Source organism: Poecilia mexicana, unplaced genomic scaffold (genome assembly GCF_051168715.1).
Source record: "Poecilia mexicana isolate PSO_F unplaced genomic scaffold, ASM5116871v1 scaffold_20, whole genome shotgun sequence".
In the NCBI taxonomy this organism is placed as follows: domain Eukaryota; kingdom Metazoa; phylum Chordata; class Actinopteri; order Cyprinodontiformes; family Poeciliidae; genus Poecilia; species Poecilia mexicana.
The window spans coordinates 17,899,451-17,971,539 of record NW_028263389.1 but is presented as its reverse complement, the minus strand read 5'-3'; the positions used below and the strand labels follow the sequence as shown (position 1 = coordinate 17,971,539).

General features: G+C 38.1%; 1 protein-coding gene across 4 annotated transcripts; it reads right to left on the bottom strand.

Annotated features, from left to right (window-relative positions):
• Positions 1-18,721: 18,721 nt before the first annotated feature.
• Positions 18,722-57,530, bottom strand: LOC106923810 (RALY RNA binding protein like). Of its 4 annotated transcripts, none has more exons than XM_088001171.1 (8): positions 57,330-57,529; positions 38,086-38,161; positions 36,057-36,104; positions 34,190-34,371; positions 29,938-30,051; positions 25,907-26,076; positions 23,889-23,927; positions 18,722-21,072 (listed from the first exon to the last, which is right to left on the bottom strand). In XM_088001171.1, exons 1-7 carry the CDS (start codon positions 57,364-57,366, stop codon positions 23,895-23,897), a joined length of 660 nt encoding a protein of 219 aa, XP_087857297.1. In that variant the 5' UTR covers positions 57,367-57,529; the 3' UTR covers positions 18,722-21,072; positions 23,889-23,894. The 4 variants fall into 4 exon arrangements, with proteins under 4 accessions (XP_087857297.1, XP_087857298.1, XP_087857299.1 ...); XM_088001172.1 differs by lacking the exon at positions 57,330-57,529 and adding an exon at positions 41,260-41,767; XM_088001173.1 differs by lacking the exon at positions 36,057-36,104 and having other exon boundaries at positions 57,330-57,530.
• Between the last annotated feature and the right edge of the window lie 14,559 nt (positions 57,531-72,089).

Genomic DNA, 72,089 nt, shown 5'->3' with positions numbered 1-72,089 from the left:
TTTCATGCCAGAGCACGCACACATCGGATTGGATTGGGTTTTTAATCTACATGAGCTGGTTGGGTGTGTGTGTGTGTGTGTGTGTGTGTGGGTGTGTGTGTGTGTGTGTGTGTGTGTGTGTGTGTGGACTGTGGATCTGTGGGAAGGACAGTGAGGGTGTGTTTGTCATACCAAAGAGTGTTGCTCCAAAAATACTAAAATCTTCGGCTGTCTCCTAATTCATATGATGTTTTAGAAGGAGATAGAAGATGCAGTGTGACCAAAATTACCAAAATAAAAGCAATTTAGACAGAGAGAGTTTGAAACATCCACAAGATGGCGCTGTGGATAACGCCATCAATATGCAGAGAGAGTCGCAGAGAAGCGGGTCTGTGCGTTTGTTTTGGGCTCACAGATCGAGAAAGAAACAAGGGTTTGGCTCCCTGAATCCCAATGAGAATCCAAAGGCCCATTTGCAGCGTGACGTTCCCTCCACTCAGTTCTGTTTTTCACCCTGATGGGACCAACAGCAAAAGGTTACAGCATCTGCACTCCTCCATGTGAGAGAATTGGGAATCGATGGGTGTGTTTGTGCAGGGTTGAGGCACACGGAGCACGTATATGGGTGTTGGCTGTTGTTCAGATTTGCTTTTCCAGAGTCATTTCAGATGCAGAGGTTGTCACAACTCATGCAAGCTTTATTGTCAAACATCCACATCGTAATTTCTTCTGATTCCACTTTATGAAACCAAATTAAATTACAGATATATTTTTTGAATGATGTTTTAAATTGGGGTAGGCTGTTTCCAAACCAATAAACTCACATAAATTATTGTGTTTTTAATTTTGTGTACTTATATATGAATAAAATGTGCAGAAAACACCGAAGAAGGTTAATTTCCCTCATGTCAACGAGAAGAAGCTATTTTAGCTAAGCTAGCAAAAACAGATAAGAAAAAGCAAAGCTGACACTGTAAACAACAAGAAATGAAAACAAAAAAGTCTTATGAACAGCTTCTGTTTCTAGGCTAATGTAAGCATGCTAGCTCATGTCTGTGTTGCTAACGCTAATGCTAATGAAAGTATGTTGTTGCTATCGCTACTTGGTGTGGCACAGGACAAAAATGTTTGAGTGAATATGGTAAAGCTGTTTATCATACAATACAGTTATCATTGAAAGCAGTGAAATTAGAATATAGTAGGTGTTTTGTACATTTAATGGCACCATTTTCTTACAAATATTTCATTATAACATATGTAAAGTGGATGCTTTCAGCTTTTTGTGATAAACTAGGATAAGATAAGGCAAAAAAAAAAACTGCTCTGGCTTTGCTAAAATATGTTTCGAATATGAAAGAGGTGAAGTAATGGTCCATAAAAGGTCAGAACATAAGTCAGACGTATTTCCATCACGACTATTAGGTAATGCTAATAAAGCTGGAAAACCTCTTTGTAATGCCTTAAAAAGTGAATTCATTAATATTTATTTTCTTCTTCAAATGCATTAGTCTACTTAGTGGCTTTCAATCTGCCCTTTAATGTATTTAAAGACCATTTGCCAACTTGTTAGATAGCCAAGATTTAAATTGTGATTAAAAGTTTGCCTCCTAAACCCTTGGAGCAATGTCTGTCCTCAAGGTAACCTCAAATTAAAGCTTTATTTTATGAAAACTTACCTCAAAGGTACTTTGTTGCAAAATAGACGGCTTTCTTCACTCTGTTGTTGTAAATATTAAATATATTATCTTCTATCATTAGCAGAGTGAGACGATAACTCTAGTTTTGAAGGAGTGTTTCATTCATTTTAAGGTAGAAATTAATCTTTTAAAAAAAAATTTTATACATGTGATTTGACTAAACATGGAGGAAATAAAGAACCTTCATTAAGATTTAGATTTTGTTTAATTGATGCAATCACTTCTGCTCTTTGTAACACCTCCGGTTTGTTTGAAAAGTCTTGATTAGCAGGACGCCTTGCTGAGTTCATGAAAGTATGACAGAGGTTACTGTGATGGAAATGAGCTTTCTTTTTTTAAGTTTTGGAAACCTAGAAAAGGTGGTTTTCTGTTCATGTAAAAATGCATACAACACATTCTTCGCTTCAGCTGCAAAGACATGTAGAAGTAAATTATTTTAATATTAAATTATTGTAATAAGTGGAGGCCTACTTGAGTTTCATATCTGGAGCTTATTTACGGATAATTTCCATTTTATTGATATGGAGTCATGAAAAAGCTTTTTGTGTTTTGTGAAACCTTTGCAGAGGAAAGCTGTCAATCCAGTTGTGCAATGGCAAGATGTGCAACAGTCCAATTAGTAACCCCCCCCCGAGAGTATTAGGCAATACTAATAAAAAAACATATAAAAATAAAATCATGAGAATAAAGTCTTACAAAAATAAACACAGAATTTCAAGAATAAAGTTGAGAAAAAAGTCATAATATGTTGAGAATTAAGTTGTAACATTATTACTTTATTCTTGTATTATTTTGACTTTGTTTTTGCACAAAATTATTCTCATAATTTTATGACTTTATTCTCGTAATTTCATTACTTTATTCCCAAAATTTTATGACTTTATTCTTGTAATTTCATTACTTTATTCCCATAATTTTATGACTTCTCGTTTATTTTTGTTTCTCAGTGTGGCCCTAATACTACCATCGTAATATTTCAGGAAAGCTGATGGCGTGATGTGATGAGTTTTGCGTTACTTGGATGACTGGTTTTCAATGTTTTTTGGCCACGGTAGAGGACAGAGGATCCCTCTTCTTCCTGTGATTTGTTGTTTTATTCTGCAGCTTGTGTGCAATGTTCATTACTCAGTTTGAAGTAGTGCAGAGATTCAGCATTTTTTTTTTTTGCTCCTGCATTGTGTCGAAGTGCCTCGAATCATCTGTTAAATGCTATAAAACATGTATTGTTATCCTCCTCTCTGCTGCCTCTAATGCAGCTGAAACGTCACCCTGTTGTCTAAATGAGGATGACGCAGCCTATAAACACTAAACAGAAGGTTGGGAATTTAAATCTCACCGATCAATGCATTCAGTTGCACAGATTTACCACTCTGTGTACAAGTGTCTGCCTCCATCTGGCAAACACCCTTTAAGAAAGATAATTCCTGCTTTTTAAAAATGTATTGCATTTTTAAAAAGCAATACATTTTTGCTTTTGATGGAGGGTGTTTGCCTCCATCTGGCAAACACCCTTTAAGAAAGATAATTCCTGCTTTTTAAAAATGTATTGCATTGATGGATCAGTGTGAAAGCAGCCATGTAATCCTTTTCCTGCTATTGCCTAATGGTCATAGGTTGTGTGCAACATGGTGCAATTCTTTTCAAAATTTTGTATTGAAGAAAGATGACTTTGTGTAGGTGGCAAAAGCGCCTTGTGCTCTTCGTCTTTTCTATTCCACAAGGGGGAAAAAAAGAGAAAAGCATGAAAAGAAAGCCTCCCCCCTTGGTGTGCAGCTGAATTTTTTTCTCTACGGGAAAGATCAACCCATCAGCCAGTTTGACAGCTTTCATGTGTCACCTGTGGCAGCCAGCTACTGTCCAGAGATTAGTCCGTATAAACTGGAATAATATAGAATTTTCAAGGTTTGTAAAGGCTTTATTATTGCAATACCAACAATACAAATGTATTGAAAAAGTATATATTTTGCCTTTAGCTGTTCATACTTGTCATTAAAACTTTAATTCAATGCGTACTTTCACTTTCGTGAACTTTGTCTCGTAACTGTCATTCCAGTTGCTATGGAGTTGCTATGACAACAATAAACAAGCCACAGGCCTAGAACTAGCTCTCGCCTCGCTTTATTTATAAGTTTATCTAACTTATAAACGGTAAGTACATTACAACTATTACTAAATCACAATTTTTACTACTTTGCCTATCTCTGTGTAATACTAACCTAAATATTTACTGTAGTAGTTACTACCGAACTAACACAGTTAGCTTAGCTAATGTAGCTTTTGTCTGCTAGCTAACACGGACGTGTAGCCTAGGTGTAAGATACTATATGTACTTACTCTGCCAGTCGCCAAAACCTTGTTATTCACACAAAGAGTCTTTTATAAGTCCATTTAAATATTGATTGTATGAGTCCATGGATTTGAGGCTGTGAAGCTCCTCCATGGTGTCTTAACTATGCTTAGCATTAGATCGGAGGCAGCTTGTCCACGTCGTCTGACATATTTTCCTTCTCCGTCTCATGGGTCAACTCTGCAACTCATGCGCTTGCCTACTAAGATGGTGTCAATCACTTCCAGTTCAGACTTGTGGAAATTATGTACTGAAAAAAACCTTCCCTCAAATTATTAAGTAAATTCACTGTACAATGAGGGATGTATTTCAGGTGTTTGTTTCTGGTAATTTTAAAAGTGTAATATTTACCTTCTATAAACAATATCTTTATTACATCTTTATTGAAACAATTACCATGTTGTGACAGACAACAATCAGCTCTTTCCCCACACCACACCTACCATGAATGCAGGGTGTAGATTAAAACTTGCATGAAAAGTCAATTAAAAGTGTCACTATTTACCAAAAGACACTTCATGACAACTGTCATAAACATTTATGAAGACTCCTTCATGTTTATGACAGTGTCATGTTACCCAAGAATGTCATTTTTTGACACCAAAAATGTTAATTTGACTGTGGATTGTTGCGTCTAAGTTTTGAATCACTTTGAGCTTTAGAAAAACAAAGCAACAGCCCGACAGCAGAAATCCGTCTTTTAGAAAGCCACGTTCTTAGTCGGTGACACCTTACAAAGGACGAGGGGAATGAACAGATGTACTTTGTTCATCCGTCTGACAGGTGTAGCAAGGCGCAGTCGCCTCTCTCTGTCTTCACTGACAAGCAAAACACGCTCTACTGTCCTCTCCACACATCTCTCCAGAGCCGCCTCCCCTCCGCCTCCTCCTGCACTCAGCCGCAGACTGGATCCTTTTACCTGCAGGTTGGGACCTCACCTGAGACTCCAGCATTGTGCCAAGGTTCCTATTGTTGAACACATACACACAAACACACACACAACCCGGTTTGCTGTGTTTCTTCAAGTGTAAAGCCTATTTCATACCCAACCAAACAGCTTGCAGTGGCGTGACGCTCTGCTGGTTCGGTGCAGATGGAAAATAGAGCTGCAGAAGCTTGGGATTGTTTGTTTGGGCATTTGATTGTTATCGAGATCCAGTTTGCTGCGTGTAAATGACTTGGCGGAGACCCTGCAGATTTAGATCTGCAAATGGTCACACTTCTCTGTAATTTGGAAATTTTTGACATCCCAATCAAATTGTAAATGAGGAATTTAGATCTAGTGACTTATTATGCGTCCTTGAACAGGTTAGGATACGAGCTATACAGAACATGTATTTTACACTTTTCTTTTTTGCACAAAACTATTTCAAGCTGTTTTAGGGTCTCTTGTCACCTTTAAATCAAACTTTTTGGTACGGGGGCCAAAAATGTCAAATTGAAACTAGTCAGGAGCCACAAAAGTTTTTTTGTATTTTTCTTTCCAATGATAACTGCAAAAACTAATCTGTTTTTAAATTTTTAATAAACAAACTAAACACAGAACATTTTAATGAAATAAGCAAAGAAGTAAATTTGAAAGTTTTCCAAACCAAAAACAGTAAAAATATCTTAAATTGTTAATCTTTTTTATGGATTTTAAAAAAATATCTTTTTAGCAGCAAGAACAGGATGTGGCTCATTTATTTTGCTTATTTATTTATTTATTGGCCAAAATTGCATTTTAGGACAAGACTCTGGATGTTTTAGGTCCCTGTTACTAATAACTTAAATTAAAAGCAAAAGTCTGCATGAATACATTTTATTCCACCTTGAATTTTATATTTTAATATTTTAACTATATATTTTCTGAATTTTACCTCAACATCAGCTACATAAACTGGCAAACCAGATCTAGGCTTTCAGGAACTGTGATGAAGGACCAAATTATTCAGAGGGGCGGAAGTGGAAGTGGGTTTTCTGCATATAATCTCACTCTCCAAGTAAAAACCGAACCACAAATATACGAGGGTTCCAGATATTATTTATTTAAACATTTGAACCTTTTAAGTTTGACCAAAAACAGCAGAAATCTTAAAGAGGGGAAAATACAATTTTCAACTCACTGTCTCTATCGATTAACTTTCTTTGTAAAATGTAAGAACTGACAGGACACCCAGTCGATTCCACAACTTCACCCAGCTTTGGTTTACTGGTGAACACCAAGGGGAAGCGTCTCTGCTGAGCCTCCCAGCGTCTGCAGGAGCAACCTTCTGCCGCGGCTCAGATTCACCCACTCAGAGCAGGACGCATCGATGTGTGCACACATAAACAAACTGTGTTTTCAGCCCAAGTAATGAACTGTGCAAAAACCCATCTGTGTTCCATTTTCAGTTTATAACATCTGCATCAACATTAATGATCCCACAGATATATTGGTGTGCAGCTTCGTCTGCTTTGTAGCATATATTTCCTTCACACTTTTCTTCTTGGTTATCAGAAATAAAAACAAAACAAAACTGGATTTGGGAAAATGCAGTAGCTTTATGAACAAGAGGACATTTAGAAACCATTTAAAAAACCAATGAACTCATTAGTTCTGAAGCCGTAAATGTGTTTTAAATAGCCACTATCATTAACAGGGAAAACTGCCCGAAGGGTTCATGTTCTAGGAATCACAGATAAAAATGCTTTTTATCCCATTTTTATTATTGGAAGCTGCATTGGGACATTTAAAATCAGAAGTAAATGCTTGCAGTTAAACTTTAATTATGATGGTGGAAATAAGACTAAGAATGTTCAACCTTAGTAACCTTAACTTTTGCAGAAACTGTTTGAAAAAGACTTAATGTTTTTTAATTTTCTTTCCAAAGAGTCTCACGTTCTTGTAATCTTTTAAGGTGGTTATGATCAAAGAAAGGTTTTCTGAAGGTCTCAAAGTTTTTCTTTACACTTTAGCTCTAACCTTGCATGATCTTGAACTCAATAGACTGAATGTAAATGAATTAAACTGAGATAATACTATTTCAATGTGAATAATAATAAATATATTAAAAAAAATCAAACGAACCCACTAAATAAAAAAATAAAAAGGTAGATTTTAACTTCAAGAATAAGGACACAGCTTTTTCCTTGCACCAAATATGTGCAGAATTTGTCTAAATCTCAAACTGGAAGATTTTCCCATTCAATGAAGCTAAGAAGTAAAAATTTATTTTTATTAATGTAGACGTTATGGATGCTGGTCGAGTTTTTATGGAGATGTGAACAAAAAAACTGAACAAAGAAGGAAAGTTACATTTGACTGACAGGAAAGTTTTTTTTTTACTTGTTAAAACAAAAATTGTCATGAGTTGCGGTTGATGGTGGTGAGGAGAGACGCAGCGAACCCAGGTTATGGTGAAAATAATGAATTTAATGATGAAGCTCTCAGTCCAAAAACAGGCAGCACGGCAGAAAGACAGGCACACAGCCAAATACCGGTAGCAACTGATACACAGGACAAAAACGAGAGCTAACGCTATCCAGGACTTTACAGTTCTACTGGAGCGGAAACAAGACGTGACTTAGACATAACGAACTTCGACACAGATTAACGACAAGGACCCGACGAAGAACACAGACACAGGTGGGCTTAAATACACATGGAGGGTAATCAGGTAAGTAGACACACCTGGGAGACAATCAACGGGGAGGACAGGACAGAGACTCACAGGGAAACAGGAACACATTGAAAAACTCAAAAACACACAGAAAACCACGGATCATGACAAAGATGAATACAAGGTTTAATTTAATTCTAATGCATAAAATGTAATTCATACCAAAGGGAAGTTAAATATCACTCATATACAAGTTTTTAATGAAAGGATTTCCTGTAGCAGTCAGTGTTGCAGCAAATCTAGAGAAGCTTCTGATCGGAGACAAGAGTATGCTCAGGATTCTCAGCAACATTCTTAATTTTATGACAAATTCCTGTTTGCACAATTATTTGATTATTTTCCAGTGCCAAAAACAAAATCAGTGATCAGTCTTCAATAATAATTGATAAAGGAGCAATTTCAGAAACTAGGTACTAACCGTTAGCAGCAAAGAATCTTCCTCCAAATAAAAAATAATAGCCAGTCTGTGGGAGTCTGATCACAATAAGCTATTAAAGTTGTAAACTGAGTTAATATCTTGTCTCTCAGTTTGCCTGCTGCAGCTTTAAAGCAGCATTGTGTTGTTTTGTGAAACGCTAACTCTCCCAGAGTTATTTTGCTTCGGCACCTCAGGGCCACCATGCCTCACAGGCGGATGTTTTGCAGGTAATGGGGAAAAAGGCTTCACAGAGTTTCAGAATGATTGTGAAGGCGTAGAAATTAATCAAGGCAATACAGCAGGAGCCACTGCGCTGAGGACATGAGGAGACTCTAAAGAAAAAGTACTTGTCTGGCTGGTAATAACCAGGAATTTATGGTATTTAATGAAAAAATATATGAGGGCGTTCATAACTCCTAACACAGTCGTGGGAGAATTAAGTGAAACCTGTGATTTAATAATGTACAGCAACGTTTAGCTGCAATAACCTGAAGAAATGATTTTCTGTATAACTTTATCACTCTCTCATATCACTGTGCAGGAATCGGCCTTTGAGGTTTGCAGACATTTTTGTTTTCTCTGCAGCTCTCTTACAACAGCAGCTCAGTTTGGACTTTGACAGTTTAATCACAAACTGTTAATTCTGGTGTTTTCCGGCCTCGTTGCTGTGGATTTGCAGCTTTGTTTGGTATCAGTTGAGCCGTTTGGGCCAAGATCGGTCTGTCGGACAGATGGCCTCACACTGGACTCTGGAATACTTTGGTATACAGAGGAGGGAGATTATGTTAACTCAGTGACTCCTAGGAACACAGGTCTACGGTTGTGAAGTTACACAGTGGAAAATTAACAGCAAATATCTGGATTGTTGTGGGTGTTAACTTTTCAAAGTCATAATTTTGCATAATACATCTCCTTCTCAAACTGAGATCATCACATTATAGATGTATTTGTGTCAGCTGCTTTTTTTAAATTAGCTTTTCCATCTATGCTCTGCAGAGTTGGAAGATGGAAATAAACATCCATTTTAATGCTGGAAGAAGTTTGATCTGCATGTTATAATTAGAAAGCTAATTAGAGAATTTAACCAGGTGTGTTTGCATCTACGCTGGTTTAATTGTGTCGCATTTACAAATTAAGTTGTTCTACCAAAACAGAAGAAGCAGATCGACTCAGACAGCTTCACACGAATAGCTGAATTACATCCAGACTATTTTCCCAGGCCTTCCTCTGGCGCTGGAGGCCATCTTCAGGATTCCTCCTTCCTCTCTGGATTCTCCTTCGATCCCCCGTCACAAAGCCCCCACATCGCCCTGAGCATCTGTTTTGGAGAATCAAATTATGCATGGAGATATAATTCAAAAACCAGTGTCCCCCCCTCAGCATAACTCATGATTTATTGATGCTTTAGAGCCGACATTAATATTCACACTATGAATAAAACTAATCTAACACGGTTTATGATTGGTAGCCATTCTGATGTCTTCATTATCTGCCCAGCGGTTTGCAGGGAGGTTAATCTGACGCTCAGACATGTGGTGTTTGTACAGTATGGGCTCCTCTTGTTATGCCTAACCTTTTAAAAGGTTGCAGCGTTTCATCTGACATTTTAGAAACGGCTCATTTGCTTTTGCCGGCACGCCATAAGAGAAAGAAGACATTTGGGTTTTAGCCTAAAACCTACAGGGAAATGATTTTTGCACTGGTTGAAAATAGATTTTATTGCCTGATCTAGTAGTTATTGTAGAAACAATTTTAGATTTGAAGCAGTTCTGATTTTTATTCATAATGTTTTCAGTTGAAGCGTTGCATGTCTGGTTTTTGATGCTGTGCAACTGGAAGAGTTTTTACTTTTACTCTTTTACTTTTCGGACTGTTGCGATGATGCGTAACCTTGGAAACAAGGTATTGCTTTCACAACTGAGACTAGCTGATATGCAGAGAAGCAGGAGTTGCAACATTTCACTTTAGTTTTTGACAAATAGGTGTTTTCAATTGAATTTAAATTAAAATGTATATATTTTTAACTTTGCCTATACCTGAACTTTTCTTTAAACCCAATCTTCAGTCTATATTATCAGGATTTCATCTGATACACCAGCAAAACCAGTAGATAACTAAAATGCCTGTACTTACTTACAGTTGTAATTGCAGCAAAAAATAGTTCTATAAAGTATATTTAAAGTATATTTTGTTTTTATTTCTAAAAAATCTTTCAAAACCGTTTCTTTTTCTTTCATTTCACAAATATATGCAATTTTGCATCAGCCTATTACATAAAATCTCAATAAAACCCATTTATGTTTGTGGTTTTAATGTGCAGAAATATGAAAAGATTCATTTGCACTGCAGAAATGCAAAATCTTACCAATAATTTTGTTTTGTTTCAAGTGCAAATATCTCAGCAAACTTGAAATAAGACAAAAATAAATCAGAAGTGACTTATCATTAATTAATAGAAGCTTGTTGTAAGTCAATAATTCCTTAATAATGATGAAAAAGTACAATTTCCACTGCCTGGTTATTTAACTTAAAACCAGACATTTTCCCCATGTTGTAATTTAAAGTAATCTACCAGTACAACTAGTACTTTTTTATTATTAATATTCAATAATTATTTACTTAAAACAAGGTCCCATATCTTGATGAAAAGTTACCTGTAACTTTCTAGAACTAGAAACTGGACAAAAATATGTAATATGATTTTGTGCTTTTGCAGTGTAATGTGAATACTGTGAAAAACTGGAAAAAAGGACCATACATTTCCTCAACCAAATTCTTTCTGTGATAAGACTTTGTGAGTCATGTTGCAGTTAAAACAGAGAAAACACATAAAATAATGATAGGAGTGACATTGCTGACGAGTATCATGAGAGAAAATGCATTTTAATTATAGATCAGAGATGTGAAGTGGGAGTAAAAGCAGCTTCGGCTGCAGTTTCACATTAATTATCAACAAACTTAGAAAGCTTCAAACACTTTAGAAAACTTCCATCAGTGAGTTCAAGCAAAGAAAGGTTCACAGAAGAATACAATTCCCATTCTTTTACAAAACAAACATGTGAAAAATTAGATTCATTAAGTTAAATTTGAGCAGAAAGGTGTAAGTGCTCTGAAGTTCAGAGGCACATTTTAGGAAATCAATTCCTTTCATTCCAACCAGTAAAAGCCACAGATGAGAACTCCTTTGGAGAGAAAAAGCAATCAGAGAAACCGTTCATCTCTCGCTGGGTCGCATTAGGGAGGTTTTCCTTTTCTTTTTCCTGTTACCTGAAGTCTTCTCCTTCTCTGCTCTGCCAGAGCGCATCAAGACCTTCAACACAAGGGAACGGAGCAACAGTACCGGTCTGAATCCGATTCCTCTTCCACCTTGTTGCTAAAAAATTTACCAAAATGTGTGGAGACCTGCGCTACACTGCAAAAACACAGGATCTCAAGTTTTTTGGTGAAGTTTGTAGTGCAAATACTTGAAATAAGACAAAACTAACTTAGATGTAACCTTTCTGCAAATGGAGGAGCTTTATTTAAGTAAATAATCCCTTAATATTGATGAAAAATGACTGGTTTCATTGGCAGATTATCTTACTTATAACATGGGAAAAATGTGTTGCTATAAGTGAAATAATCTGCTAGAAATTTTCCATCAATATTAAGCAATTATTAACTAAAAAAAGCTTTTTTAACAGGTTGAACTCAGTTTCATTTTGGGCCAAATCAAAAATCTGAATGTTCTTAAAGGGCTGGTTGTTCCAGAATGTACTGATAAAATGAATTAAACTGGTAAAAATATCAATAAATAGCTGTTTGTTTCAGAATTCAATAAGTTTCTTAAAATTAAGTAATACTGAGGATTGTTTTTGTTTTTTCTTTTGTAATCAAAATCACAGATTTTGTGGCGCTAATTTAGAAATATTTGTAAGGAATTTTTATGATATGTGTATTAATGTCTGATATTAAATGTGACATTTTATTAATTGCTTATCGCTCATGGACTATAACTTGACATTGGCTGAGGCAGAGGTCACTTAAACTCCATGGTTATGGCCAATTTTGAGAAAAATTAGCAGTAAAAAATAGAACAAAATGTGGGAATCTGTAGATTTTGTGTGAACGTTGAGTGAGTTTTACAGATTTGTTAAAAAACTGGAAGGACCTATTCCTGCAATGTGGAGTGTAGAGGACCACATAAAAAGCTAAGGCGGGCCACATTTGGCCCCGGGGCCTTGAGTTTGGCACTATGCCTTGCTGAAAAGTTAGTTTTGTGTTACTAAGACATTTACAGTAGAAACTGGACAAAACTACTTGGTAAGATTGTGTGTTTTTGCAGTACACCGATAATATGCACACTGTCAGGCGGGTGGAAACACACACACACACACACACACACACACACACACACACACACGCAAACACACACACACACACACACACACCTACACACACACACACACACACACACACACACACCTCCCGTAACCTTGGTCCGCCGCAGCGTGCCTGGAATCAATCAGCATTGAGATATGGCCGCCGTCATGGCTGTGGCCAATTTTGGCATGCAAGGTTCCCCTTAATAGACAAAGAGATGAAGATCAATAGTCAATTTGGCCTTGGAATGAGGCTCCCAGGGATCAGGCAAAATTCATCTCTCAAAACTCTATTTTCTTCTTTTTTTTTATCCTGGAGAAGTCGTAAAAAAACAATGATGAATATTCAGAAACTGTACAGTAAAAAGGAGAACTGACATTGGTGCCTAAAACATTTGGAAACATTAAAGAAAATATTTTCTTCTTGACCTTCTGACTTTTGTTTTTAGTTTTAGTTTTTATGAGGGAACGTATTTTGAAATGCCTTGTTGTAAATTATTGTTCAAAAAAACTATATACATATTTTTCAAAACTGGTGTGTTTTCATTAAGAGAATTCATTTGAGTAATTTCAATTTCCTTAACTTTACAGCTAATGAAAACACAGGTAATGTGAAATATATTTCTGACAATTAGTCCTGTCACTATATAAAATTTTGCTGGATGATAAATTGTTCCAGAAGTTATTGTGATAAGTGATAATATTGTTGTTTTTAAGTAATACTATAAATTGTAATAAACATTTAACACTGGAACTGGAAGATATTCTAAATACTAAAAATAAATAAATAAATAAAACAGAAACAACATAAAAAAATGAGCCATAAAATTATTCTTCCTAAAAGAGACTAACGCATGAAACTGTAGACCAATTTGGGTAGAAAGAGAGAAAGAAAAAAGAAAAACAATAAATCATCCAATAAAACAGAAACACGTAGTTGCTTGGATTTTAATAGGTGCATTTTGCATCAACTGAAAACAAAGATGTTAACAAATAAACTGGACAGTATGCTGCACGGTATTTTCACAGTTGCAGTCTCGACTGGTCTTGAAATAAAATGCCGAGTCCTCAGAGCCCGAGACCGAGACAAGACCGAGACCAAATGCGGTCGAGTCCGAGACGAGACCGAGACCATCAGAAAATGGTCTTTAGACCGGTCTCGAGACCAAGACCAACTTCGAGTACCACAACACTGCTGCATGGTACAAAATGTGGGACAAAGTAGAGGCAAAAAATATGGTAGATTTAAATAAGCTTGATCATCTTTAAACTGGTTTCCTCTGGAAGTATTTCAAGAGAGAATAAAACTCATTAGTGATATTATTTCCCACCTGATTCAGAATCGGTCTACATTCACCGTTCTGAGTAGGTGAAGCTGCTTATGCTGGGTTATTACAGATAGTTGTTGGAGGTATTCTTGACATGACTGTAACTCTGTCCCTGATCCCCGTCGACCTCTCCACAGAACAAAGGAAGTGATTCAATAACGACGCGACACCTCGAGGCATGCAGGCAAACCAAGCAGCTTCAGAAGAGATCAGTCATTGTGCCTCCTCTCCTTTATCTCCTGTCTGCCTTCCTCACTCTTCAGCCCTCTCTGTCGCTCTTCAGACAGGTATTCCTCCAGACAGCAGCAGAAAACACAGATAAATGATTCTCGTCTCCCCGAAGGTCCTCATGCTTTCAGTGTGACGGAGAACGTTCCTTTTGAATTAAACAGTTTCATTGATCCAGAGCAATTAGTGCAACACTGAGGGGATAAGTCGGCCCTCATAGCTGTATATTAAAGATCACTCCCTTTATAGCTGCAGAGAGATGTGTTTTATTCAGATGGTTGACATTTTTTTAGACTTATACATTAACTTAGCTAATTTCTCTGTAAAGCATTTTGGGTTTTAAACGTGCCACAGAAGTCAATCAAGTTTATTTTTATAGAGCATTTCAGCAACAAGGCAGATCAAAGTGCTCATAAACACAGCATTTTGTCAACTACCATCATTAAAATCATCAAATATGTTGGCCAATATTCCAGTTATTATGAATAAAAGCCAAATCTAAACTGGTGGATTTTTAGTCTTGATTTACAGCAGGAGTGTCAAACTCTTTCATTTTGGGCCGTATAAAAAAAATCTGGCTGGTTGAGCCAGAATGTATTGATAAAACCCATTAAGCTGTTAAAATATCAATTAATAGCTTTTTGTTTCAGCATTCAATAAGTGCTTCTTAAAATTAAGTAATATTTAACATATTTTCAGACTGATCAATCCATCCAGGATTGTTTTTGTGTTTTCAAAATCAAAGAGTTTGTGGCGCTAATTTAAAAATATTACTAAAGAATCTTTAACATATTTGCATTAATGTGCGACGTTAAATGTGACTTTATTTGCCTTATCAGTCCTGCACTATAACTCAAGAGAGGCTGAGGCAGCAGCCACTTAAAGGCAGCAGTTTTATGAAAGTTTGTTCCAGATTTGTGGTGCACAGAAGCTGAATGCTGGTTTTCCATGTTTGGTTCTGGCTCTGGGATGCAGAGCAAACCAGAACCAGAAGGCAACAACAGATCTTTAATGTATCGTGGTGCTAAGCCATTCAGTGATTTATAACCTAACAACAGTATTTTAAAGTCTATCCTCTGAGCTACAGGGAGCCACTGAAGGACTTTAGAACTGGGTGATGTGCTCTAACTTCCTGGTTTTATTCAGAACGCCAGCAGCAGCGTTCTGGATCAGCTGCAGCCGGAGGTTTGATTATTTAGGCAGACATGTGAAGTCATCAATGTGACTAAAGATAAACTCTTGGATGAGTTTCTACAGATCTTGTAAGGTCATTAGTCTTTTAATCCTGGAAATGTTCATCAGGTGATGGAAGGCCGACTTTGTAACCATCTTTAAGTGCCTCTGAACATAATCATCTAAAGCTGCAAAAATTATAGATCGCAGTAAAACAATGTTTACCTTTGTTTAGATGTTTTTCTTTTTCATTTGACATAATTTGTCATATTTTATTTATTACATCAAAAGCCTGATGGAAACAATGATAAGAAGCCACTAAACTTTGCATGGTGGTCAGTTTCTGTTGTTAAGATCAAGAAGTTCCACCTTTCTGAGTCCTGCTGTCTGAAAAAAACCTCCAAATCCCAACGTCGTCCATCAAACGACGGTCTTCTCATGACTTGCATTTAGCAGAATTAACCATTACAATTCAGCCTGCTCTCCACTCCACCTTTGACATTCATCACTGTGTCGCGTTTTCAATTATGAACCACATCATGATTGATTCCATCTGTAAAAGCCGGATGACTTTTCCATCCCAGGCCAGGGGAACTGATTGATCGCCTTTTGCGACTGAATCAATGCGATATCATCTGGCAATAAAACAATTTGGGAAGATGTAGTGTGGCATTTAGATGCTTTCATGTCTGGTCATATTCAGGGGAAGAAAAATTGAAACTATTATTAAGCTTTTGAGCCATTAAAAAATATCTGAAATGACAAGCTGGGTTTCTGAGAGAGAGTTCATGCTGGGTTATGTTAGTGTGTTGCTCCTCCAGTTGAACCTGGTGACTTTGCAACGTGTGTATCCGTCACTGTTATCAATTTCATTAAAGCTTCTGCACAAATAAAAAAAAGAATCTCACCTGGAAATACGAGTAAATTAATTTGTTTGTTAAATGAAACCTTGAAAGTATGCGCATCATGCAACCCTCCCCAAGCTAATATAATATAAATGTTAATTACGTTGTGTGCGGTGAGCTGGAGAAACAAATGTTTACAATACAGCAAATGCTCTCCAACCAGCATGGAAAAGGTCGCAGGGTGTTTCCCCGACATATAATTTCTTAGCTCGAACAGAAAAAAAAACATATTTACAGATGATGATCTACCGCATAAATCTTTATTAAACATCTTGCTGAGCGTTGCTCTAAATTATGTTGACTTTCCATCACTGTATTCCATTCAATTTGAAAATGCAAATGCTTTTGCAGTCTCACAGCTTGAGAGTGAACCGATCGCATAACGTGGTTCCCAAATGGAAATTAGATTTAGTGAAGTGAGTTAAACTCCTATAAACATGTAGATGTTACCATAGAGTCATTTTCTTTATGCACGTCCAAGTCGATATCATCAGGGACGGCAAAAATTACTTCTGTAATGGTATACCGCCGAAATCCAAACATAACTCATGTTATGCTACGATGATTTTCCATTTATGCTGCGTTCCAGTTGTACTGGGAAATTCAGAATTCCCAGTCAAACAAAATCAACCACAACACCCTCTGAAGTCAGATTTCCTGCTGGGAGACTGGGAGCAACTCCGACTACCCCCCAGTTAGGACTTTGTGTTTCAACAGTGGAAACATGTTTATTTTCTAGTCACACATGTAAGAGTGTGTCTACATGTTCACTGCACAAACACAAACTCTATTTTTGGTCTAGTTTCTACTGCAAATACCTTAATACACTTGAAATAATACAAAAATAATCAATTTCAGGAAGATAAAGGAGTTTGTTTTCAGGAAAAGTGTCATTAATATAGATAAAGAACTAGATATGCTGAGATTATTTCACTCGTATTCAAGCGATAAGTCATTAAAACTTTAAGCATTAAAAAAAATCCTCCTCCGACCTTTTCTAACTTGGTCACATCTGGTTGTTCGTCACGACTTGTGTGATGCGACAAAAAAAAAATAGCAGTTTTTCCAAATATATTAATTTTGATTAGGAATGCACCGATTTATAAATGCAGATTTCCTTAATTATAAGAGATCGGTGATCGGCCGATTTTTACATGTGAAGCCGATCTTATCCACCGATCTGATCTATTTTGGTAAAGATCTAAAAATCCTCTTCTGCTCCGCCAGGAGAGACGTTTGGCTGACAGACCGCCCCACACATTTACAGATAACAGTCACACCTCTGATGCCAGTTCAACAACTTTCTTGCTATATTGAGCAATGTTTTAGACAAAATAAATGGTATGGGCCAAAACAGGCTTTTGAATCAGCGATCGGCCAGAAAACTGCAATCAGTGCACCTCTAGTTTTGGTACAGCCGAAAAACCGCCTCATCGTAGTGCAACAACATTTTAAATACATTTTTTTTAGTTTTTTCAAAATTGATGTGTTTCCATTAGTCAGATTTATTCTTGTAATTCTAATTTGTACAATTATATAATCAGTGGAAACACAAATACTATTAAAAATTCCTAAACAGGTGAAAAAAAGACTCAACTTTACTGTAAATACAAGTAGATATTTGGTTTAGCCATAAAATTTACTGTTGTGTGACAAAAAAAAAGCAAAACTACACAAACTTAAGACAATTTTGAATAACAAAAAGACATTTTTGTTCAGTATTGAAGAGGTAGATTGATTTCTTTGGACTGCAGCTCCACATTAATCAATAACAGCAGAACAAACCTATAAATTCTGTTTCATTTTCACTAAATAGTCGCTAATAAAGTGTCTTACTTTTTTAACCTCAGAGTTTCCAGTCTTAACAGATGAATAAACTGCAGCACTTTAATAAGAAGTGAAAAGTTTCTCGTGTAGGTTAAAAGGGAACATCTGTGCCCAGTCATGCTAAGCGCCGGCGCTGTGGATTTTATTCAGCTGGCTAATTACTTATGGCACTGAAGTTGGCCCTTGTTAACCTTTAACCATTACCTTTTACTCAGGATAATTGGAGTGCTTTAAATCAGCCATCTGTTGCTGCCAGTTCACCTTTGCAGAGTCTAAGTGACATATTAAAATCATTCAAGGGCATCAAGCAAGGCCGCTAATCAGAACGCAGAAAAAATATAAAGTCCTTTACCATCCAGCTGGAAACACATTTATGAGACGGACTTCTGCAAGTTTGTTCATCTCACTTTTTTTAATTTCATGTTGGAAAACTAAACTTTTTAAAGGGGAGGTTTAAGCATAAAAATACTTAATTATTTAAGTAGCAATTTCAGTAAAAGGCCCCTTGAAATTGGTGATTTTACTTGGTTTGGTTATGGCAACAGTAAACAAACAACATCCTGCAGATGCTATAAAATCTTCAAAAACCAACATTTATATTCAGCCATTAAAATTACATTAGGAAGCAAATGGATTTGGTTTTTCATGTAGCATATTTTAAAGACTTAACTTTGCATTTTCAGCCAGAAGCCATAAACTTAAACTCATTTTATTAATTTTTTAAATTCTGTTTACAGTGTGATGGTTGTTTGTTGCATATTTTCAGGGTTTTATTATTATAAAATGAAAAAAATCAATGAAACCGGACAGATTTAAATACAGGACACGATAGTTTTATTCACCAATAACACAAAGTTATCTACAAGGACAACGACTCCAGCAGCCTCACAACAGTTAGAGTAATAATGAAAACTGAAAATACAAAGTTACAGTAAACATGCCGTTTGATAAAAATATCTTTACAAAAAAATGTACATTTCTATACAACAGTTGTCACTTACACGTCTCTACAAGTCCCACAATACTGGAGCGAGCCAGTTTTCAACAAACTGTCAGCACAGCGTCACTTTGCTACAAGTCGTCATCGGCTGAAATAAACATGGAAGGGATTAATTACAGCGAACGAGCCAGAAACGCTCCAAAGTGACCCAGATAAACGATGACAGATGAAAGAAAGGAGTGTTTCCTTTTTTTATTTTTTTACTTTTCTTTGTGAGTGTGATTATTTTTATTTGCAAAAGATGTGACGCATCACCGTACTGCTTAATAATAAAACAAAATAGAGAAAACATGAACCAGATCTCTCTCAGTAAATGTGTCCTGGATACAAAAATAGTGCTAAATATTACACTTTATCATTATTAAACAGACACTGACTTTGAATGAGCTGAAGGCAGTTTCTGATTTTTTAAGCGGTTCTTTTGGCAGCACCTGATGGGTTTGTTTATGAAAGTGAGAGAAGTGAGCTTTTCTTCACATTCTGCTTTAAAGTTTAAACATCTGCTTCTCTTATTTTCAAAGTGGTCAAAAAAAAAAAATCAATTTTAATCTCATTTTAAGAAGAGAAATTTGTATTTTACTTAAGAATGCAACATAATTTAACCTCTATTTCTGTTAGTTTTGATAATTTTGTCTTATAGTTAATGAATGATGCTTTAGTAGCAGATCCTCTGCAGAACTTCGACATTTGAATCGGCTTTGTTGGAGTGAAAATACATCTAAAACTGGCAAAACATCGGCGCTTAAAACTTGAAGTTAGACACCCAAAGTAAGACAGGCAGGCCACAAAATGTAGTTTCTAAAGAAGCTGGGAAGTTTAGCAAAAGGAAAAAAATGTGGCAGAAGTGACAGGGAAAAAAGCATCTTTGAGGATTTTGAAGCAAGTTCTGCAGTCAAAGAGAGATCATTTTATTTTTCTGGTAAAACTGACTTTTTGATTTTATTAGTTCTCTGGAGCCACATTTGCATTTGGTCCAGCTCAGCTAAATTTATTTAGAGCTGCATGACTCAAACAAAATGGCGTTTTTAATCGTATCTGCACTAACACAGCTGAATCAAACGACAGAAAGTGGTTATAATTCATCTTACTTAGGGTTTGTTATATTAAAATGGGCTGAAGATATTTAAATGTTTTAGAACCAAGTTTTTATTGTGCTGATCTGTCAAGTTAAATCCCAATAAAATACACTAAACTTACAATGGAGTATTGGGGCATTACTAAGAAAAATATAAATAAATATGAAAGTAAAGTCATACAATTATGGGAATAAACTCACATGAGAATAAAATTGTAATATTACTATTCTCGTAACACTACGACTTTAATCTTGTTTATTTCCATAATTTTATGACTTTTATTCTCCTAACATACATTTTTTTATTTTCTTAGTTTGGCCCTTATTCTCTGTTGTAGAAACTTATGAATAAAAAACAAACCCTCAATCATTTTGAAAGCTCCTGCTTCGCTCTCGCCTGGATGAGATGCTGTGAATCAGTGCAGAATGACGGCGATGGAGTGGGAGAACAGCAGCGGTGCATGTTGGGATGCACGGGGCCCTGCTTCCCCATCAGGAGGTCCCTGCCAGGGTTGGCTCGCTCCGCCACAGGAAGCCCTCGCTGCTTCTGAAACTTGGCAGGAGTGGAGATGCGCGGTGGAACAGCCCCACAGGGACGCTTGTGTGATAAATGGATAAAGCTGGACGGCGTTTTGCTCACAGCTATTGGCTTATGCATGAGTCCAAATCCAAAAGCAGACGGCGGCGGCGTCTCATTTATTTTCTGAGCGCCACTCTGCGACCGGAGATTGTCCTTACCTTCACTTATTCATTTGATGTTTGAGAAATAAAAACGCCTAAAGAAAGGAGTAGTAAGATTACAGCGCAAGCACATTTCATAAAAGCATCAACACATATTTATAAATCTTCCTGTTTCCTTTCGTGCTTTTGTGTGATATAAGCTGCTTTTGAAGTAAACTCCAGGAGAAAAACGTTAAAACAGGTCTTGGGTAAATTTTACTTTAACAGTTTGTGCTGCAAACACGACCTGGCATCTCCAAAACACAACTTACAGTCCCCAAATCCTCATGTTTCACAAATTCCTTTTTATTCTGCCTCTCAAAGGTGATGATGAAATCTAAAACCTACAACCAGGAGAGCTTGCTTCTTCGCCCTGCAGAGGGAAAGAAGAAACACGGTGACCATTTCTCCTGCAAACCTACATGCTCACTGTTTGTTTACGCGGCGTAAATCTGAGGCGGATTAGGCAGAAATGTTAAAGCTTCCCGGTTAAAAATAGACTTAAAAATACAGAAACAGCTTCCCTGGCCTGCAAGTGAAACCATCCATGCATTCTGCCCAAACTCAAGAGGGATTTTTCAGTTTTTAAATACATGTCATGCAAAGAGGCTTTCTGAAGTGAACTCTGACAAAAAAATGGAAAGTCCAAGTGTTATGTGATTTCTTTAGAGCTGGATAAAAGTGGGTCAAGCAGCTGCCAGAAGCAGCTCTGGGGTGAATATAATTATACCGCAAACAGCAGAAAAGATCCACCTTTTGTTTTTAAAACATTTTGCCTTAAAGTTGTGCCAGTATGTATTGATAAAACCCATTAAAAAGTTGTTAAAATGTTAACTAGCTTCGATACATACGCTGCAGGGTTTCACAATTATTTTTGTGGTTTTTATAAAAATCTAAATCGCTGATTTCATGGAGCCACTAGAAATATCTGCGAGGAAGTTTGAGATATTTGCTCTTATGTAAGACAGTAAATGTGACTTTTTGTTACTCGCCATATCGATTACAACTTGACATCAAGTTAGACAGGAATGAGTAAAATTAAATAAATGGTGAGAAACCAAATGTTTCTCACCATTTTGGGGAAAAATTTTACGCCTTAGTGTGAAAAACGGAACTAATGCAATTTTTTGCAGACCCAATTGCACTAAAATTGAATCTGTAAATTTCCACGGTTACAAAATTGTGAAAAACTGGATGAAATGATTGACGTAATTTGGTGTCTTGAGTTTGACACACGTGAGCATTAGACACAAAGCTTTTTCTATTTTTGGGGGAGGAATGTTTAAAAGTAATTTTGTTCTCCATTACAAACAAATATTTTGAGTTTTGTGAACGCTACTTGGAATTAACTGGAACAATGAATATATTGATAAATATGTGGAAAAGTACCTCATTCTTATTCTTATGTATAGGAGAGGATGTGTTATGCTGTGGGTCTAAATCTCTTTAATAGGAACCTTTTCTGCCCAACTCCAAGTAGAAAACTAAAACTGGTTTTTCTAATAGGATACCAATAAATAACACAAAACGGTTTACCAGACTTAAAATTAAATATAAAAATGCTGCCCAATTGGTAAAAAATCTAAATTTACTCATTTTAAAGATTATATACTCTCACAGTACTAAAATATTTAATAATTTTAAGGGTTTTGACACATCTGTGCGCATAATAGTAGTCAAACTACAATACGCACAGTATGACAGTCTTCTGTTTGAAAAGGAGAATTGGAGAAAATTACACATAAACTCTCCTGCATTATGCAAGCGGACATGAGAAGAGTGTCTGCCTTTCAACATGACAGCCATCCAAAGCGCAGAGCCGCGCTGACGGCAGCCCTGGAGAATAAGAGAGGCTGAACGTCCCCGTACGTCTGCTTCAGTCCTAAATCCATGTGAGGATGGGAATCAGATGCAAACTAGACCTTTTGTTCCCTCATGAGGAGCAAATATTGGAGGAGAAACTGAAGGCTGCAATTGAAGCTAAATTATTTTTTATAAACTGTTAATAGAAATGGAAAAACTCCTTTTTCTTCAAGAACAATGAAGGTACAATTTGATAAAAAGGTGAAGCCTTTTTCTGTGCAATACGAAGCAGGTTGTTTGAATGTGAATATATTTCTATACTGCAAAAACTCAAAATCTTACCAAGTATTTCTGGTCTAGTTTCTAGTGTAAATATCTTGGTACTCTTCAAATAAGACAAAACTTACCTACGATTAGATTTTTAGCAAGAAATAGGCTTGTTTTAAGTAAATAATTCCTTAATATTGATGAGAAATTACTTGCTCCATTGGCAGATATTTTCCCCGTGGGATAAGTCCATTTATCTGCAAGTTATTTTTCATCAACATTAAGGAATTATTGACTTAAAACAAACCTCTATATCTTACTGAAAAGTTACTTTTAAGTTAGTTTGCCTTATATCAAGTGTATTAAGATATCTGCAGACCAAAAATACTCAGTAAGATTTTGAGTTTTTGAGAAAAAATTGCAACAAGGTCCCAATTATGTACTATTGTGAAAAAGTGCAGTCTTGTTGATTTTGCGTGAATTTCCACGATAATTCGCAAGAAACTGGAGGGACTGATTGATATAATTTGGCAGTAAGATAAAAACTCCATTGATTTGATTGATAAAATAATATTTAAGCACACTTAGTGTTTAGTCTGAAAAATAATCTCTTAGTGTAGAACTTAGAGGGCCACATAAAACGCTGTGATGGGCCGTATTTGGCCCACGGGCCTCGAGTTTGTTCAGTTGCATATATGGAATAAAATCCACTGATGTGTTTTGAATGTGACAAAATGAAAAAGTTTGACTGTTTGGATCATTATCCACACCATGCAGGCCATGATACTCTTTACTTTAGGCCCAGCCATTCACAGCCCCCCCAACCTCACAATTCAATTATATGAATGTTGTTTATCGGCTGTTCTGCCCCATTGAAATGCCATTAATGCTCCCTCTGCTGAACTCCATATTAGCTGCCCTTCAGCAAAGCCGGTTCTTTAAATGTCATGGAGCTTATGACTTCTGAGATGATTAACGAATGTTTAGAAATGCTCCACACACAGTTCAGTGGCTACGTTTCAATCAGGTCCGTCTGCAAGTCTTTTTAACGAGGAGTTTTGTTGGACAACCGCATGCTGTGACGGTCATAATGCAGACTTTTAAGTCCAGAGCTCTTACCTTTTCTCAGTTGTCGATGTCCGATACGTGGTTCTCTATCTGAAAGGCAGAAGATGCAGAAAAAAGGACTGAGCGCGCTCGTTGTACTTTCAGTTTCTCTAAAGGTCACGGCTGATATAAGCTCAACTGGAGCAGCCACTTACAAAGCAGTCTTTGTGATACATTATCATAAATTGTAATCAAGAAACCTTCAGGGAGCAAAATTGCTTTAATATGTTGCTGAAAAATAATCTCAAACAGGAAGGTAGGGGAAGCTTTTATGAAGAAAAGCCCAGCTTTGTTTACTGGGTTTATACTCGGTAAATGTAAAAGAATAAAAAAAATACATTTTAGTACTGTGATTACACAGATACTGAAGATTTACCCTTCGAACAGCAAAAATAATAGGTAGAAACATGGCTGACAAAAACGCTAAAGCTAAGTTCACACAGCAGATGTTAACACTCAATTTTCATTTTTTTGTTTTGCTGAAAAGCATGCATAAGAAGAGAAGTAATAAATAATTTACAGGAATACTGTTAAACACTAAAGGTTTTTTAAACGCTCCGGCTTCAGAGCTCTCTTAATAATTTCCAAAACATAATTTCAAGCCACAAGGGCATAGATTTGTGCAAAACATATTAAAAAAATACCAGAATTAAATTTTGCTTGTAAAGCATCAGCGACCTCCACCTTTTTAAATCTGCAGAAAACATGCAATACTTATAAAAGAAGAAAAAAACAAACCAATCTAGAGAACCTGCAGGTTTATCTTTGGTTAGAAAAACCACATGCAGATGAAAATAGGCTTCTAGTTGCAGTTTGCCTTTGGAATCAATGTTGACAAATGAGCGCTGGGAGCGCGGGCTCAGTGGGATCAAATGGTTCAGTGGATTCAATCGATACCATCTTTGAGAGAACAATCACATTAGAGGGAAGACTGATGAGACCCGCTTCTTCTCTGAAGTTATTGATTGATTTAATTTTCTGTTTTCTACAATGTGGGATTCAAACTGTTTTTCTTTATTTGTAATGGAAAGCAGTAAAACACAATGTAATAACACCAACCTGGTCAAGAATTTAGAGTTTGTGGCCCAAATTTATCATGACATTCTGTTTGAAGGTTACCGACTTAAAGCTGCAGTATGCAACTTTTTCTTTTACATATTTGTTAGAACCGTTACCGTGACGAAATAGTTTGTTATGAGACAGATAATCTGTGAGAAGCTCAATCTCCCCCATCTCCACCCTGAAAACGACCAATCAGAGCCAGGAGGCGGGTCTTAACCTGTCAATCAACCCCATGTACGTACTGCTCAGGAAAATCAACTTACTGTTTCAGGAAAACCATAATTGCTAGCTATGCTAACTAGCCTAGCATACACAATAGGATCTGAAAACTGTAGCAGAGAGCACAGACGGGGAGGTGGAAGGAGATTGTGATTGACAGCGCTAAGACCCGCCTCCGGGCTGTGATTGGTTGGTTTTAGTCGGCCTCGAGGATACAGATACCATATACCATATGGTCACAACATTTTGACCTGTTCAACAAATATGTAAAAAAAAAAAAAGTTTTTTTTTTTTATTATAAAAGTTACATCAGTTTTAAAAATTATTTTTGACTTTTCTTTCTTACACTGGTTTAAACCCAATAACTCCTGAAACAAGCATTCTGAGAATCTAATCTTTTCAAGTCTGAACAGAAATCTCTTTCTGGCTTTCCTTCAGTGACCTTGTTGAAGAAAGAATAATCTGCTGCTCTACATCCACCACTTCACCGTAAATGTAGGGAATGCATTTGTGAAGCCTCCTGCTCCTACTGCATCGTATAAGTGTGCAATGCGGGCCTCTGAAGAGCCTTTCTTCCATGGTTTCAGCCAGGGCAGACTGGAATAGAGTGTCATTTGCTCATGCGAAGCCCTGATCTGTCAGAAATGTGCTCATGAATAATTCTGGAAGATTAGCTTTCGGTCGGTGAAGGCTGTGCCGAGTTGAGATCTCCCAAAGTGCGTCAGCCCTGTCAACCTTTTTCCACTCACCAGATGGTGGCTGCCCTCCTCATCGTAGTCGTCCTCCCCTCCATCGGTCATCTCGCCCGCCTCCACGTCCAGCGCCCCCTCGCCTGCCTCCTCCCCAGAGTTTTCTGCCGTCTCCGACACAGACTCCTCGTGCAGGGAGTCGCAGTTGTCTTCGTATTTTCGTTGAGCCTCTGAAATGGAGCAGGGCACAGAAAATGAGAACCGACTGGACTTTTCTTTCATTCAGAAGGCAACAAGCACTTAGCCTAAACAGGTAACCAGGTTAAACCTGAACTAATAAGTCACTTCGAATAGTATTTATATTAATAAACCGTTCACATTAATGAAATGTTGAATTAGTTCAGAGCACTGTTGATGAGATCTCCAAATTATTGTGAAAGGTTTAGGGAAAAATATGCTATAATAAAAACCAACAAGCAAATTTAGCATTGCACTCTTAGGGTGTCTTCATCCCTGTCCAGTAGACTCGCTTCGATTAGGGACCAAAATATGCACCATTTTTTACATTTTCACACCTTTGAAAAACCTGTTCCCCTCCTTGCCTGTGGGGGGCGCTGCACCAAGAACCACTAAAGGAAACCACATAGAAATCTCAGAAGACATTAAGCTCAACTTCCTTCTTCACAAAATATAAACAGAAATGGAGTGCAAGATTTTAGCAGTTTTATGATTTCTCTTTTGCCTTTAGTAAAAAACAAAACAAAGAAAAACAGGAGCCATTTCTCCAATTAGTGTTAAACACACAGGTTTGCTTTGGCTGTATTTACCCAGAATGCCCTGCAGTATAATCCACTTCCTGCTTTTGGAGACGTCTCCAATCCGCTTTACATTTACATTTTCATCCAAACCAAGAACCAGGTTCACTTGTTTGGTCTGGATTACGCATTCACACCTCCCCAAACAAACCAAACTCTTTATTGCAAGCAAACTGAACAGGGTTGGTGTGAATGCACCCTCAGACTTTCCTCCACTATGTGTTCTATGTGTTTTTAATTTTGGTTTGATGGTTTTGAAAGACAAGGTTTGTCCATTTTAACTGTGAAAAAATGTTAAACATGATGCAAGGATCCTAAACTAGATTAAAGCTATTTTAATTTGAAAAACGTTTATTATTCACAGGTCTGGAATAATTAAAGCCTGCAATATATGTCTTGTAGGAACACAACCAGTCAATCCATAATCAACACTATGAGGGAAGTTATTACTTTAATCTGGTCATAAACGGTGTAAAATCTATTTACGTTACCGGCTAAAAACTTTTAAGAAGGCATTAACGATAGAAATATTTCTATCTGTATTTGTGGAGACATTGGGAGGCGACATCTGTGCTTTCCACTGAGTTCAGGGGATTTTAGCAACACAATTTAATGCAAATTATTAGTTTGTAAATGATGTTCTTACGACAAAAACACAGAACTCTGGCTCTGTAATTTAAAGTTAATTGAAAACATAAATTGCAGAGTAGAACCTGGGAGATGAATGAAATAAAAATAATTAATTTGTAGCCAGAAAATGACTGGACTGCTTCTGGACTGTTTTTAGAAGCAGTAGAGACCCAAATGGAAGCACAAAAATGTGCAGAAAATGAATTTTGCATAAGAAGCTATTAGTTTCTGTAATTTAGAAACTTTTTTGCCAATAGCATTAGCAAATATAAATGTTTTTCACTTTAGTCAAACTGTAGCCAAGTGGGTACACTAACTATTGCTGATATGTTCCTGTTGTTTTTAAGTTTGTAGATTAAAATACAGTATAATAATAAATGGCAATAAATGTGTTCAGTTTTAAAAACTGAAATAAATTTGCCTGTGATGATTTACAGTATTTTCTAGCATCCAGACAGAGTCTGGTTGAATCGCCTAACGTGGAGGCGTCTGAACACCACATAATTAGCATAAATTAAATTACAAAAACTAAACAGTGAAAAAGTGACCTACATTGTAGTACAGTGGATCCCCATCTATTAATGCTTCACCTTTCGCAGATTCAACTATTGGTAGATTTTTTTTTTTGGAACATAATTTCAAATAATTTGAGATAAATTTGCCCATTTGTGGATGTTTTAGTATAGAATGCTGCTTGGGAAGCTGAAACATCAGGCGCAATGCTACTCGACATGCTATTGGCTGCTGTTTACAAAACAGCCAATCCAGGAGTGCCACTTATTTTCATTCATGCTGATTGGCTGAACCCCCAAGAGAGGGAAAAAGGAAGCTAGCGCTAGAGCTAACACAGTTTCCACTGTGCGTATTAATGCACGTATGGAATAAGGAGTATTTTCAGATTCCAGATATTCATGGATGGTTGTCCCTAACCCACTGTGTAGCAACTGAGTAATCTGGAATGAAACATTCACTGTTTCTCAAAGTCTAAATGAGCCTGTGTTTGCTTCAGCTCATTTATAAAGACCCTCTGTTGGTTTTATCTACCTGCTCAGCCTGTGTGTGTCTGTGTGGTCGTGTCTCGCCCCTTGTTAGTCTTTTTGTTTACCCGTGTTCGACCAACCCGACCAATCAATGTGGCTGCTCCTCTTTCCCCTGAGCCAATGCTCCTCGACTCCTGCAATCACATGGACTGGGAGTGTTTGAGCTCCTTGCAAATTGTTTTCTCAGTCTCTGCATTTCCATATCCTGCATATGGATCCTCCATCTACTTCACCAGGGCAGCTTAATAGTCTTTTTTCCAGTGATATACAGCTGCCATGAATATAAATATAAGGCTACAGCTAAAGATTATTTTAGTATTCCACTGGGTATCGATTATTCTGTTGATTAGGTGAGTAATTGGATGAAATAAATTGGCACATTCTGCAGATTTTCTAACCACTTACAATCATTTCATACAATATTACAAATACTTATGAATTGCAACTAATTAAACTCCTTCTTTTAAATAAAAGGTAACATTTTCTCCCCTAATATTCAATAACAGTATTCCTCTGGTGTACTCTTGATCATTTTTAACAAAAGACGCATCTGCAGCTAAAAAACAAATACTTCTAACATCGACATATGAAGAGCTCAGCGCTTTTCTGCTTGACTTATCAGTACAGCATCAGGCTGATCTGTTGACCATTTCTTTTATTAATAATTGGATAGCAAAAGGTGCTTAATAAACCGAGTGAAGCATATAATAAAACATAATTACAGAAAAATATGTTTTTTTTTCTTAAATTCAAAATACATGTATTTTTCTGCAGTTTTTTTTCTTAATTACTGCTCTGCTGTAGGGCTAAACAATAACTTAAAAATAATATGCATCATGATAGACATATGATCAATACCAGTAGATAATACGTTTGATATTTAATCGATTCAGTATTCAGTGAACTCCGATCCAGAACCGCATGGCATTCTGGGATACGTAGGCAGAGGAAAGAATTTAGCTGCTCAGCCTCTCACAACTAGCAAAGCAGGCATCAACTGTCTCACTCGCTCTTTGGTCGCCTAGCAACTCACTCATTCTATGGTTGCCTAGCAACAACTTGCTGAGTAACTGGCCAGCAGCAGTCTAAGGTTCCGCTATTGCTCCTAATAACTTCTTAAAAATAAAAAAAACAACAGCGAGGAGTGAAAACTGGATACAACAGGAGAGGTCACACCTGAAAGGGCTGAAATGATTTTCAGCCCTTTTTAGAGACTGTAAACTCAAGATAAAGATTTATCGACTACTAAATTAGTTGGCGAAATCTGAAGCCCTATGAGAATATGTGAGGAACTAACATGAAATAAGCAATACTCTGGGTGGAAAATCAGGTGACATGGCCTTTTCATTGCCTTTCCTGAATAACCTTCACAGTGATCTGCTGAGGTTGTCCCACAGTGTAGGACATCTATAAAGACCTCATTTAAACAGAGTCAGCGTGGGGCTGACATCTGTCTGCTGATATGACAGAGAGCTCTGCCGCTCTTATCTCCCAACATGTCAAAAAGACTTATGGCCAACGTGAGCGTTTTAATTTCCGTTTCCGTAACCGCTCGCCGCGCTCCGGTCTCCTCCCTCCCTCCCTTCGCCCCATGTCTGCCGCTCACCGGATTCTGTCCTCTGCTGCTTCTCAATCTTCTCCAGGCGTCCCAGTAAAGAGTCGATCTTCATTTTGATCTGGGTGAGCTCTCGTTTAATGGTCTGGAGCTGGTCCGTCTTCACTGTAAGCACAAGAAGGAGCACAAAGGGTTACCTCAGGTAGCCCCAACTGGCTGGTTCTGGTTCTGCAGTAATTTAATTTTACTGTTTGATGTTTCTCATTAATCCCCTCATCACGCCGAGTCAAATCTTCCACGGGGAAAGAGCGTCTCAATCAGAACTTTACTGACAGGTTATCCAGCTAAGACTGAGGACGTGCTGCTTTTCAATTTAAAGATTAGTGCGCAGCTTACGCCCACCGTGCTGTGCAACGCTCCTTCATGTTTCCCCCCAAGCAGCGCCAGCATCTGAAAAAAAAACGGTGTTACAGTATGACATCGCAGACTCCGAAGCATGTATAATGTGGCTAAGGTCTTAGAAGCAAGTACCTACAGTTGAAACTAGATATAATACTATTTTAGTAAGAAATAGGAGCTTGTTTTAAGTAAGTAATTCCTTAATATTGACAGAACAGTGCGAGTTACATTGGCAGATTATTTCACTTATAACAAGACATTTTCCCACATTATAAGTTAAATAATCTGCCAGTGAAACAAATACTTTATCAATTTTAAGGAATTATTTACTTAAAAGAAACTCCTATATCTTGCTGAAAATTACTTGTAAGTTTTGTCTTTGCACCAGAAATTAGACTAAAATTACTTGGTAAGATTTTGGGTTTTTGCAGTGTATTACTTGGTTTATTAATTTTAGAAATTGTGGAGTACTCATTACTTCTCATTGTTTAGCTTTATACTTTTAATATTGGAGAACCCCATCTTAAAAATCTAAACTATCCTTTATTATTACTGGATTATGTTCATTAATCCAAACCCGTCAACTGTAAAATTTAAATGAGATGATTACACCTTAGGAAATAAATCATTTTATTAGTCAAAATGCCTTTAAACAAACCATATATTTAGATATGTATGTTTATATTTTTACATAGGTCAGTGTTGAACGCTGCAGCATAATTTTACTCCCTCAGCCTACAGCGTCTGTTTACAGACTTTTAAGTAATTTGCGCTTTAGGTCTCAAGCTGTCTCTCAACAACGCACAGAGGATTTAAGTTGAGGGGCTGAAGCATAAGTGGATCATGTCAGAGTTTGAGACTTAACCTTGATATGTCATAAGGAAATAGGAAATAGCAGCTGAAAATAAAAGCACTTATCAGAGGAGCTGCCGCAATAAATTCAGACAGCTGAAACGAGGACGTGCTCGAGCTGAGCAGATTAAGGAACTCAGACCACGAGGTAATAACATAATCTTATTTCTCAACCCTCGGTGGATGAAGTGTGTCATATCTGAAGAGGCGGGCGGAAATACAGATGCTAAAAGTTGAGAAGAAAACAGAAAATTCGGCTTGACACCTATCAGATTCAATCTATAAACAAACCCACAAGTTCCTGCAAACCAGACGAAGGAAACGCGTAGGAAATAAAACAGAAACACACCAGTTTGTTATCAGGAAAGCGTGATCCTTTGATGTATGTGTATATGTACACCCACTCATCACGACATAGAGAAATCATGAATGAAACATAACTGTCTAAAAATAAAAAAAACAAAACGAATTCCCTGAGTGAGCTGCATGCCTCCTGAAGCACATTTTAATCTTTCATCGGTTTTCATACTGAAACACAACAAAACAGCTGTCCCAGCAGGACCCAGTCCCCTCTGCTACACGTCCGTCAATGCAGGATGTTTTTTAGATGAAGCTGGAAGATTAATACGTCCATGCAAAACAGAAAGAAAGCCCAGCAAATACGGCTGCACTGATTAGAATCCAAAGGCAATATGTAATAGGAAACCACAGGAGCTGTTCTCATATTGTTTTCTAAAGCTGCTACTTATTCTTGATAAAATAAAAAAAAAGGGCGAAGACAGCAGATATATAATCATATCTAAGGCGGGGGGGATGGTAATGTGTTTCTATCTCCTGTATCGCCTACAAAACGGTATCTGTGAATACACTCTCTTTCCAAGTCCAGCGATATTCCGGCAATATTTCCGCCGGCTCTGGGAAGCTCACTGGGAGTGCTTTGATGATAAGACAGAGTGGAACAGTTTTTAATTTATCTGGACCTCCAGGCCCCTTTCCTTTTGTGTTATCAACTGCTAAGCTGCTGAGAGGAAACGTATACACTCGTATCTAGCAGATGATTCATCAACTGCATCTTAGATAGCTGCGCTTTCAGGGGAAGGGTACGGAAAAATCTGTTGTTATTTGGGAAGCTTCAGGGAAGCTTCAGGGGATGAGCAATTGGTCTAATTTTAGGCATTTTATGACCTCATTATGACAAACAAATATTCTATTTGAGGAATATTCAGTAAATCCTGCAAAACCGCACAAGAATACAATACTGAGTGACTTTTAAAGCTACAAGATGGTAATCAGTGTTACACAAATTAATTGCACATTAGTAAAGTTTAACCACACGATTGTAAGTCCACACTAGCGCTTTCTTAAATTATTCATGTCAGCTTTCCAGCAAAAATCCTGACCTGACTTTTTCATTATTTCAAATCCTCCAGACTTTATATAATATTTCCATTATTGCTTCACTTCCTTACAATAAAACTACCAGAACACGAAGCCTGAAAAGATCAGAAAGTTCTGCTTTGATTGAGAAGATCAAGAAAACAGACCTGAATAAAACTTTTTGCATTGAAAACTAAGAATGATCAGCGATAAAGTGACTCATTACCTAAATGAACCACATAAGGCAACGAAGGTCAAACACAGGCAGGCTTATGTTACAGAACACGACGCATCAGAATGCAGATGAAATCTTGGTCTTTTGTGGAGTTTGAATCCAATCCAAGTGCATGAGAGCTCATGCTTTCTTCAAGTCCAAAAATATGCATTTAACTTTAAAATAGAAGTGTGTGTGTGTGTGTGTGTGTGTGGATGGTGGTCTTGTCACGGACCAGCAACCGGTGAGATGGAGAACAGGCACAAGGGGAGGGCCGTACATAAATACACTCATAGGCGCAATTTACAAAGACAAATTAACCTTATAAATTATTATTATCGCTAGAAAAACATAAACTTAGTTACTCAAGAGTAGCTTCTTAAAATACATGAATTAAAATATAAAGTGAGTCTTTTTGAATGTTATTTGAAAGGAACTGATCAAAGGAACACAAAACTCCACACCAAGTGCAGAGAACTTATATTTTTTATGATAAATTTCACATCTTAAGATTTTGATTCATCATTGTCTCAATAAATTCCAATTGTTGATGTTTAAAAAACCCTAAAACGGTGTGTAATAAAATTATTTTTCCTTCTTTGCTTCCACTGTTCAATAAAGGTATATCAATACAGGAAGTCACTGTATGTATTGTAATAACACAATTAACATTTCACATTTTAATAACACAATTCACAATACTTCTTATTGTCGTTTTTTCGCAATAGTACAACAAAATACTGTGAGAAAACGTTTACTTCAGAGTGGTTAATAGATTATTCCTTTATTTGGGAGATTTGGCCCGGCTTCCTGCAGTGGAAATGCACCTAAAGCACAAATATAGTTGAACAGATATTATTTTGTTTATTTATTATTTTCTATTTGATTTGTTTTCCTAAGGTGAGTTATTAATTACAGGTTAACCTGCCAGCAGATGGATTATATATCCAAAATGTATTCTATCTTAGGAAAAGTCAATGCAAACCAGGACTTTTTATGGAAAATTAGTCTCCCCAATATACAGAAGCTCAGCTTAGAAACAGCAGAGAATTTATTGACTTTTTCCCCCAAAAAAGAGGACAGGAGATTGGCTTTTTTCCCCTATCGTGGCTGTAATAGCAGCTGCAGCAGAGTCCTCCTGACAGAACTCACCAACCTGCTAACGCTGATAACACCGGCCGAGACTGCCAACTGTGAAACAAACAATTACACTAGATAGATAGAGACTAATGTTTGGGAAAGCACAGCTGACCCACAGAGATGTTCTCAACCTCGCTTTAATTACACCTAGCATGTTTTAATGCCTATCGAGTTAATTAGGGGAGCAAATTAGATCCAGATGTGTGCAGTCTGGCTCTGCGTTTTGCTTCAGCTTGTCCTGAACTGCAGGAGCACAGCTTGCAAAAATCGTGAGCATAATTGGTGCAAAAAAGAGGAGTAGAAAAGTCTCGTTGTACGTACATTTGACACCTGAGGAGGAGGATGATGTTGGAGGTCTGGAGGATGAAGAGGAAGAAGAGGAGGATGTTTTGACAGGGAAGGAAGTCTTCCCACGGCGAGAGGAAGGAGCGAGGACCCTGGAGCGTTTCAGGGGGATCACAGCTCTGGGTGGGGGGGCCACTCTGCCGTGGTAATCAAAAAGCCTTGAGAGAAAGAAAAACCTGTATTATCACACTTATACTTTTTCCGTAAATCACAAGAGGCTCCATCACGTTGATATCTGCCCATTTATTAGAGCTAAAAAGAGTTTCTATGGTTTATCTCACATCAGCCTTTTTTAAAGTCGACTCTCTCTTTTTCCCAGTATTGTATTTCAAGATAGATTTACTCTCGGCTCTGTTTTTCAGACGGCAAAGGGAAACAAAGGGCAGAAATTACCGATTAAATCTATCAATATCTTCCGTTTTTTTTGCCGTCGAGTTTCCAAGACCACTGAAAGGATGAGAGTTTCCCACTCCACAGATCCTCTGGATATGACGAGGATGAAAAGAAGAGGGAGCTAAATGTGAAATGAGGGCGTCATCTTTGATTGTTCTCAGTTACAAATGATGTCGCAGCTCAACCTCAACACGGCTGACATTTAGAAAATGGAAAGTGCCTCCACAGATAAGGGCTCTGATTGCCGCCGCTGCATAAACGAGTGAAAACAAAACGTTCCTTCATCAACGTGTTTAAGTCAGGCGCTCACATGTCCAACCATTTTGAGAAGATGACAGTTTCTGTTTTCAAGTGACTGTATTTGACTAGACGGAGAATTTTAATTAGCCGGATGCAAAAGAAGATGGTTTTCCATTTGCTGGTCCCCACACAAAACAAAAAGGGTTCTGCGAAGGCCTCAAAGATTTGCCAAAATTACATTCGTTACATTTTTATTTGGTTCGCTTTTGTGCTGCACTGTGTCAAATGATCCGTTTCCTCTCCTCGCCTGTGGCGGCGCTGGATCAAGAACCACTGAAGGAAATGACATGAAAACAACAGAAGAAGACGCGGAGTGCTGCGTCCTTAACGAAATGTAAACAAAAATGGAGTAGCGCCAAATTTGAGTATTTATTGGATTTTTCTTTTGTCTTTGGCAAAAGATTGAGCGTTAGATTCACACAATTGTTTTGGTTGTATTTACCCAGAATGCCGTGCGCTGTAGTCCGCAATCTCCTTGGTGTTCAAACTGCACCAGAGTTCAGTTCAAACGAACCGAGACCGCAGAGTTCAGGCGGACTGAAAGCTAATCAGAGGTCGATTGCGTGTTCACACCTCCCCAAACAAACTGGAGTTTGATTAAACTCTGGGCATAAACATCGAGGGAGGAACAGTACGCAGACAAACAAACTCGCATATTTCCGTGACATCATGCTGTGGGAGTGCTAGCCTTTAGCACTGACAGGAAAACCTGAGGTAATGGGAAGATAGATGGAGCTAAATACATGGGAATTGTCCTGTCAAAGTCCAGAGTGGACTTGACGTGATACTCTGAGACGCTCCATCCAGTCTGACTAAGCTGGAGATATTTCACAATAAAATAGAGAACAAATCAACCTCTGGATGTACAAAGCTGGTAGAGATTTATCCCACAAGACTCAATTGTAGGCTCAGTAAAAACTCCCTGGACTTGTAAGATTTGACAACTTGTCTTGGTCTCTCACATAAAATCTCAACACAACACACCAAAGTTTGTGGTTGTAATGCGATAAAACATGGCAAATGTTAAAGGATTATAAATACTTCCTTTCCCAGTATTTCAGCTTTACCTTCCTGCAACATTAACTGAGACGGGATTGGCTCGGGTGACAGGTAGGAACAATCTTAAGATATAAAAACGGATGATGCATACCTGCTGTAGAAATCATCCCTGTAGTATTCGTAATCAAACTCGTAACCGCTACAAGAGAAACAGAAGAGACAAAGAGAAAAACTCTCTTACTCTCTGTAAGGTGAGCGGCTTTGTTTTCATTTGCTGTAAGCCATAATTATCGCACTGAGAGAAAGAAAGCACTGTGTGTAACACACATTCTGTCCGATAAAGATTTACCCTCACACCCTTAAATATTCAGCTGTATACTGAGAAATGCTCACATATCAAGGTGATTTACATCACAGGTAAAAAAAATAAAAACCTTCATGGTTTGCTCATTGCTTACCTGAGATGAAAGCTAGCTTTCAGGGCCATGCACTTTCTGAAACTTTTATTAAGAATATGTTTTTTGCATATTTATTAAAACGGTCACTACATTCTGACAGTAGAACATGAGACAGTTCATCTGTGAAAAAATAATCAAACTTCTCCGCCTTCTCCCAAGTATAAGTAGAGAAATGGACAACTCAGTCAGAGCCAAGAGGTTAGTGCTGTCAATCACCCTTGTGTACGTGCTGTTCATGCCCTGCCCCTTACTCTCCGCTACACTTCAGCTGATTGCCCACACTGCAGACTGCTGTGAATGCTTAGGGTAGTTAGCATTTTCACAGATGACGGAGGATAAACTGTTTTTCTGTAATGGTAAGTTGTTTCTCTGCCATTAGCACATTGACCAGCACATACACGAACATGATTGACAGCACTAAGATCTTCCTCCTGAATCTGCAGATGAAAAAAGGAGCACAGGGAGGAGGTGGTAAACTCCATTTTCTTCCTTGGTTTCTTTTTTACTGATCATCTGTCTCTTAACATGGTGACATTTTGAACAAATATGTAAAAAACAAATTGTTTATAAAAGTCACGTACTTCTTTTTTCATCTTGTGGACGGATGGGGAACTTATTTCAGTAGCCGGATCTCTGCATGTACGCTTTTATTTTCCATAGAATGGAATGGATATTTTTATATTCTTTTGGGAAATCTTTCAATTCTTTACCTGCTACTAAAAGCCTTAGTCAGCTCTTCTTATCTTAGAAGAAAACCAAACTAGATGAGAAATGATGTTTGACTCACATTCGGCAGAAATTACTTTTTTATTCAATTTTACTTCAAGTTTTAATAGATTTCTTTGTTTTTGCTGTTTGTGTATTTTCTGTAATTTCAAAAAGATTAGAAAAACATTTTGATAATTGTGTTTTTTCCTCTTTTTGGATTAAAATGCTGAACTAGAACATTGAGCTAACTTTTTAATGTCATTCTGTTTTATTAGTATGTACTGTGAAAGTTTCATACTGTTAAAAAACTCCAGAAATAGAGAAAATAAATGACTTTAGGAGATTAAAAATGTGGATGGCGCTTGAAATGAAAAAAGAATGAAAATAAAACAGCCCAGTTTCTCGTGCAGGAATTTAAATTAGGATTTATGTCGTTTCATTTTGGAGAAATCTCTCTCTTTTGTGGTCTGTAATTACCATTTCACATCCTTCTCGCAGCAACAAAATGCAAATGAGGATCCATGGCAGCACTACACAAGCTGATAAATGAGTTAAATAAGACGTGTAAAGAAACAAACTATCAATAAAAGCAGGAGTTAATTGGTTGGATTGTTAACTTTAGGGAAAGTATGAGAAAACATACAAAACAAATCTGGACCTTTGTCATGTTAGATGCCAGTAAATATGCAGTCCGGGTTCTCCACGAAATGAAACGCGCACTGGGCAGAAAATCGGGGTCATGCTTAATGAAGCTCACACAACATTAATTCCTCTGAGCTTTCGCTGCTTTTGCTGTATAAACTGAAGTCAGGCCCCAGAAATGCAAAAATCATGCCGTTAATTGGAAATGCGAGGTTCAAACGAGGGGAAAGAGGGAAGCATAATAAGGAATCCTCATATTTTAAAGATTACAGCAGATTTACATCAGCAGCAGCAGCCGGATGCGAAAGCAGGTTAATATTCATGACAGTGGTGAAGGAACTCGCTGAATGTTGAAAGGAGGACGAGTCGTACCTGTAAACAGCTGAGAGCGGCCGCTTGGAGCCGCCTTTGGGCCTGTAAGGCTTGGGCTCGCCCGCCATGTTTATGTCTGTAAGAACAAAGAGAGAAAAAAAACTCATCAGTCAAGGTACACTGAAGGAAAATTCACAGATAACACTCCACACGGCAAAAATAAAATGTTACCCTTCAATCTGGGTTGTCTAATTAAGACAATGGGCAAGGCAAGGCAAGGCAAGTTTACTTATATAGCACTTTAAAACAGTACCACTGACCAAAGTGCTGTACAATCACAAGATTAAACAAATAAAAATCAAAATTAAAACACATCAAAACCAACAATGCAGTGACGTAAAACACTCTATATAATACATAAACATACCCAGATTAATACAGAAAAGCAGCATCTCAAACTGAATCAAAGGCCAACCGAAAAAGGTAAGTCTTAAGAGCAGATTTAAAAATTGCTAAAGAGGGGGCCTGTTTTACCAACATAGGTAAAGAATTCCAAAGTTTGGGAGCTGCAACAGCAAACGCCCTGTCTCCTCTCTGCCTCCTGGAAGTCCTCGGCACCTCCAGGTTCATTTGGCTCGCTGATCTAAGAGCTCGAGGAGGACAGTGTATATGTAGCAGCTCAGAGAGATAGGAGGGAGCAAGGCCATTTAAAGATTTAAATACAAATAAAAGAATCTTAAAATGCACTCTGAAATGTACCGGCAGCCAGTGCAGAGAATATAAAATCGGGGTAACATGTTCTCTCTTCCGCGATCCAGTTAAAAGCCGAGCAGCCGCATTCTGGACCAGCTGAAGACGGGACAAGGAAGACTGGCTAACACCCACATATAAGGAGTTACAGTAATCCAGTCGTGTTGTAATAAACGCATGGACTAATATTTCAAAATAATCCACTGGTACAATATTCCTAATCTTAGCAAGCCGCCTCAAATGGAAAAAGCTCGTTTTCACAACGGCACTGATTTGTTTATCCAACTTAAAATTTGCGTCCATTACAAAGCCCAAATTTGTAACAAATGGCTTTACGTAATGTGATAGCGGACCCAAATCCACAGGAGTGGACTTGCAGGTAGTACCAGGGTCAAAAATAATAACTTCCGTCTTTCTTTCATTAAAATTCAGAAAATTGAGAGCCATCCAAGTTTTTATGTCATCAAGGCACTCCATTAAAATTGGTACTGTATTGACTCCCTTACGATTGAGAGGCACATAAATTTGTGTATCATCCGCATAGCAATGAAAAGCAATATTATGTTTCCTAAATATTGACCCAAGGGGAAGCAAATATAGAGAAAACAAAAGAGGTCCAAGTATCGAGCCCTGCGGTACTCCACACAATAAAGGAGCAGGCGATGATCTAAAATCATCTATGTCAACACAGAAAGACCTATCCGTCAAATACGACCTAAGCCACACTAAGACTGTGCCTTTGAGACCTACATAATGCTCTAAACGGGAAAGTAAAACATCATGGTCCACCGTATCAAAGGCTGCAGTCAAATCTAAAAGAACTAAAACCACTGGATCTCCAGCATCAGTAGCCAAAAGGATATCATTAAACACCCTCAACAATGCAGATTCGGTGCTGTGTAAAGTTTTAAAACCAGACTGAAAATCTTCAAGAATGTTATTTACATCGAGATAGGCCTTTAGTTGATTATAAACAACTTTCTCTAAAATTTTAGACATAAATGGAAGCTTTGAAATAGGCCTAAAATTAGATAACAGAAAAGGGTCTAAGCCAGGTTTTTTGATCAGCGGTTGAACTGATGCCTGTTTAAAAGGTTTTGGAACCACACCAGTGATCATGCTACTATTTATAATAGCCGTAATAGAAATCCCTAAAACAGGAAGAACCTCTTTAAAAAGTCGTGGGGGTAAAATGTCAGCTGCAGAACCTGAGGCCTTAAGATGACCTACAGTCTCATGTATTAAAGACAAAGTAACAGGTTCAAACTGAGACAAAGCAGTGGAGCATTTGACAGCAACTGAAGGGTCAGAAGCTGAACACATAATATTGGCCCTAACACCAGCCACTTTGTCCTCGAAAAAAACGCGAAATTTCTCACATACCTCCAGAGATGGCTCAAAGCCCGTATAATGCAGAACATTCAAAACACCATCAACAATATGAAATAATAAGCGAGGCTTGTGACGATTAAGTAAAATTATATTTGACAAGTGCTCCCGTTTGGTGTCTTTCACTATTAGCTGATATCGATGCCAGGAATCCTTTAACAGCTGGAACGACACCTGTAACTTGTCTTTTTTCCACTTTCGTTCAAATTTTCTGCATTCACGTCGAGCAGCACGAGTTCTATCATTGAGCCATGGTTCCATTTTAGTCCTCCATTTCCTGGGTTTCATTGGAGCCACTTCATCTAGAGCCGATTGACATGTAGAATAGAGCCAAGCGGTAAGGGTCTCTGTATCAGTAAATGATGGCATAGAAATTTTTGATTCAAATAACTCAGAAAAACGAATAGCCGTTTGCTGGCTTATTACGCGATGGCACCGTGCAGAAACACAGGGTTTTACAAAGTTGCTAGGCATATCAATATTGAACAACACCGGTTTATGATCTGAAAACACAGCATCACCAACCATCAAGTGGGAAATTGACAACCCAAAAGATAGAACAAGGTCTAATACATGACCACCTTCATGTGTGGGCTCAAATACCCACTGAATGAAATTAAAAGAATCAATCAAATTTAAAAAATCTTTTACCATCTGTTTGTCCGGGCAACAAACATGAATATTAAAATCTCCAACAATAAGAACTTGATCATATAGAGGCAAAACATATGCCAACAGTTCAGAAAAATCATTCAAAAAGTCCTTATTATATCCAGGGGGTCTGTAAATAACAGCGCACAGCATTGGGTACGAGCGACCTAACTCAAACATACTCAGTTCAAAACTGGAGGAGGAGAAGGACGCGGACAGCGGCTTACATTTGTATACATTCCGGAAAAAGGTTGCTATTCCTCCTCCACGACCAGACTTTCGGGGACAATTCAAGTAAACACAGTCTGGCGGTAAAAGTTCAGAGAATGCAGTGAGCTCACCAACACTCAGCCAAGTCTCTGTTACACACAGGAAGTCTAGTCGATTTGAAATGAAGACGTCCTTAAGAATATAAGTTTTATTTGAAAGTGATCTGGCATTTACCAAGCCGATCCTGACAGGGGCCGGTCGGTTCTGGTCTTTACCGCTGTAAACACCCCGACGTAGAGCCTGGAGGTTCGTCGAGTTCACTCCCTGCTGTCTAGAGCGTCTCTGAATACGGTAGCGGGGCCGTTGCTGAAAAACCCGTCCTTCTGAGCCAGCCAGCGGCACCAACCAGGTATAAGCAGAATCCAGAGGGGACCAAAAAAGATTCGTTCCAGTTGTGGCAATCCGTGATAAGCTGAACTTCAACCTCACCAGCCTACCGCTGCGTCTCCCCCGGACGCGATGGCGTTTTCTCCGGAAAGGTGTGGCCAGTATGCAGAGGAGGTAATCCGGTACTCCCATGAGAACCGGAGGCAAAGTTTTCGGATTTCCATAAAGAAATGTCGTCTCTGCTGAGGATCGGAGATCCAAAAGAGTTCGGCGGTCATAGATCAGTAGAGCGCTGGTATAAAAACTTTGGCAAATAAGCGCTAATACAAACATTAACATACGGTAAGGACAGACGGCCTGCCGTACACACTGGCGCCATCTTGATTATGGCGGAAGAGTCTAAAAACTTCCCACATTTCTGCAAAATCTGGTTCCAGAAATAGTATTTTTATCAGGCAGCTCTGATCATTTTCTGATAAACGCTTCACTGATTGTAAGGCCACTTATTTCTAACATGAATCTGAATCATCCTGGCTTCAGAATACACCCGATTCAATTTATTGACGTTAAATAAGTAAGAAAAAAAAGAGAAATAGTGGAAATGTGCAGAGGCTGAAGTCCTTGATGCCGTCATCCCTAGTTATGGGATGACAGCATCCTTCTTTCTCCAGGCTATTTCCTGTCAATTTACTGCTCAAAATGCAACAAAATCTAAAAAAAGAGAGTAAACTAACAATAAAGTATTCACTTTAAGATGTATCTCTCAGAGAAACGGCTTCGGATTATGACGACAGTGCTGAACAAACCTTTAAAAAAAATTAGAAAGACGTTCAACTCTACATCATAAGGGAACAACTCCAATACCGTAAAAAGAGAAGATTTGTTTTTATACATGAGTCAATAACGGACAATGATCAGACTCCAATGTAATCTAGATTAATTTTGCTTATTTTGGATGCCAAATTTAATTTCCATACAGCCAATAATGTCTGAAGCAATTGTTTATGCACCTTTTAGATAAGCAACGACAAAAATTATGAGCATATCATGAAGATGATTAAGGATTAAAATGAGAAAGAAGATAAAAGGCACAAAAAATGCAATAATGTCAGAGTTTAATTTGAAAAAATCCTTTTTAATAAAATTGTGGAGATGCCGCCCCTTCCCCCACCTGGATTGTATTAGGATTTACTTTACAAAAAGTGATTTAAAATACATTATTCTGTTTTCTCTCTGTCCATGTATATATTATTTATGCACAAAAATGTTTGAGATTGAATAAATGAATATTATCTTTAATTTTATTCAACCTTATATGGCAGTTTTAGCATCAGTATTAAAAGTTGTATTAAGTGAGCTAAAGTTTTATGCACAAGACGTAATGTAGGCAGTGCAAATATTCTCTTTTAAATGTTAACATGATGCAATAAAAGCTGTGAAAAATGAAAGAGTCGAAGCAAAAAGTGAGAAAACTCTTTCCTTGTAAATTGACTAAAGGCAGCGCAAGAATCCCATCATATTCTTCTTTTTATGTTGTCCCTGAGATCACACTCACAGAAGCACTCGAGAGGCTGCTTCATAACCGATTCCAGTTAATGACTTAACAGAAATATTGTCATGAACATTGCAGAGACTTAAACCTTGTTGTAAAGTTATTTTAAATAAGAGCTCAGGATAAATCCCTTATAGACCTTAAAGATGTTCTCTGACACTTTTAGCCTTACAGCTGTACATATTTGCTTAAATATTTCATGCCTCTGCTTTTCCGATGCCAAATAAAAGGAGGCGCCCAAATCCCTGAGAGTGGGATGGCACTGGAGTAGAAATAAGCTGCTGGCGAACTCCTTCTACCAGAGGAAAGGAGATTAAATCCGGGTGTTTTTGTACGCTCACTACTTAAGAGTGGAACGACTGGATGAGCGTGTTTTTGTGTCAGCATGCTTGATAGAGTTTGACCTCTGTGCCAACTTACAAGATAATTACAGTTTTGCTCATTAACCTGGAGGTTTACCGACATCGGAGGCAAACCTTCAATTAGCGCCAAGCAGCCAGCATAGCAATTATATCATCCAAAACCCCAAAAGCAATTAAAACAATCACAGACGCAACAAGTTTGATGTAAACAACGTGTGCCTCATATCCCTCCTGCTCTGCGTTGGGATTTTAGGTAACGGTGCTGCAACAGCTTCGACATTTGCTGAGTGAAGCCGTCAGGAAACGTGAGGCGCAAACACCAAGTTCAGAGCAGAAAGGTAAAGATTTCCTGGACCTTCTAGTTTCCAACACTCAAATATGGTCACAAGATAAGGATCAGAACTGAAACTCAAGAACCACAGCTGCAGGCAGCTTCTTTCCTGAGCGTCCGAGATCAACATTAGACATAAGATGAAGAGTAAAACCTCTGCTTCCCCTCTTAAAAATGAGGCTGCATTCACACAAGCCCCGTTTAGTTCGCTTTAATTGAACTTTAGCTGGTTTAACTAGAAACTCTTCATTTGGGGAAGCGTGAATGTGTGATCAAACTCTGAATCTAGGCCTCGGTTTGGTTGAAGTGATCCCTGGTTCAGTTCGAATGGATGTGAACACCAAGCAAACCAGAGATCCCTTCAAAAGCAGGAAGTGAACTATAATGCAGAGCATTCTGGGTAAATACAACCAAAACAAAAGTGTGAGTCTATCGCTAACGGGAGAAATGACAAAAGAGAAATCCTACAACCGCTAAAATCTGACGCCACTCCTTTTTTCCTTACATTTCATGAAGTAAAGGAAGTTGCACTCGGTGACTTCTTCAGGGGTTTTGGTGCAGCGCCCCCCACAGGTGAGGGGGTAGAACAAGTTTTTCAAAGGGTTTGGATCGTTTGACACAGTGGAGTGTAAAAGCGAACTTTGATCTCCAATTGTACAAAGTCTACCAGATGATCAGGTGTGAAAACAGAAGAAGTTGAGGCCATTTATTCAGGATTCCTTTCTGCAAGGATCGCAAAAACCGATCACTTCTTTTCCAGAAGCATCTTTCAGAAACAGGCAGAAGAGACACTGGTTTGATGAATTAATGAGTGAGTAAACAAACTGATGGATCAAAAGGATAAGACTGATAGATGGGATTATTAATAGATTGAAAGATGGATAAATGAATTGATGAGCTAAAGAACAGATGGATCTGACATGCTGTGAAGACTGACTGCAGTTTATTCTCTCTGAACACGTTGTTCCCCTGCAGTCACAAACTCTCCCCGGTGTATGTATGAGCAGTTCCCTCGGTAAGTGACCACACTGGTTGTTTTTTTTTTCTTTACTTAGTTTCCTCCCTTTGTTCTGTTGTTCTGACTTGTTTGGCAGCTCGATGTGCAGCTGGGGGAGCCAGAGAAGGAGATGGAGCTGTCTGTGGTGCTGCATAAGTTAAAGAGGCTTCTTAAGGTTTCTGTCTCTGCTCTAAAAACAAAAAGACGGCTCCAGCTCGCAGCTATGTAAATGTGCACATGATGCAACGTGAATTTTGATGCCCTAACAACTTGCTTAGGCAGGTTTGAGCTTGATTCTCCTTTACTGTTATTCTCAAAAGGAAGGTCCCTGTCCGTCAGCAGAGACTGCGAGGAGCAGAGCAATGTTTCTTTAAGTGAGCATTGTTATGGGTAAAAAAAAAGAAGAAGAAGAATAAAACTGCAGCGGAAAGACCGAGCCACGGAGTGTAAGTAATCACCCAGACAGGCTTGTGTTCCTCTGTCAGGAAAACAAGGATCCGTGACTCCCCGGAGGAAGCTGCCCATGTGTTTTATTGGTCTCATTTGTTGCCTTACATCTCTGTCTCCCTCACCCTCCTCTTCCTCGTGCATCCTTCTGTAACCTGAGCATCATCCAATCCTTCAACGTCTCCTCCATCTCCTTCACATTCACAAAAGACAATATCTAACCTCGATCACCCTCCGTCGCCCTATCAGACGGTGCGTTTCGTCTCTCCGTCTCTTCACACTGAGGCGGCTCATTACGAGACGTTTCAGAGCTGCGGGGCCTTTTCTGCGTGACACCTGCACAGCTGAAGAAAGCTCCTACTTCCCATCTCCTTTCATTAGCAAGGGTGGAGAAACAGCAGCACAATAAAAAGGATGCACTCCCCAATAAATCGAGGCTATAAGCCGAGATGTAAGACAATTTACTGGAAACAAAAACAGAAAAGTGAACGGAGGGGAATGCAAATCTTATTCCTGGAGGGAGTGTGAGCTGTCGGACCGGAGGAAGCCGCAACAAATCCGACTCTGTCTCCGCAGCTTCATCTTCCTCTCTGAAAATCTCTCCCCCTCCTTCAGACGGAACAAGGGGAACACCAGCTAATAGCCCGAGGCTCAGCGCGGCGCTAACAGGCGATGGCTAGCAGGAGTCAACAGAAGGTCAGAAGGGGCTGGATGGAGGCTGTTTCAGTGACAGCACCGACACGTTTGGCGTTTTAGGTGTTTACTGAAAGATTTAAGGATTCCCGAGGCTCATTTTGCGAATCCAGAAATGACAGTTTATTTGTGATTCAGTTAAATATTTTAGTGAATTATTTTTCTGTAGACTATTCATACAACAAATCGGATAAAAAAAAAATCAGCACATGCTGCATGTGTTTCATTTAATCACTTTAGCCATTTCTGCATAAAATTAGTAAAAAAAGTAATTTATTTTTTAAATAAAAAAACATATTGCTAAAAATCCAATTACACAGCATTCTTTCACAATCTGAGAAACTGATATTTTAAGTAGTATCTTAATTTTTCCATAGCTATATGTTTATTTTTTATACAGTTTTGGCCAAATTTCTGCTCCAACTCTGTTGTTCTTTCAGAAAATGACCTTTTCTGAGTCCTGCATACTCAAGTTAATGATTAATCGATAATTTTAAAAAAATCAACAGTTGTAAGTAGTTAAATGTGTGATTTTGATTTAGATACAAAGCACAGATGTTTTGTTTTTGCCTCATAAACATGACTTAGATCAACATATTTTAACAAAAATAACCTGAGAAAATACCAAAAGCAGTTAAAGAAAAAGCTAGCCTAAAGCAAAAGTAAAGAAAACAACTCCCAGTGAATTGTGCTAGTGGTTTTAGCTCCAGGTATTCAGGCCTATAGCAACATTCAGCACCTGAAACAGAAACTGTTTGCAGCTCCAAGTAACCAACACAATTCTAATGAATGATTTCTCTATTCTAAGCATATTATTTTTGGTTTTTGTTTCTATTAAGAAAAGGATTAGAATTGAAATGAGTCAGCTGCATTACATAATGATTAAACAAAAAAGAGAAAGAGAATGACCTTGTTAGGGATTACACCCACTGTAAGCCAGAGAGCGGTAATTTTCCTGTCAAGCTACAGCGTGTTTCTGTGAGAAAATAAGAGAAATATCCAGCCTACTAAAAAACACCTTGGCAACTGACTTTGTTGGTTTCCATTGCTGCAAATGACCTGTTTGTACTCCAGCAGCGAAGAAACATAGAGGCTATAAATGAGACAATAGCAATTCATGTGTGCGTGTGTGTGTGTGTGTGTGTGTGTGTGTGTGCCTTTATCCACAGACTGGAAATAAACAGGTGAAGAATCAGTTTTCAAAAGAAAAGAAAATTTTTATCAGCTGTTTCACATGCTTTATCTTATTTAGTATCAAAGAGTTTAAAAAATTTTTTCCCTGTATTATGATAGCCTTATTCAGAAGCTGTTTGGGTTAATCTTCAGATAAAATGACCAGTAAGACAAAGAGAATGTTTGCAACATAACGGCATTTATTGTACCATTTGAATTTCTGCAGAAATCACATTAAAAGATTAAAGATCTATTTGTGGACTTATTTCCAAAGTGAGGCAAACATTGAAGATTAAAATCAGACGAGGCTTTGTGTGAGTGTAATGTTGCTATGCAGTAAAACTAGGCTCATTATTAGCAATTATATGCTCTGTTATAATCCTGTTTCAAGTTGCCATGCTCCAATTGCTAATTTAGTAAAAAGACAGACAAAGAAACCATCCAGTTCTGTGCTAATTTTATATATAGAGACTTGAAAAGCCACAAAAAAGAATAAAAAAAATAATTCACAAAATTTATAGTACTCAATTATACTGCTCTCAAGTACAAGAATATATGAGCTTAAAAATCCCTAAAACATTTGCCATCGCCTTGCTTTTACCATTCTTATAAAGATAGTTATATATTTAATATATATTACAATGTTTTTCTTTCTGTAGTGCTTAAGAAACATTTGCCTCCATGGTGAACCGAGGCTGCAGTCTATTATAGCTTCATAATCAGGTGAAAAAGTTGGTACATTTGAGCAGGCAAAGGCAGGATTTGATTATTTATTTTTTAATTAAAAGTAATTTAGCAGTTATCTGTACAGTTTGAAGGTGCATGAAGGACCATCATTCATTTGTGAAAGCGATAAACGAAAAGAAAAAAAAACTAAGTAGTAGAAATCCTAGTAGAGTGGCTACCAATTACTGCAAAAACACAAAATCCCACCAAGTATGTTGGTCTAGTTTCTAGTGCAGGTTGGCAGGGACGCCCACTAGAAGGAAACAAACGCACCCAGTACAACACTTTCATTCTATTGGCTGAGAGGTTGCTAGGCGACTGTACTTTTCTGCTCCAAGTGCAAGCAGAAAATGATTCGCAAACGGGCAGAGGTTTGATCTGAGCAGAGACGAGTTTCGAGCGCGAGGAGAAACGTTTGAGAGAACACAGTGAATATTTGAAAGAGAGCAGAAGTTTTGAGTACAAGAATTACAAGTTTCCGAAAGAAAGAAATTAAGTCCTGCTTTCAAACTGGAAAGGTAAGCGCAGGTATAAGAGACACAAAATCCTGCTTTCAGACTGAAAATATGTGCTATCGAATTATGGCAGAAAAATTCCCCCATAAAATAAGTTCTTATATCTTAATGAAAAGGTACTCGAAAGTTAGTTTTGTCTTATTTTAAGTGTGAAAAGATTGTTGTACTAGAAACGAGATGAAATGTTTGGTAAGATTTTGTGTTTTTGGAGGATGCAATGAAAACATTCCTGTACTATTTGGCTTTTAGGAAGACTGATAAAATGCTTATAAATATTCCTTCACTTTTTAATGGTACAATGCATAGGAATGATTTTGAATTCTCAAAACCAAAAATGCGCAAAATTGGCTTTCTCCAGCAGAGCATCCTGCTGTTAATGAGGTACAGAAAGTCTGTCTCCACCTGATTAAAGTGCCTTAGTACAGCCTGTGCAGCACATCAAATTTTAGACGTGCAGCACAAGTGATTGACTACAATAAGCCACCTTTGAGACATATCAGCTAGAGCCTTCAAGGAATGAGTAATGGCTCCTTTCTTTTCCAAAAACAGAAGAAAAAATAGTCTCAAATGAACCCTGCAAGGTGACTCTATATCACGATGTTTCCTTCTTTTATGCTTCTTTTATTCCTTTATAATGTTTCCCATTTCCAAGCAACCGCCAGGAGTCATTTTGATGAGATAAATATTAAATGTAGAGGTGAAAAAAAAAAAAAAGCAGGGCATAGAAAGGGCTGCCAATCATCTGCTAAAGGAAAAAAAGCACATTATTTTCCAATAATTAATTGTAAAAAGTAATATTGTGAATTTGTCCCCTAGTAAAAACAGAAAGGAGCTGACAGAGATGGATGTTCAGAGGGCGATAGGTGGGGATGTGGGGAATACGTCTTTGCTCCAGGTTTAGCTCAGATGTCTTTGACACGAGTCTCTCGCTGAATTGTGAAGCTGGACAGGTGTGTGACGAAGGCAGGAGGCTGAGATAAAGAAATCGCAGCATCCAATAAGCAATGAGGACCGGTGGCGGTCTGGATCTCATAAAAGCTTTCATCTTTGCTCCACTAAAGGATTTCCAAGGGCAGATTTTCACTGAATCTCACAGGGGCAATAAAACGTGCTATCGATATTCTGGAGATGTAGACAAAGGTCTTTCTGCTTCACTCGGAGCTCACGCTTCCTTCCTTCCTTCCTTCTCTCCCAGAAACCAACCCTTACTCTTAATTTTCTCTGCTTGCAGAGCCGCAAGTTAGGAGGAAAACATGCATCAGTCCCTTCAGACAGGAGAGTAAATATAACACAACATTTTCCTAAATCAGAATTTTAAAAATCTTACACATCGGCAGAAAATTGCCTTGTTTACCGACACCTCCCAGCAACAACAGAGGCTGGTTTTACTGCGGGTCTAATTACATGGAGAAAGACAGGAGCAGGAAGCTATCTGCATATCAAAGGTGCTGCACGTCAATCCTTTGAAGATCAAACATCACACCAAACGTTTGAGGAGAACGAGTTCAAGCTGAAGTTTTCAATTGTAGACATGATGTATTATTTCACGACACGACTGTGAAATTAGACTGAAGTCAGGGAAAGTTGATCCACTTCAGTTCAAAAAGTGATATAGATTCATTTTGTCATTTAAAAAGAATTTTGTTCATTTTTAATACACCAAAAATTCTGATTTCCCACAAAAAAAAAATCAAATGTTACTTAAGACCAATAACTTATTTTAACAGATATTAATACCTGTTGTAGTTGGTATTTTCTAACATACTTTTTCCTTCCACTCAACTTTCCAATAAGATGCTTGGCTTCATCTTTCTGAGCTGCTGGTTTCTTTAACTCATTTCAGCAGCTTTTTGTGGCTCAAATTCCTGGATTTTACATGATCGTAAAGAGAAATTTCCTGAGAAGCAAAACTATGGGTTTTATTAACTTTAAGCTGTAATTATTAGAATTAAAGAATAAATAAACATTCAAAATATATCACTTTGTGTAAGGAATAATATATGTTTTTTTAATTTAATTGTATAAAAACTTCAACAGAAATTAAATGTATTGAGATGCTGAAAAACAACACAAACTAATTCTCACATAATTTACTGAACAATAAATAATACAGCAGTATAATAGTTTTAAAATACGTCCATATTTGTCATAATAGTTCAGGAAACTACATAAGAGTAATTTATGCACAATTAATTTAGGAAAATTAGCAGTTTCAAAACGTCATCTCGGGGTGTAAGGTTTAATGAGTTTCATAATTTATTTTATTACATTTTATGGACAGAGAAATTAAACAATTACTCAAAAGCAGAGATAAGACGGGCTGCACACCTCATCTGAACCTGGGAGGGGAAAAAAATCCATTACTGCTTTGCTAATTAATTCATTTCTGTGACTGACACTTTAGTTTCTGTGCAAAAACACTGTAAGCACAAAATTAAGTTTCCAGTCCATTTATTGCAGCCAGTTCATAAAGCTAGCAACGTCCTAGCTTTCAATGTAAACTGACTACAGCTATCTTTAAGCTGCAGAGACCCAATTTATTTTTATAGACCATTTGAGAGGTTTTGATTTGATTATGCTTTTAGTAAGTGAGAAATGAATTAATTTATCACCAAACAAAAGAAGGAATTTCTTCTCTGCAAGAAAAGTAATAAGAAAATGTCAATCATGTTAAGAGCTGCTAAAACAGCATTTTCCTTTTTCTATACAAACAAAGAAACACTAGCAGGATTTTGTCTTTATGGAGAAACAAAGAATTGGTAAATGTTAAGACTATTGATCTGGTCTCGCTTTCTAGTCCAAAAATGATGAGCCAATCAGAGCTTGTTGCCAATTTGAAATTTCTGCTTTTTGTGTTGCTTTGACCTGCTGATACTGACGTCAGTTGAACAGAAGATACAAGAATAACATAAAAAAATATCCTTGTTTTTTGTCTTCCTGCAATTTTCAGTTATCAACATGAAAAAAAAAAAACATTTTCGCTCTTACAGATTTCTTGTTTTTGCTTTTTTTCAAATCATTTCTAAACAGAGCTACCCACAGTGAATGCAAATTAACTTGGCCCTGTGTGAAAAAGTAATTTTATGAGGCAAGTGGCCTTGCTGGGCTGGACAGCGGCGGAGTTGGTAGCTGTTTTATTGGTGTTTTTCCTTTCCTGTATAATCACTAGCCTGCATGAAATATTCCGTTAACTGGCATGCTAATGTAAGAGCTAAACGCTAGCTAACTATTATTGATTTGGTTGTTCACAAAATTGCTTTTACCGTTTTAGCTGCAGCACTGGAACTCAAAAATGATAAATATTGTCAGTAAAGATGCTCAAAATACACGTAGAGCTCAAAGAGATTCCTATAGCAAAGCGCTAGCGTCTTTACATCTACTTTAAGCCGCCATCTTGAGTCTAATATGACGCCATCTTGGAATTCTCAAATACTAAAATAAAATCCATCACTATGGTGATTGATCATTAGATTAAGAATGAATGGTCAAAAAGTTTGTTGATTTTTAATTAAGCAAATTATTAAAGAAAACAATTTTAAAAATGTTTTTATCTTCACCTCTGCTTTACTTTATGAACTAATTGTTTTGATGTCTGATGTTTATCAATTTACAGCTAATATGGCCTCATTCCCAAATTCATCAATACAAACCTTGGTCTATAGACACACATGTTCCTACTGGACTGTGATATTACTATATATCATTCTATTTCTATAGTTCAGGTTTTATTCTTATATATTCTGGTGCAGGTGTGTGAGTTAATCACAACAGCTTTTTGGCACCAACTAATCTAAGTTGGTTGAAAGCCAATTTGTCCTCTTTACCAGATTCTGCTTAAATAAACCTGATTTATCAACATTTACAGTTCACACTGAACTGTAAATTGCAGCATTTCTATTGGTTTTATTCTTACTTTTTTTAATTGCGCTGTTTAACTTCATGGTAGTTTATTAGTTGTTTCATAATTGTTGAGTCTTATTCGCTTAGTGAGTTTGTTGATTAAAGAAGTCCGAGCTTATTTTGGTTATTACTAATGCTAATCTTAAATCATTTGTCTATTGTATTTAATATATTAAATACATAATTTAGTTTTGTTAGTAATTGCATTCATTTATAGTTATCCATAGCTAAATTAAACCTATTGTTGCACAACACTGGATTGCATTTCATCATTTATACTTTGAACCCCAAAACAAACCTGAACTGCATTGTGTTGCAGTGTTCAACATTTTGTTTTAAAACTTATTCTATTTGAGAAAACACAAAAATCACTTTCAGCACCCTCAGTGCTTTTCTGCAGTCGCATAGGCCATGTTTCAGGAGAATCGTCTCATAACCCGCAGCACCTGCAGGCATTGGCTCAACAGATAAAGGCACAGCATCAGTCTGAGATCACATCCCTCTGTGTGACCCATAAACACCAGGAGTTGTCCTGTGCCACTGAACAACGAAGCACTCTTGGTTCTTAACATTTCATTTCATACTTTTTCAGACCCCATGTTCCACAGCTTTTATACCTTTCTGCAAATTAAATGGCAGAACAAATACAAAGGCTCAAAAAGAAATAATGGCAGGCATTTCTATAGAGATCAAGCTTTACAAATCCTGGAGAATGGATGGTTGGACAAGAGATTATAAAGGAGGAGATGTAGAAATGCAAGAATATATTTACTGATGGATGGAAATTAGTATATTTCTATGTCACTTTCATTCATGTTTGATAAAATCATTTTAAGGGAACCTGCTATGAAAAATTTACATTTAGGACATTTTTGTACTTCCATTTGGGTCTGAACTATTTGTAAAAACATCCCAAAACACCCAGCTGGAGTTTGGCAATAAGTTCTTGCAGGCTCAGCCCCGTAACCTAGCAACTCCAGCGCAGCTCTTCCTGTCACCTAGCAACCAAAGCAGAGTTCCGCCCATCACCTAGCAACCGAAGCAGAGCTCTAGCACACTTGCTCATTTGGTTTTAACACAATATTTTACCTTTAAGACAGAAGTTTAAAATTTTTTAAAGTCTGGCCTGTTTTAGATTAAAATATAGTCTGAAAATACAAGTCGTTTTTCATGCACCGTTGACTTTTTTTCCCCACTTATTGGAAAATACTACATTTAAATATCTCAGATGTAGCAACTAAAAAAGCAGAAAACTCAGGACAGATGAATGCAGTATGGAGAGGAAGGCTAGTGGTGGGAAACAAGACGTAAAGATGAGATTTAGCCAAAACAAACCGAGTATTAGTAGTTCTCATTGTGAGGAAGCTAACTCTTTTATCCAGACAGACAGCTGGATAAATGAGAAACAGAGAGACAACTGTCTGTCTGTTTCTCATTAATTCTCCGTCTTTCTGTGTCACTACTTGATGTCCTGGCAGCCGGTGGTCCAAAGAGCCTTGATGATGCCGTTGGTGGGAAAGACGAGGGCTCTTTGGGAGCAACATCTTGTGACAGCTCTGTCACATTATTTCATCATCGACAAGGGAGGCACATTAGGTCTTCTCTGACAGATAGATGAAATCATATTTCCAGCACAGGCAAGAAGCGCGCTGCCTTTGGCTTGTGCAGAACTGAACCAAAAAGAGGAAGTCAGATTTTTGGCACAGCTTGAGTTTTTTTTTTTTTTTTTTTTTAAGTAGCTGCAACTTGCATCTTACGTGAGAACTAAAATGTTCGGGAGAACTAAAATGTTCGGAACGGATTAAATCCTGGAATTGCTGGTGGCTTATTGAAGGGAAGTAGAGATGCCCCCCTCGAACCGCTACAGCATGGACTGTGTTGCGCCTGATTAGCATGCCTTCCCACGGACATGCACGCTGCATTTCTGGGCAAAGGAGTGTAGTCTGTGGAGACAGACAGCACAGTCTCACATACAAACTCTGAAAACAAAAAAACTGTCCCGGAGGAAATCTGTCTGGAAATCTAGCAGCTTGCCCAGACATTTTAGACCAACTAGTCTGTACATACTCGTAAAATCATTTGGTCTGTGCTGCCAACAACACGCATCTGAAGTTACTGAGTTAATATTTTTTGATTAAAAAGGGGTTTTGAAAACATTTTTCCCAAATATCAGCCTTCGGTTGTGCTTGTGACAGAACTCCAAAGTTTTCAAGCAAAGTCTGGCATCCATTCAACTTTGTTCAACCAGCTTTCTCTACACGTTACAGCTCTGCACAACCAGAGACTTACAGTTTTGTTGATTGTTCTTGGCTAAATAGCTTAAGCTCAGTTAGATTGAATGAAAAACATTTGTAAACATCAATTTTCAAGTATTGCCAGATTCCACAGTTAGATCCAAGTCTAGGTCATTCTGACATATGAATATAATTTGATCAAAACCTTTGCTCATAGACCAGTAGAATCAAGAAATTACTTAAATAGAGCCTGTCTGACAACATGAAGTAGGATGAAAGAGCTCACAAAGTAACAGCATGCCTCGATTAAGAACAGATACAAAACAACTGCCTCCTTTCCACTGACAAAGTAATTATTTTTTCTGCTTAAACACCACAAGGGAATATCTCAGATTTGCCAAAGTAATCCTCGTGATCCCTAAGACTTTTGGGAAAATATGCTGTGGGCGGATGAGAAAAATGTGGAATGTTTTGGAAGACAGGCATCCTGCTACAGTTAGTGTTGAATTAAATCTGTGGTTTTTAAATAAGTACAGGAAAAAAGTGTTGGGTAAGCACTTTTACTTGCTGGAAAAGTTTTCCTTATCCAGCAAAAATGGTCTCTCTTTCTTGTAAACATTTGAATTATTCAATGACAGACAACCTAAAGCTGACAGAAGAGGAAAGAAGAAAGTTTATGGCGACCGCAGATAGTTGTACCAGAGTCAACAGCCAGACCATTAGAACAACCTCTGGGTTTGTTTATAATCATAAAGTCTCTCAGGTAAGAATGAGCTGCTTTGTGTCTCATTACAAAACATCTGCTGTCAACTAAAGACAGTACTCACTCACTCCAAGCAATTTGTTTATTTCTCAGTGTCTTAATCTATTGAACAACAGTTTGTAAATCAGCATTCTGGCTGCTCTAAAAAGTAGATCTGCACAATATATGTGTGAATTGCTGAAAATTGCAACAAAAATATTAATTGTATTCAATTTTTGCTTTTTATTTCACAGAGTAATCTATGAGCTTTAGCATCACAGCTACTAAAACTACATATCGAGTGCCAAATTTAATATTGATATGCAAAACTTTGCACTGCTGGCCAACCGTTGGATCCCAGCAGTTCTTTGCAGTTGTGATATAACCTGCTATGGTTGTGATTAGACAGTATGCAGCTCTACATGACTTCCACCACATGTGTAGCAGATAAAACAAGAAACAATATGAGAAAACCAATGGCCGACTTTTAACATTAAAGCTGGAGTGAAGGCCAATGTGTGTCTGAAATAATATCATGACAGATTCACTATTCTGCTGCAGTTATCATCACTAATGCACAGACTCGTTAGAACAGTGAGGCTTTCAGCTGGTTCCATGTAGCATGACTTGCTAATATAAAAATGCTGGTCAGAACAGGAGCAGAAATCACAACATCCGTCTGATTGCTGCCTGAACTTCAGTGTTTTGTATTTTTTGTCTCTGTTCACTTGCAGACTTAAATAGTCTGTGTTCACCACAGACTGATTTTAAACCCCTGGTTGGAGTTTTTTTTATTATTGGTTTCCTAACATTACTCCGGACATTCTCCTCCTCACTACAGAAATCATCATATAAATCTTCCACCGATTAATTTCACTCAACCTGGAGATTTTCATGTCACTACTCTCCTACTGGCTGGCCAATCTTATGCATTGATGCCCAAGTTCAGTGTTTCATCATTAATTCTGGGGAATTTTCTGCTAATTTTATGTTTTTGTTCCTTTATTTTTTTAAAAACATATTTAACAACATTGAAAATAGAAATGAACATAAATATCAGTCTGGACACCACTGAAAAGAAAAAGTTGTGAAAATGGTTACATATGCCCTTTAAAGTTTCATGCTGATGCATTCTTAAAGTCGCAGACCGCTTCAGGGGAGTGTTCAGTACAGGCGGATAAACAAGCCAAAAAGAAAGAAAACACACTCCTCTCTCTAAGAACACATTTTCATTCATCAGTTACAGCAACACCACGGCACTTTCTGATCATCTCACCCAGCTTGACATTGCTCACCCTTCAACATGCTCTTCTGCAATTCCCATATATATATATATATATATATATATATATATATATATATATATATATATATATATATATATATATATATATATAGATATGTATGACACTGGAGGAGGATCTTATTCATGGGCTGAAAATTGAACGAGCTGCATATGATGCTGAGAGTCAGTTAAGCTGTGAATTTACTAGACTGTATGCAGTTTGCAAAGATAAACATGAAAATAAAAGCAAAGTGGTAATTTTAAATCCTAAAAAGCAGCTGGAAACAGCTTTTTATTAATCTGTGCACAGGTTTTCTGGGTCTACGCCTCTTCTGCTTGAAAACGCCTGAATGCTTTTGCCTTTTTTCTCTCTTAACACTTACTCCTCTGTGTATTGTTCAAATGTGTGCAGAACCAGAAAGAGGTAAAGCACGGTCCATTTTTGCAGATTCAATTTCCTTTTGTCAAGCAAAAGCAGAGCACAGATCCCTCTTTCATGAACCACAGTGATCCTTTAAAGCAATTATCTCACTATAAACGTGGAAATTTGAAGGCATTAAACCTAAAGTACCCCACATAAAAGCTACAAAGCCTAATGGGAATAATTTGGATTAAAAATAATGCACATAAGCAGAAATTTATGCTCACTAAATACTTTCCGTCCCTCCAAAAACCATGCAGCGTATGCAGTTTTTGAATTCTGCTGCAAAACAGAAGTAATTGTTTATCCCTCCGTAGTCTTAATTAGCACATGAAACCAACAAAAGCAGAAGCAGGTGCAATACAGGCTGCAGCAAAACATTTCAGAGCAGATCAATTTATGACACAGACACAGTAGCAACTCATATTTTGTCTCCTGAAGCAGTTTGCAGCTTCTAAGCAAAGCAAAGCAAAGCAGCGCAGAGAAAATGTCCCCAGTGTTATTATCACCTGTCCGCTCAGGACGTCGTGCAAACTTACAGCGATGGTTGCGACGCTTCCCCTTGTACATGGTCATTATGTACCGGTCCAGCTTTGCGCTTTTCACAGACAAGCAACAACAAGACGCAGGGAGGAGACGAGAGAGGAGAGCGCGGCGTGCAGCGAGACTTTCCGGGGCAGAAATGTGCCGTGAATCAGCCTCTCAGACAGCCAGACGGAGGAACTGAGTTCGCTTCGGATCGTACCATGATGTGACCGGGGAGAGGGGGCGGACCCGGGCTACAGACACAGCGTCTCCTCCGCGGACAGACCCGCAGCGCCATTCATGGTCCCCAAAAGAGAGTAATCTGTATGTTAGGTTAAAAATACCCCTGCTTGTCAGCTATATGACATCGATTTCTGGTACATTAATAAAGTTCAGAGAAAAGCGGGGGGTATTATCAACTGGATCATCGAAAATAAATTTTATAATAACCCAGATTTTTCCCCCCTCTAATCAAGGTTGGAGTCATAATAGATCTACAAACTAAAAAACATAAAAACTGACATCAAATCAAACAAAATTATTTTTTCTATTTTAGACCAGGTAGGATAAACAAAATAAATATATTATTTTATTTTATGTTGTTCATTTTTATAAGTTACAGTTTCCAGCTTTCTGATGTTTTTTTTTTTGTCTGTTTGGAAGATTCAGCCCAGCTGTTTCAATGTTTCCTTATGGAGCGTACCAGTCTTTCCTGCAGCACCACAGCGGTTTTAATGCCCCTACTTCACAGTCAGAATGGGGTTGTCTGTTTTCAGCGTCCTCCTCTTCTCCCCTCTAAATGTAGCAATGGTCATTACGACCAAAACATTCATTCAACAGACCAGAGGAAATGTCTTTTGCATATGCAAACTGCAATCTGGCTTTATGTGTTAGTTTTGGAGTAATTGCCTTTTCCTTACTGAGTGGCTTTTCTTCAGGACTTTTTTCCCCTCTGAGAATAATTACCAGATTCAGACAGGATTTTCTGAAGGTTTTTTTTTTTCTTTCTGCCGTTTATTCACACATTTTACACCTACTCTTTGTTCATCTCTGGGACACAGAGCCTCTTGCTGAACAGTCATTTAAACCAATTAACATCACATTTTCAGGAGTCTGGACACAGTACCCAAGAAGGATTTAGGGAGTTTCACAACTATATGAGTTATAGCAGAAGAATTATCCCTGGTTCTGACCAAATGTATGTAAATTTCTGACATGCGCTCTCTAGGAATTGTGGCATTTAGCAAAAATAAATGAGTCTGGTTATTCTGCCTGACCTAAGACGAGATTTTTTGGTCTGATTTAACTTCAGAAAGTGAGAAAAAAAGGTGTGTATATTTTTATTTGGGGCATGTCAACCTCTGGTTTCATCTGTATGTGACCTGAGAATGGAGCCATGGAGAACCCCACAGGGTTTTTGTTCTGATTTATTATTAACTAGGATAAGAACCAACATTTTTTTACAGTATCCAACAACTCCACAAACCTTTCCTGTCCACCCATCACTGTGTTTTAATCAAACCCAGTGCTCACACACAGATTTATTAAATTAGATAATTATACATTTAATCAGTGTCTGTAAACTGTAAAAACACCAGATTTGGACATAAAACAGTTTATCTTCACAGCAACTAATGATAATGTTAGTAATGAAGACAAACTACTGATAAAAATAAAATAAAAGCCCATTATCTTTCAGAGTAGCTCTTAATACCATTTATATTGTTCAGGATGCTGCCGACTTTTGAACACGGACCAGAATTTTACGACGCTGCTGCTTCGATTAAACCACAATCCTTAAAATATGACTCAACACCAGGTTTCAACCACTGCCAGCTGGTCTTATTATCACACCAATGTGCAAACAATGTCACTGGGATAAAATGATTTAATAATAACCTCCAGCACATCACTAAAAAAGCGCATCTCATTTTGCTTGCAGAGGTAGACTGTGTTGCCAAGGAGATGACTGTACAAAAGCAGGCTGAATTTGTGTAATTTATTCCATTATATCACATTATTGCGTTGTGGACTGAATACCAACAATTGTTTTTGGTTGGAACAAGATTAGATGTGTGGTGGAGTCAAGCCTCTGTTAAAGCCGAGCATTTGGCCAGAGCTGGGATTCGATCAATAACTCTAAAACCGCTTTGGCTCTCACATCACACCCGAACGAGAAAGTCTCCTAACTTTTCTGGCTTTAAAGCCAAGAAAGAGTGAAATCCCACAGAATGGAGAGAATATGATTACAGCTCCATGCATCGGGCTGGAGGTTAAAGGTTTTTTTTTTTTAAACATTGTCTCCTTTATGCTGTGAATCTCGGCTAAAATCATTATTTTTAACCATAACTGGCATCTTTTGAACATGCTACATTCGGAATCAATCAATAATGGAATAAAAGTGCATTTATGAGTGAAGTGGGGACATCTGCTGTTCATTATAGATTAGTGCATCCTGTTAATTTACATAATTTCCATCGGGATCAATAAAGAGTTTATTTATACAGCTCTGGAAAAAATTAAGAGACCACTTAAGATCATCAATTTCTCTGATTTTACTTTTTTCAGCTATATGTTTAAGTAAAAATGAACATTGTTCTTTTATTCTGTGAACTACTGACAACATTTCTCTGAAATTCCAAGCAAAAATCTAGTATTTATTTGCAGAAAATGTGAAATTACAAAAAAAAAAACCCAAAAAGATCTGTAAAATAACTGTAACTTAAGCATTTTCTAAATGTAAACCTCATCTTTTCTTTCATCAGAGCTCCTCAGAGCTTTAACGTAGCTGTTTCTTTGTGGTATAAATAAGATGTGACAGATCCATTTCACTTTGCTGCAGACTAAACTCACATAAGTATAAACCATTTGAAGCAAAACATGAACATGTGGAAATAAATGTGATGCTGTGGGCCGATTTCTCTCCAATTTTTTCCTGATGGATCCATCAGGAAAACTTACTAGTGAAATTTGAACGTTTTTGCAGCCTTTTACTGATTCGTGAAAACAAACACATTCTAAATAGCATGCTCTCTTGTCTTTTCCATTTTGAAGAGTAACTAAGATTAACTTGTCTTTGGGACAAGAAGAGTCCAACAGCCTCTAATCAACTTTAAAACTATGTATAAGCAAGTAAAAACTAAATCATCAGCTTATTTTTGATGAGGGATAATGCTACTGCATGAAGCAGATTTATTATAAGGTTTATTTTTTTTAAATAAATTTACCAAGTGTGGAATGTGCTTAATATGAAGAGCTGTAATTTTCCCATGTAACTGCATTAACTACTTCCCATTAAGCTAACTTCATAACAGCTGAGAATTATACTGGGTTATAACTGATGTAGATAAGCACACATGGGGCTTTAATATAATTTCTGAAACAATAAGCCATCTCTGAACTCCTGCAGCACATCATTACCCGACACCACCACAAAGAGCTACACAAAATGCACACAAACTTCAGGCTGCTCTGAATCTCAATTGCTTTGCATTCTCAAACAGCACAACCAGCATTAAAGTGCCTTTTTAGAGGAAAAAAAAGAGCCTCATTTATGCAGGAGATGAAGGAAAACAGACGACACCCAGGGGGAAGATTTCCTCCATGATAGCTATAAGTTGCTCAAGCCATCGGATCACGTCGGCCTGCGACTTGCAGATCTTCTTAGCTCATTTGGCAGCCGCTGCTTTTGGCTCTACGTAATTACAAACATATCAACTGCTGAAGCCGACAGCAAACTGTCAGTGTTTGTTCACATCATGCTTGCAGAGGCCAGGCGAGTCATTGGCCAAGCTTCAAGCCCGTCTGTGTCATAAATGTCCTGGTGCTTCGTGTAAACAGTGAAATTTGGCTCCATTTTGACGGACTTGGATGGGGCCTCTGGTTCAGTTGCATGCGGTATTTTATGGTGGAGTTGATGCAGCAAAAGTCTGAAGAGCTACAAGGACAAAGAAAGGCTTATGCAACACAAGAGCTACTAATCAGATTCCTGTCTGAGCTGAAGCTACAAGAAATATCGCCGCAAGGTTTTAATGGGAGGATTACTCCGGTTCAGATCCTAACTGCAACCAAAACCAGTACAAGAGCAAACCCTGGTGGTCAAAACGCAGCATGACAGTGAAAGTAGAATGGGGGAGGGGGGAGGGTCCTGCAGATCTTGATGACATAATAGTGTAAAAAACTATCTTGTGTTTTGCTTTTACTTTTTTTTTAATGGTTTATTACTTAGGATGTTACATATTTCCATTTTTTCTCAGCTTCTCATCTGTTTCTATGACAGCATTACCCCTTAATCAAAGATTTATTGAGAAAATACACCAAAAAGGCAATTCTGCCTCCATTTTAACAAAATGTGCACTACATTGGGATTTGAAATGAAAATCTGAAGATGCATATACATATAAAACAGCAACAGGTGTCATTATGACAAATACATTTAAGTCTATATGCCATGTCCTAACATCACACCCGTCTGATCAACCTGAGGGAAACTTCTCAACTGCAAAGACTTCCCGTTTCCCTGTGGAAAAACATAATGTGACTCAGAGGGCAATTTTTCTTAGTCCAAGACTCTAAATAATGATTTTTGTCAATAAAAAATGTGGAAAAAATTTATAATAAAGCTGTGTGAGGAACACGTTTTCTAAAAGGACATGAAAACTACAGAAGCACTGAAAGGCAATTCAGTTATTTATTTATTACAAATATAAATTTTCTATGTGTGGCCATTTCCCCCCACACAGCAGAAGTTTACTGTAAGTAAAACTAAAAATATAGATTAAAATATTTTTAAGCTTTTTGTTTGTTTTTTCTTTATTTGTTTTTATTCTCCAAAAATCGAACAAAAAATAATTATAAAAAATACATAAACATCCGGTGATGTATAAAATCTGACCAACTCTGATGCTAGTCTTGACCTACAACTAGCATTAGCTTTTTAGCACACTTTAGCTCTTAACCTGTTGTGACCTTACAGATTTGTAAACAGTGTTCTGCACAAATTTCTAATATTCTTTGGGTGGGATTTTTGCATTGACCAAAACTTTTCACTCCTCTTACAGTTCATCTCCACTGTTTGTGTTTCACAGGCTTTTGCTTTATTCTGTTGCTTCTCCATATTTTGTACATTTCTGCATGTTTTCTGCAGTCGACTTCAAACGCTTCTGCAATTTTCACAAAAAATATTCAGCTTACAACATTCACACTGTCTTTTCTCAGGAAATGCAAATTTTTCTAGCTGCAATTGGGATTCACACAAGCATTAACGCCTGCCAAATCTAATTCAGCTCTGACGCTATCGGTGTCGTGGTCGTTCATCCACTCAGCAGAGATAATAGAAGCCGCACAGGGCGGCCGGGGTTAGAAAAATCCAATACACATACAGTAACGTTTCCAGGACGTAATGGAGCTGGAAGACACAGAAGTGTTGCCTGCTGAATGATTTTAAGCAAACGGCCGTGAAAAGAAAGAGCGAGGCTGATGGATCTCACTTCATTTCTCGCTCTGACCTCCTGTATCTGAGATTAACGAGGCTGTGAATCCTTTGGCAGAGCTTGAAGAGAGCAGTGAACAATGTGAACTGATTTAAGGGCATTTTAGTCTCTAACACAATAATGTTCATTCTTTGGGATTATAGCAGGAAGCAGGGAAAACACCAACTTAAAGTCTGTCACACAACAGTGCCCTAAAGATTTGTGTTCAGTGAGAAAAACAAAGATCATCTGCGTACTGCAGAGGGTTTTAGTCAATTTCAATATATATATTTGCACCTTGCAGTAAAATCAGAAAGTTAGGCCACAATTTTTCCAGTTAAAAATGCAAAAACAAATTTATTGTGAATTCTTGTCTTTTAACCTGCTCAGCAACAAAACATGTACTTTAATTAAAAACATTTTTCTGCAAATAAATACTATTTATTTGGATTTTCAGAGACATGTCTAAAATTCATGGAATAAAAAACAATTTTAACTTTACTCAAACACATATAGAGAGTAAAACCAGAGAGCTGATAAATGAAAAGTGCTCTTAGTTTTTTCCCCATGCACGTATATATATATATATATATATATATATATATATATATATATATATATATATATATATATACAGGTCCTTCTAAAAAAATTAGCATATTGTGATAAAGTTAATTATTTTCCATAATGTAATGATAAAAATTAAACTGTCATATATTTTAGATTCATTGCACACCAACTGAAATATTTCTGGTCTTTTATTGTTTTAATACTGATGATCTTGGCAAACAGCTCATGAAAACCCAAAATCCCTGTCTCAAAAAATTAGCATATTTCATCCAACCAATAAAAGAAATGTGTTTTAATACCAAAAAAGTTAATCTTCAAATAATTATGTTAAGTTATGCACTCAATACTTGGTCAGGAATCCTTTTGCAGCCTTCAATGCGGCGTGGAGGCAATCAGCCTGTGGCACTGCTGAGGTATTATGGAGGCCCAGGATGCTTCGATAGCGGCCTTAAGCTCATCCAGCGTTTTGGGTCTTGCATCTCTCAACTTTCTCTTCACAATATCCCACAGATTCTCTCTGGGGTTCAGGTCAGGAGAGATGGCAGGCCAATTGAGCACAGTAACACCAGTGGTTTAAAACTGTCAGCAGGTGCCAGGTGATGCTGAAAAATTAAATCTTCATCTCCATAAAGCTTTTCAGCAGATGGAAGCATGAAGTGCTCCAAAATCTCCTGATAGCTGCTGCATTGACCTGCCCTTGATAAAACCCAGTGGACCAACACCAGCAGCTGACATGGCACCCAGACCATCACTGGCTGTGGGTACTGGACACTGGACTTCTGGCATTTTGGCATTTCCTTCTCCCCAGTCTTCCTCCAGAGTCTGGCACTTTGATTTCCGAATGACATGCAAAATTTGCTTTCATCTGAAAAAAGTACTTTGGACCACTGAGCAACAGTCCAGTGCTGCTTCTCTGTAGCCCAGGTCAGGCGCTTCTGCCGCTGTTTCTGGTTCAAAAGTGGGTTGACCTTTGACCTGGGGAATGAGGGACCTGTAGCCCATTTCCTACACTCGCCTGTGCACAGTGGCCATGGATGTTTTTACTCCAGACTCAGTCCACTGCTTCCGCAGGTCTGGAATCGGCCCTTCTCCACAATCTTCCTCAGGGTCCGGTCACCTCTTCTCGTTGTGCAGCGTTTTCTGCCACACTTTTTCCTTCCTACTGACTTCCCACTGAGGTGCCTTGGTACAACATGCTGCGAACAGCCTATTCGTTCAGAAATTTCTTTCTGTGTCTTACCCTCTTGCTTGAGGATGTCAGTGATGGCCTTCTGGACAGCAGTCAGGTCAGCAGTCTGACCCATGATTGCGGTTTTGAGTAATGAACCAGGCTGGGAGTTTTTAAAAGCCTCAGGAATCTTTTGCAGGTGTTTAGAGTTACTTTGTTGATTCAGATGATGAGGTTAATTGCTCGTTCAGAGAACCTTTTCATGATATGCTAATTTTTTGAGACAGGGATTTTGGGTTTTCATGAGCTGTATGCCAAAATCATCAGTGTTAAAACAATAAAAGACCAGAAATATTTCAGTTGGTGTGCAATGAATCTAAAATATATGACAGTTTAATTTTTATCATTACATTATGGAAAATAATGAACTTTATCACAATATGCTAATTTTTTGAGAAGGACCTGTATATATATATATATATATATATATATATATATATATATATATATATATATATATATATATATATATATATATATATATATATATATATATATATTAATATATATATATATATATTAATATATATATATATATATATATATAAAAGTACGTCTACATATATAAAGTGATGGATGGCTGGGAGGTTCGGTGCATGACATGCACAAGGTGACAGCAGGAAGACAGCAGTGAGGTGTGCGGTGGGAGTGTCACATGGTTTCATGGATTCATGGATTCATGGGTGTGAAAACATCTGCAGCAGCCACGATCCCCGTTTTGTTTGCAGTGGTGATGGAGAGGTTGACAGATGAAGTCATGCAGGATTCCTCATGGACAATGAAGTTCACAAATGATCCTGAGATCTGCAGTGAGAGTGAAAGAGAGAGAAGTTCATCAATTTCATCTGGACTTTGTGAGAAAATGGGATGTAAAACAATGTTGTAAAAAAAGCAGAAGTTAGAAGTAGAAACTTCTTTTCCCAGCTGTACAGCAGTATTATCAGCAGTACTGGTTTATGGATAAAAATAACATAAAGGAGTAGAAATATACTAGCAGGAAGAGAGTTGGAAGGTAGTAATAGTAGCATCATTTGTACTGGACTTATTCATTTTTATTATTAAAGTACTAAAATGAGAAAACTTTAATAGGAGATTATAATTTGATTTTTATGTTTGATTTCTAAAAAAACTATTAAAAGTTTATCATTTTAAAATAACTAAATCCCTGATTTAAGTAGGGTTATTATTGTTTCTTTTTCCAAAACAGCACTTTTTAATATTTTTTTTGATGTAGGAAAATAAAGTAGAAAAAAAATGACATATTTTTATGAAATATGCTAATTTTAGTTGAGTCAATATAACTGAAGCACTTATATCACTTTTGAATGTAAAATAGGAACTCTCAAAGTTTTGAGGTAATATTGTAATCATTGTTATATGCAATACATTGTATAAATATTTCAGAAAATAATGCATGTGCATGATTATACAGTAAAAAAAAAAATAGAACAGAAAAGAAATAAAGGAAAAGGTTAGGCATTAACCCAGCAAAGAAGAAAAGGAGGAAAATATAAAGAAAAAAAGGAAGTTGAGTACAAGGAAGGAAAAAAAGGACTTGAGAAAGGAAGGACAGAAGGATGGAAGAGACAACACAAAACAGGAAGGGACAAGGACAAAAGTAAGGACGGGCAAATGGAAAGAAAGACAAATAAAGTATACGTAGAAAGAAAAACAGGAAAAAGAACAGTAGGACGTATGTAAGGGAGGAAGAAAATCCACAAAAGTAGGAAAAACGTCAAGAAAAAAAGGACATGAGGAAGATATGAGAGGAAACACAAACCAAAAAATGCATAAATCAAATTCCTTTTACAAACTGTTAAAACTCAGAATAACAGAAAAAAAAAAAATATATAAGATTTTCACTGAATAAAATTACAATCTGTGCAAAATGGCAGTCGAGGCTGTAATAACTAACAGCCACCACAGGGTGGCAGTCTGTCACCACACATTCAAGGCCAGCCTTCCCAGACAAAACGCTGCTGCCTCCATGAGACTCATGTGGCTCACATGCGACTGCGGCTGTCTTGACCCATCATTTCAACACAAATTAATACCTGATGAATTTGCCTTTTTCATGATAACAGGCGCTCGTCTCGGCTGGGCCTCAGATTTCACTTGACAGGACAGGCAGCACAAAGACAGCCCATCCTCCTCAGTTAGACGAGGCCCATAAATCCAGACAGAGCTCATTAATAGTTCTGTCACACAGGTGGGCTACTAAGCAAACGGCGGCACACTTTAGGTCCTGCAACCCATACAGTGCTTAGGTTTCGCACTAAACCACTTTAATTGACTTTGTTTTGGATTGTCCAACAATTTAAAGATTTATGATGCACAAAATACCCGCTTCATAATTTGTCTTGAAACATGTTCCCCACTTTCTTCGTTGCAGCGTAGTAAAGAACGAGCTACAAGGATTGGCCAAGGTCAGGACTGCTCCTCCAACCAGCTGCTATCTGCGTCCGTAAAGCTGCCGCTTGTCCGTTTCCCCTCTGAGACACAACAGCCAACATCTGTGCGCTGCGCTCCTCCGCCTCCCAGCGCCTATTATTAATAAGGACGTCTCTGGTCCCAGCAACTCAACTCTCATCTGAGGCGAGTCTCAGCGAGTCAGCAGACAGTTCAGTGTCTTAATCAAATCTGCTGAGATTATGCAAAATATTCTGGACACTTTTTTTTTACAAAGAGGTCAGTATAGGTGGAAGTCATTATCCCCCCTTCTGAGTGATGTCCCTAATTAAATCCATACAGTCGCAGAGAGGAGGTTGATAAACCACAAGAGGCTGAGTTGAGCGTAATACTTTTAAGCTTCCAGATAAGATTTTAATAGAAATACGAGGAGGCTGTGAAAAATGTATTTAACTAATGAAGTTCTGGTTGTTATTTATCAGGAAATAAGGCAGGAAAATGATCTCCGTTACTTCCAGCTGGTCTCAGCGGGTCAGGCAGCCATGTGTCTACATGCTCTGCTTCTGTAAAGCTTTCCTTTGGGTGACTCTAATGCACCAGGACTATTAAACTTTTGTTATGTTGAAACCAGAAGCACAAATGTATGTCTTAATGGATTTTAGAAGTATAAAGTATATAAAGTAGGAAATAAATAAAATTATACAAACTTTGGGTGTCTAGAGAATGAAATGTTTGCGGAAGCAGCCGTAAACATCGATGTTAAAGTCTGACCAAAGACCATCTGTTATATTTAGGTCTGGACTTTGATTTGACTTTAAACTAAAACACTCCATTGTAGGTTGCAACGTGCTTCAGAGGTGTCTGAGATTTAACTGAAGAAATTCCCTCCCAGAGTCAGCGTCATTGGTTCTGGAGATTCGAGTAGCTGTGGGATGATCCGTCTTTGCCTGATGATCAAACTACTCGACTGACGTCTTTGCTGGCTTCCACACCAACCATCAAACCACTCCATGCCAGATCTCTGCATTCACCAGCTGCTTTACAGCCAGTCACTTAAAGTCCAGGGTGCTGCTGGTCATCAAAAAGACGACGATGAAAATCATGTTTTCATAAACTCAGTTTGATTTGGAAGCATAATTGTTAAATTTTCAGTTGATGTGTTTCAATTTCACTTTGCATCATGTCAAATGAATCAAACCTTTTGAAAAACCTGTTCCCTCCCTGGCCTGTGGTGGCGCTGCACCAAAAACTACTGAAGGAAACAGCACAAAGAAGACAGAGCACAACTTCTTCCTTCACAAATTGTAATGGTTTCAGTGAACGTAGGATTTCTCTTTTGTCTTTGGTAAAAGATCACAACCCATTTCGACTGCAAGTGCCACACTCTCGCGTTTGCTTTTGTTGTATTTACCCAGAATGCAGTGCACTATAGTTCACTTCCTGCTTTTGAAGTGGTCTCCGGTCCAGTTGGTGTTTACAAATCATTCAAACTGTAGAAGAGTTCACTTTATTTGAACCGACACCAAGGTTTTTAGGTTCATATCAGAGTTAGGGTCACAGCTCCCCAGACAAACCAGAGTTTGACTAATGCAGACTAAACATGGCTGGTGTGAATTAAGCACTACTTTCTGTTGGTCTGTCACATGAAATCCCAATAAAATTTAAAATGCATTAAGGTTTTTTGTCGTAATGCAACAAAAGAGATTTTACTGGATTCTGTTCAAAAGTGGTAGAACTAGTTTTCCTGGTGCAGAAAAACTTCATGCATCAAACCTGATGTGACATATATGAAAACACTGAAACGCCCTGAATCTGGATTTCCTGCAGCAGGAAGTGGATGCAATAAGTCACCAGTCCTCATATCTGCAGTGTAATTAGTATGAGGGAATAAAAAGGGCTGGAAGCCAACAAATGAGAGCGAGGGAGCAAAGACATGGAGGGAGAGTCAGTGCAAAGTCAAATAAGGAAATTTGGGAAGTAAACACATGAAGGAGCATCATACCGCTCTGGGCGAGGTTATGGGCCGTTTTTAATTTTATTCTGTTAGCCCTGATTTGATCTTCACTGATTCTCTTTAAGATAAAGGCGAAGAGTCAGAGGGTGTAGGCTTTGGGCCCTGGTGTCCCCGGAAATGCTCCAGGGCCCCAGTAATTACCCCTGCATGTGTAATCACGAGTCACAAATCATCACTCATGCGCTGTACGCTCCCTGTTTCTAACGCCCGGGTTCCTCCTTCGCGTCCTGTGCGTCAACGATTGAATTAAGAGAAGGACACGACGAACCCCCTTCGACTTGTATGAAGTGTTAAAGGGCAGATTTTCCATGTCTCGGGTCTCTTATGAAGCTGCTCGTTTCGCCGAGGCTTTGAGTAAAGGTTGCACCACAGAGGTCTTCATCATATCACCTGCCACAAACACACAACCGACTTACTGAAGTATTATCTCCCAGCATGCCCGAGTGAAGAACACTAATCCAACGTAAAAACCTCATTACTTTCAACGCACTTCGCTGAGACTCGTAGATAAAGTCCCTGCAAATGCATGACTCTTCTGTTAATGTGCTTATTTCAATTACGTTATCCAGTCATTGCCCAAATTCATGTCTGCTGTTCGATGTTGCTTTGATTGCACAGAAGTCCGGCTCAATCAGCCTGTGACTCCTTCATCCGGCTGCATCAATACGCCCCGGTTGTGAACCTGAACTCTCAGCAGCACAGCAGCATCTTTGATTATGCAGAGATGAGAATTATACAACTCTGAGATCCCTCGTCGTCTTCCTCTCCTTTGCTTCTACAGATAGATGTAATATTAATGAACGCTTGCAGGATGCTTGTTAGTCTCAATGTTAATCCTGTTTCAGGCCATCTACACCACCCAGCGCAGAGTGGGCCCCCACAGGCCTATTTAGCAACTGCTATCAGCTAGAAAAATCCCTCAGTCGGTTAAAGGAAAGATGAATTTCCCTGGAATCTGAGGTGGCGAGCTGGTCAGCTGGAAGATATTAGGACACGAATGAAAAGTGATGCATTATGAAAGGACCTAGCTGTGAACTTCATACAACCACTTTATCACCCTCACTGGTGCTTCAACAAATTTTTAATATCAAAGACATCCAGAGTAAAAAAATGCTGCCCAAACCAACCTGGATCTGTGGGACAAAGTAATCCCTCCTCTTGTTAAATCATGAGTTTAGTTTCACTCTTTGCTACTAGAGCTGTAAAATCAAGACATCACTTGCATTGAATCTACAATATATCGCAAAAAGCAACATATCATGTCAGGAGATGAAGAAATTCAAGAACAGATGAGGAAGTGATTGAGCAAAGAACATTACAAGATCATTTATAACCACAATTACCAAATTACTCCAAATATGACAACCTGTTTAGGAAGTTACAGAAAAACTGAGATGTTTTTTACAATGTACTCACATCTGGCACATTTAAGGCACTTTTCTACTAGACTGCCTCGAACCGGGACGGCCTCGGCCCGCCTCGAACCGGGCCCGCCTCGAACCGGGACGGCCTCGGCCCGCCTCGAACCGGGACGGCCTCGGCCCGCCTCGAACCGGGACGGCTCGAACCGGGACGGCCTCGGCCCGCCTCGAACCGGGCCCGCCTTGAACCGGGACGGCCTCGGCCTGCCTCGAACCGGGACGGCTCGAACCGGGACGGCCTCGGCCCGCCTCGAACCGGGCCCGCCTTGAACCGGGACGGCCTCGGCCTGCCTCGAACCGGGACGGCTCGAACCGGGACGGCCTTGGCCCGCCTCGAACCGTCCGCCTCGCCTGATTAATTTTCCATGAACTAATCCAGGGTATGGCCGAAACCACTTCCAGACAATTCTGGTGCGGTTTGCTTCTGGTTTGAATACAGACCAAAGCAGCTCCAGGAAATATAAATCTGCGGACATTATGGTAAAAATGAGTGTTGCTAACATTACAACACTACGTCAAATTGTACCTGATCCAGTTTTTTCCACAGAGCATCGCTTCTTACTCAGCATGCAGCATCCAATGCAAAGTTAGAAACATCACAAAGCTTTCCTTGATTGAGTTGCTCTTGACATTCAAAATGGAATTGCAGTTGCAATTTTTTAAGAATTTTGAATTTGTATGAGTTGTAGCAACATTTAATTCCTCTTTGGGATCAATAAAGTGTTTTTGGAAATGTGCACAACAAAAATTCAACAAGCAAAGGGAGCAATAATCATCAACCATTTGGCTTTTTTAGCAAGATGTAGTCTGCTTGCAAAAAGGCAAAATGTGAAAGAAACCAAACAAAAAAGAAAGTTTTCTTTTGGTCTGGACCAAGCAAGCAGATTGAAGGCTTTCCTACACACCTTAATTCTGATAAAACAGATAAAACAGAGTTGTTAGTTATGTGTAATGTAAAGTAATATTCTACATGTCGTAGATGAGTCTGCACACAGAAAATGCAGCTGAAACAAACACACCCAGACCACCAGAGCCTGTGGAGCCCACAGAGTCGACTCTGATTCACAGCTCAGTGTTCCTCCACTGTTGAAACCTCGGTTTCTAATCAGAGAATTAGCCGAAGTGTCTGATGCCAAAATCCACACGGTAATCCATCTCACTTCCAGTCCACACAGTGGCTCTGGCCCCAGCTAAGCATTTGCCAGAATGTATGAAGCCGAGACTGGAAAAAAAAAAGCATCTTGCAGCCGAGGTAAATAGCAAGCTTGATCGTCATAGCAGAGAAAGAAGCTTTGGTTTGGCACGACCATGAGCCTCTGTGCAACTCAATACCTGGTGTTATTTCTAGAGGCTTTTGTTAAGGACCGGGTCAGGCTAACTGTGCATTCACCGTCCGGGCCTCTCCTTCAGAGCGTGATTAATGAGGAAGCAGACAGACAACCGGGGTGCATTCTAATCACCCGCAAGGACACAGAAAGATAGCAAGAGGGACTAAGAGCGGAAGGAGAAGAAATAGATTATATATTGATATAGCAATTTGTGCGGAGTAGTCCTTTTCTTTAATCGAATGAGGCACAAAGCTGAATTCTCGCATGGCTTCCTGCACACACATGCTCAGATGCATTAAATATTCCTACGGCCTCGGAGGCAAAGGAAGGGAC

What these genes read in the sequence shown, in the direction of transcription:
- LOC106923810 (XM_088001171.1), bottom strand. Translation starts at nt 57,366, where the DNA reads ATGACCATGTACAAGGGGAAGCGTCGCAACCATCGCT. An exon ending in GAAGCGTCGCAACCATCGCT is followed by an intron (nt 38,162 to 57,329) that starts GTAAGTTTGCAC and finishes TTGTTCTTACAG; the next exon opens with ACATAAACATGGCGGGCGAG. An exon ending in GCAGCAGAGGACAGAATCCG is followed by an intron (nt 26,077 to 29,937) that starts GTGAGCGGCAGA and finishes GCTCCATTTCAG; the next exon opens with AGGCTCAACGAAAATACGAA.